Source organism: Bombina bombina, chromosome 2 (assembly GCF_027579735.1).
Source record: "Bombina bombina isolate aBomBom1 chromosome 2, aBomBom1.pri, whole genome shotgun sequence".
Taxonomy (NCBI): Eukaryota; Metazoa; Chordata; class Amphibia; order Anura; family Bombinatoridae; genus Bombina; species Bombina bombina.
In genome coordinates, this window is record NC_069500.1 from 679,969,328 (window position 1) to 680,041,416 (window position 72,089).

The 72,089-nt window shown below is 38.4% G+C and overlaps 1 protein-coding gene across 1 annotated transcript; it reads left to right on the forward strand.

Moving 5' to 3' along the window:
• Window positions 1–12,731: 12,731 nt before the first annotated feature.
• ACER2 (alkaline ceramidase 2) lies at window positions 12,732–55,475 on the forward strand. The gene is made up of 6 exons (XM_053702653.1): window positions 12,732–13,499; window positions 29,598–29,712; window positions 38,041–38,182; window positions 39,439–39,576; window positions 50,535–50,672; window positions 52,729–55,475. The coding sequence occupies exons 1-6, from the start codon at window positions 13,392–13,394 to the stop codon at window positions 52,913–52,915; spliced, it is 828 nt and encodes a 275-aa protein (XP_053558628.1). The 5' UTR covers window positions 12,732–13,391; the 3' UTR covers window positions 52,916–55,475.
• Window positions 55,476–72,089: the final 16,614 nt, after the last annotated feature.

Below are 72,089 nucleotides of genomic sequence, written 5' to 3' on the forward strand. Positions count from 1 at the left end.
TTGAGACTGAGCATTTTAAGGAAGAGCGGCCCACTCCCCCGCCCTACTTTTGTTATTTCACCTTCCCCCAAAACTGACAAATGTAAGATACTATCGGCTAGATTACGAGTTGTGCGTTTGGGATTAAAAAGCAGCGTTAACAAGTCCTAACGCTGCTTTTTCACTACCGCTGCTATTACGAGTCTTACAGGTCTAGGGGCACTGCACACTTTTTTGGCCTTACCACAAAACGGCTTACGTAAACTTCGTAAACCCTTATATCTATGGGACCTCCATAGTGCCAGTATTACGAGTCTGTCCTGGGAGGCCAAAAAGTGAGCAGTACACCCTCTACCTCCAAGATCCCTAACGCATTCTAAAGTCAGTAGTTATGAGTTTTATGGTACAACGCTGTAGCATAAAACTCATAACTAAAGTGCTAAAAAGTACACTAACACCCATAAACTACCTATTAACCCCTAAACCGAGGCCCTCCTGCATTGCAAATACTAAAATAAGAATTTTAACCCCTAATCTGCCGCTCTGGACATCGCCGCCACTAAAATAAACATATTAAACCCTAAACCGCCGCACTCCTGCCTCGCAAACACTAGTTAAATAATATTAACCCCTAATCTTCCATCCCTAACATCGCCGCAACCTACATTATATTTATTAACCCCTAATCTGCCGCCCCCAACATCGCCGACACCTACCTACTTTATTAAGCCCTAATTTGCTGTCCCCAACGTCGCCGCCACTATATTAATTGTATTAACCCCTAAATTTAAGTCTAACCCTAACCCTAACACCCCCTAACTTAAATATAACTTAAATAAATCTAAATAAAATTACTATAATTAACTAAATTATTCCTATTTATAACTAAATACTTACCTATAAAATAAACCCTAAGCTAGCTACAATATAACTAGTAGTTACATTGTAGCTATCTTAGGGTTTATTTTAATTTTACAGGCAAGTTTATATTTATTTTAACTAGGTAGAATAGTTATTAAATAGTTATTAACTATTTAATAACTACCTAGCTAAAATAAAGACAAATTTACCTGTAAAATAAAACCTAACCTAAGTTACACTAACACCTAACTCTACACTACAATTAAATAAATTAACTAAATTAAATACAATTAAATAAATTAAATTAGCTAAATCACAACCCCCCCCCCACTAAATTACAGAAAATAAAAAACAAATGAGAGATCTTTAAACTAATTACACCTAATAGCCCTATCAAAATAAAAAAAGCCACCCCAAAATAAAAAACCCTAGCCTAAACTAAACTATCAATAGCCCTTAAAAGGGACTTGCGGGGCATTACCCCAAATAAATCAGCTCTTTTACCTGTAAAAAAAAAATACAAACAACCCCCCAACAGTAAAACCCACCACCCACACAAACAACCCCCCAAATAAAAAGCTAACTAAAAAAACTTAAGCTCCCCATTGCCCTGAAAAGGGCATTTGGATGGGCATTGCCCTTAAAAGGGCATTTAGCTCTTTTGCAGGCCCAAAGTCCCTAACATAAAAATAAACCCACCCAATACACCCTTAAAAAAATCCTAGCACTAACCCCTGAAGATTCACTTGCCGGGAGAAGTCTTCATCCAAGCGGCAAGATGTCCTCAACGAAGCCGACACAGAGAGGCTCCATCTTCAAGACATCCGGCGCAGAGCATCCTCTTCAAACGACGTCTTCTTCCAAATGAATATCACTTTAAGTGACGTCATCCAAGATGGCGTCCCTTAAATTCCGATTGGCTGATAGGACCACTTCTGCCGGCTTCGTTGAGGACATCTTGCCGCTTGGATGAAGACTTCTCCCGGTAAGTGAATCTTCGGGGGTTAGTGTTAGGATTTTTTAAGGGTGTATTGGGTGGGTTTATTTTTTAGGTTAGGGACTTTGGGCCTGCAAAAGAGCTAAATGCTCTTTTAAGGGCAATACCCATCCAAATGCCCTTTTCAGGGCAATGGTGAGCTTAGGTTTTTTTAGTTAGCTTTTTATTTGGGGGGTTGTTTGTGTGGGTGGTGGGGTTTACTGTTGGGGGGGTTGTTTGTATGTATTTTTTTCTACAGGTAAAAGAGCTGATTTCTTTGGGACAATGCCCCGCAAAAGGCCCTTTTAAGGGCTATTGATAGTTTAGTTTAGGCTAGGGTTTTGTTTTATTTTGGAGGAGCTTTTTTATTTTGATAGGGCTATTAGATTAGGTGTAATTAGTTTAAAGATCTGTAATTTTTTTTTATTTTCTGTAATATAGTTTTTTGTGATTTAGCTAATTTAATTTATTTAATTGTATTTAATTTAGTTAATTTATTTAATTGTAGTGCAGTGTTAGGTGTTAGTGTAACTTAGGTTAGGTTTTATTTTACAGGTAAATTTGTCTTTATTTTAGCTAGGTAGTTATTAAATAGTTAATAACTATTTAATAACTATTCTACCTAGTTAAAATAAATATAAACTTGCCTGTAAAATAAAAATAAACCCTAAGATAGCTACAATGTAACTATTAGTTATATTGTAGCTAGCTTAGGGTTTATTTTATAGGTAAGTATTTAGTTTTAAATAGGAATAATTTAGTTAATTATAGTAATTTTATTTAGATTTATTTTAATTATATTTAAGTTAGGGGGTGTTAGGGTTAGGGTTAGACTTAGGTTTAGGGGTTGATAAATTTAGAATAGTGACAGTGACGTTGGGGACGGCAGATTAGGGGTTAATAAATATAATGTAGGTGGCGGCGATGTTAGGGGCGGCAGATTAGGGGTTAATAAATATAATGTAGGTGTCGGCGATGTCGGGGGCAGCAGATTAGGGGTTAATAAGTGTAAGATTAGGGGTGTTTAGACTCTGGGTTCATGTTAGGGTGCTAGGTGTAAACATAAAATGTGTTTCCCCATAGAAATCAATGGGGCTGCGTTACTGAGTTTTACGCTGCTTTTTTGCTGGTGTTAGACTTTTTCTCAGCTGGCTCTCCCCATTGATGTCTATAGGGAAATCATGCACGAGCACGTACGACCAGCTCACGGCTGACTTATGCAGTGCTGGTATTGGAGTACGGTAAGGAGCACAATTCAACGCTCACTTCTTACCTTTTAATGCTGGGTTTGTAAAAACCCGTAATACCAGCGCTGCAGGTGAGCAGTGAGAAAAAAACTGCTTGCACCGCACAGCTTCTAACGCAAAACTTGTAATCTGGCCATAGTTTCTTATGTCACTGTATTTTGTAAATCAATTGATAAATTAGTAAACTAGTGAAATATGATAATAATAAATAATAATTAAAAAAACTAAAGCTATTGAAGTTCAGATTTAAAGGGATACTGAACCAAATTTTTTTCTTTCATGATTCAGATAGAGCATGCAATTTTAAGCAACTTTCTAATTTACTTCTATTATCAATTTTTCTTCGTTCTCTTGCTATCTTTATTTGAAAAAGAAGGCATCTAAGCTAAGGAGCCAGCAAATGTTTGTTTCAGGACAATGGACAGCACTTGTTTATTGGTGCTGTCTAATCAGCAAGGACAACCCAGTTTGTTCACCAAAAATGGGCCGGCATCTAGACTAACATTCTTGCTTTTCAAATAAACATACCAAGAGAATGAAGAAAATTGGATAATAGGAGTAAATTAGAAAGTTGTTTAAAATTGCATGCTCTATCTGAATCACGAAAGACAAATTTTGGGTTCAGTGTCCCTTTAAATAAAAAATAAAAAAGTTATTACATATCAGCATTAAAAATAACAGGCATTTGAGAATTTAACATCACACATAAACTACCCTTTTGGAGATAAACAACACCCACAAACATCCACAGGCTTATGCAAATGCACCCCAGACATTCACAGGCATCAACAGGCAACATCAAGAGGAGCTTCTTCTCTGTGACTGTCATCCCTTTGGTTATTACATGACAGAGAATATGCACTCATGCAGCCTTACTGTACATAGAGGGTGGCAGGTATTGTGAACCATAAAGGCAAATTCATTTACTTTTTGCTGATAATCTATTCTAAAAGGGAAATAGCAATAATAAAATGCTGAGCATACTGCCAAACTTGAGCTGAATATTGGCAGCTATGCGCATACTCAACCCCTAATTGGCTATACAGTTGAGTTAATTTCAGGACCCTTTAAGCAAATACGGCTAGATTACGAGTTTTGCGTTATGAGTGAAAAAGCCTGATAACACTGTTTTTTCACTACTGCTGCTATTACGAGTCTTGCAGGTATATCTGTACCGCACACTTTTTGGCCATAATGCAACGTAACTACCGCAGCTTTCAAAAAGTCCTTTTTTCAATGAGACTTCCATAGCACCGGTACTACGAGTTTGCCTGTCCGGCCAAAAAGTGAGCGGTACAGCCTATACCGTCAAGATCCGTTCCATAAACTGAAAGTCAGTAGTTATGGCTTTTATGTTACAAAGCCGTAACATAAAACACATAACTAAAGTGCTAAAAAGTACACTAACACCCATAAACTACCTATTCCCCCTAAACCGAGGCCCTCCCGCATCGCAAACACTAAAATAAAATAATTAACCCCTAATCTGCCGCTCCCGACATCGCCGTCACTATAATAAACATATTAACCCCTAAACCGCCGCACTCCCGCATCGCAAACACTAGTTAAATATTATTAACCCCTAATCTGCTGTTCCTAACATCACTGCAACCTACATTACTGTTATTAACCCCTAATCCGCTGCCCCCAAAATTGCTGCCACTATACTAAAGCTATTAACCCTTAAACCTAACCCTAAGTCTAACCCTAACCCTAAAACCCACTAACTTTAACATAATTAAAATAGACCTAAATTAAACTTACAATTATTGACTTAATAATTCCTATTTAAAACTAAATACTTATCTGTGAAATAAAACCTAAGCTAGCTACAATATAACTAATAGTTATATTGTAGCTATCTTAGGTTTTAATTTTTTTTCACAGCTAAGTTTGTATTTATTTTAACTAGGTAGTCTAGTTAGTAAATAGTTATTAACTATTTACTAACTACCTAGTTAAATAAATACAAACTTACCTGTAAAATAAAAACCTGTCTTACACTAAATACCTAACATTACACTACAATTAAATCAATTGTAATTTAATACAATTAACTAAATTACAAATACAAACAAACACTAAATTACACAAAATAAAAAAGAAATGATCAAATATTTAAACTAATTACACCTAATCTAATAGCCCTATCAAAATAAAAAAAAAACTAACCTAAACTAAAATGCCAATAGCCCTTAAAAGGGACTTTTGCGGGGCATTGCCCCAAAGAAATCAGCTCTTTTACCTGTAAAAAAAATACAAACAACCCACCAACAGTAAAACCCACCACCCACACAACCAAACCCCCCAAATAAAATCCTATGTAACAAAACCTAAGCTCCCCATTGCCCTGAAAATGGCATTTGGATGGGCATTGCCCTTAAAAGGGCATTTAGCTCTTTTTCAGCCCAAACCATAAGCTAAAAATAAAACCCACCCAATAAACCCTTAAAAAACCTAACACTAACCCCCGAAGATCCACTTACAGTTTTTGAAAACCGGACATCCATCCTCAATGAAACCGGGAGAAGTCTTCATCCAAGCGGCAAGAATTGGTCCTCCAGGTGGGCAAAAGTCTTCATCCAGATGGCATCTTCTATCTTCATCTTTCCAACGCGGAACGGCTACTGAAGAATGAAGGTTCCTTTAAGGGACGTCATCCAAGATGGCGTCCCTTGAATTCCGATTGGCCAATCAGCCAATCGGAATTAAAGTTGAAAAAATCCTATTGGCTGATGCAATTAGCCAATAGGATTGAGCTTGCATTCTATTGGCTGATTGGAATTATATAACATTAGCTTACCGCCACATTTATACTTTTAATTATTTCAGAGAAATTGTATGTAAAAACCTAATTTTACCAGAACGCTGCTCCTTGCTCTATTAAGCAGGTCTGGTTTTTACACAGCGCATCGCTGCAACACTGTCTAGTCACAGTTTGACTGGTCGCACCATTAAAATGAATGTAGCTCGCTCCCGCTACTAGACCAGATACAAGGTGAATCAGATTACATGTCTACAAAAGGAGGTACCCTTTGCCCACAGTCTGTGAGATGGTCTGACCCCATATTACTGTATATAGTGACACTGTTTAACCCACTAGTACTGTATATAGTGAGTTAGTGACACAGTCTGTAATCTGACGGTGAGATGGCTGGCCTGACCCTACCCGCCCCAGTACTTTATAAAGTGACCACAGTAGTCTGTGACATGGTCCAGCCCCCTCGTACTGTATATAGGGGTACTGTATAGTGACACTGTTAACCCTCTGCCCCCCCCCCCCCACATGCTGTAGTAACAAGGTCTGTAATTTGCTGGTTCCACAAACACACACACACACACATAAATACACACACAGTCACATACACACACACATACACACATACATGCATAAATACACACACAGTCACATACATACACACATACACACACACACACACACATAAATACACACACAGTCACATACATACATACATACACACATAAATACACACACAGTCACATACATACACACATATACACACACACATAAATACACACACAGTCACATACATACATACACACATACACACATAAATACACACACAGTCACATACATACACACATACACACATAAATACACACACAGTCACATACACACACACATACACACATACATGCATAAATACACACACAAATACACACACAGTCACATACATACACACATAAATACACACACAGTCACATACACACACACATACACACATACATGCATAAATACACACACAGTCACATACATACACACATACACACACACATAAATACACACACAGTCACATACATACATACACACATACACACATACACACACAGTCACATACACACACATATAAATACACACACAGTCACATACATACATACACACACACACACACACACACATAAATACACACACAGTCACATACACACACACATACACACATACATGCATAAATACACACACAGTCACATACATACACACATACACACACACACACACATAAATACACACACAGTCACATACACACACACACACACACACATAAATACACACACAGTCACATGCATACATACACACATAAATACACACACAGTCACATACATACACACACACACACACACACATAAATACACACACAGTCACATACATACACACATACACACATAAATACACACACAGTCACATACATACATACACACATACACACATAAATACACACACAGTCACATACATACACACACACACACACACATAAATACACACACAGTCACATACATACATACACACATACACACATAAATACACACACAGTCACATACATACACACACACACACACACACATAAATACACACACAGTCACATACATACATACACACATACACACATACACACACAGTCACATACACACACATATAAATACACACACAGTCACATACATACATACACACACACACACACACATAAATACACACACAGTCACATACACACACACATACACACATACATGCATAAATACACACACAGTCACATACATACACACATACACACACACACACATAAATACACACACAGTCACATACACACACACACACACATAAATACACACACAGTCACATGCATACATACACACATAAATACACACACAGTCACATACATACACACACACACACATAAATACACACACAGTCACATACATACACACATACACACATAAATACACACACAGTCACATACATACATACACACATACACACATAAATACACACACAGTCACATACATACACACACACACACACACATAAATACACACACAGTCACATACATACATACACACATACACACATAAATACACACACAGTCACATACATACACACACACACACACACATAAATACACACACAGTCACATACATACACACACACACATACACACATAAATACAAACACAGTCACATACATACACACATAAACACCAATGGGTAAAACAGAAACACTAACCCCTGTAGTCAGAGACACTAGTAAAGCATCATGTCACACTTACATGATATCAGTGCAGGCAGTGGCAGGTCAATTGTTTTTATTGAAGAAAAAAAGAAAAACATTTTTTTTTATTTATTTTATTTTAAGCTGGGCCCCCACCCTGCACCCCCTGTAGTTTCACCCCTGAGTTCATCATTGACATGTACACATAACTATTGTAGAAAACACATCCCTGAATTCTGATCATATTCAAATCATAAACCGACTCACAATGTGCACATGCATGTAATACAGGTTGACATGTGAATCAGTATAAGCCCTACCATGTGAATAGGATACCCACATGTTCACATATATCTGCAGCTTTAAGACAAGCTCCAGCATCTGCAGCTTCAGAAATTCAACATACAGCATCAGCAGCTTCTGCAGAAGCACCAACATCAGCTTCAGCAGCAGCTTCAGAAGAAGCACCAACATCAGCTTCAGCAGCAGCTTCAGAAGAAGCACCAGCATCAGCTTCAGCAGCAGCTTCAGAAGAAGCACCAGCATCAGCTTCAGCAGAAGCACCAACATCAGCTTCAGCAGCAGCTTCATCAATTCCATCCCAAGAAGCTGCAGCTTCAGCAATTGCACATCTAGCAGCAGCAGCACGTTCACCAGCATCACCTGTTTTCCGGACTCCTGGCACTCAAACAACTGCCAGCCATGTTGCTCAACAGTCTGAGTATACATTGGAGACTCCCCTGGATACTGAATACATTAGGATCCAGAGGAAGCTCCTCAGAAGCACAGAGAGGTTCCACAGACAGAGCCTAGCACTGCAGAGAGACATGGCAACATTGTTCAAGGTAACTGTGGCCAATCAGTCACATATGATGAGATGGCTGGTTGATATGCAGCTGCAGGCGGACAATAGATCCAGAGAACATAATCAGCTGTTGGGTGTGTTGTGGAACACTTTACACACCAGCAAGACACAGCCTATCACAGCGTATCATCGGCCAACAGCACACCAGCAAAAACACCCACATCTGCAGGAACAAGGAGGACAAGGCTATCCACCACAGGCAGCTCAGCAACCTAATCCAAAAAGTCACGTAAAAATTAAAAATATTTCTATTTCACCATAACCATTCTCCTTTGTTATTTACTATGTAAATGTCATCCACATCAATGTGATGGGTGTTAGAGTACACTAATATTGAAAAAACATGATGACATGACCTGTGTTGAAGTGGCATTACGTGTGGCGCCAGATTTCCTGCATGGCTATTTTCTAAGAGGCGGAAACTTCACCTCTTAGCAAAACAGCGTTCTGCAGTGTGCTGCCTGAGCAGCTCAGTGCGGCGAACGCTTGAAACAAATAAAGGAGCTTTAAGCATGAAGTATTTTATATTTCATGAATGAAAGTCCCCTTTATTTGTTCCAATGGTCAATCCTAGCATTTCATAAACGCTAGGATTGATAATCACTTTAAATTACATTTGTTGTCTACCCATGAACACCTGTTATACACCTAGCATTCTCCATCGGTATCTTCTCCCGAAGAGACTGACCACTCCTCTAATCTTTCCAGAAGGATACATGCTTCTACATTTCCCTCATACTTTAACAGCATCAACTGTTGGACTGGAACTGTCTTCTCAGATAGCACTATATAGAATGTTGTACCTATTATTGACATACCATGTAACTTATCTTGCACTGTTTTTGAACATCAGTGTTTATATGCGTGGAAAAATGTTGAAAAATGTGTACATATATTTATATATAAGTGTTTACATGTGTATTTATGTATCTGTATGTGTATATATGTTTACACATACCTAGTTACACATTTAAACACATATACACATGTATACTCACTTATACACATCGAGTCTATAGACATGTATACATACACACATACACATATTTAGACAAATATACACACACACACATATATATATATATACACATATAAATATATACTTGTGTGTGTGAGTGTATATATAGTATGGGTAAAGTCAGATATCCAGGTAATCGTATCATTACACGGGTAAAACTGACATTACCCCAGCGGCTGTGGGTAAAGCACGATGTAAGATCATACATCGGGCTTTACCAGGGTAATCCTAGGATTACCCAAACGCTTCTGGATAATGCTACCTGCTTAAACGCTTCTGGATAAAGCTACCTGCTTAAAGTTAATCACAGCGCTCAGCTGATCACAGCGCTCATAACAGCTACAGAACCTAATCTCTAAACACACATATATACAGTGCACTGTAATTTCCCCATCTTCACTATTTTTTTTGCCTCTGCCTGGGGGGTTTAAACCCCTTAAACCCCCCAGGTGGAGGCAAAAAAGATAGTGAAGATGGGGGAATTACAGTGTACGCATTAGCTTTATCCAGAAGCGTTTGGGTAATCCTAGGATTACTCGGGTAAATATGAGAGTATATTGTTGATCTGAATAAGGGAGGTAGGAGATGAATCTCTACGACCGATAACAGAGAACCTATGAAATAGATCTCCCGTGAGGAAAACCATTGCATTCAATAGGTGATACTCCCTTCACATCCCTCTGACATTCACTGCACTCTGAGAGGAACCGGGCTTCAAAATGCTGAGAAGCGCATATCAACGTAGAAATCTTAGCACAAACTTACTTCACCACATCCATAGGAGGCAAAGTTTGTAAAACTGAATTGTGGGTGTGGTGAGGGGTGTATTTATAGGCATTTTGAGGTTTGGGAAACTTTGTCCCTCCTGGTAGGATTGTATATCCCATACATCACTAGCTCATGGACTCTTGCCAATTACATGAAAGAAAGAGAAGATTTTACAAAATCTTGAACTAAACTCAACATATTTTAAGCGGTATTTTGCGTTGCCGTAGAGCTTGTGGATAGTTTACTTTAACTTTAAACAACATATTTTTTTTTAATTGACTGTCCCTTTAACCCTATGTACTATGCATGTGAAAAAAAGAACACCCTGATTTTTAGCATTTGGAGCATGCTGCATGCAATATGTGCAGTTTTCTTAAATTTGGCATAAGTAGATCTCAGTGACAAATTTTACAAATAAGTAGATCACAACTCACTAGTCTGAGCACTCCTATTCTAAAGTTTTTCACCAGTTAAAGGGACATATGAAGATATATATTATCTTTTAGCTGAAAAGCTTATTATTGAATTTATCTATTAAATATTCCCACGCTCACTGGAATTTTGTAGACAAAAAAATGCTAACATGGTTTAATATGGAATAAAATCATACACACACACATTTTATATATTAATTAAATAAAAGAGCAGATAATAGGAATGTATTTTTGTACAGATACTGGCCGACACAAGTTCATAGCTTTATAGAAAGATTTCTAAAAGCTGTATCAGGGGGGGAAACAAGAACTAGGCAATTTCAAAATATTTGTCATACAAATTGATGAACCCTTTTTACACAAAACAATAGCTTTCAGTATCAATTTTCAGCCAGAGCTTATTCTGTAGTACAGGTGGCCCTCGTTTTACAACGGTTCAATTTACACCGTTTCAGAATAACAACCTTTTTTTCCAGTCATGTGACTACTATTGAAAAGCATTGAGAAGCAGTGCATTTATTAAAATAGCCAGTAGGTGGAGCTGTCCGCTTGTGTTGCAGCAAAGCCAAGCAACCTGAAATTAATCGGTTTAACCAGACCTGAGCTATTGAGCAGATTTCAAAGGAACAAGATCTTCCTGTCTATAAATCAGTCCAGGTTGGAATGCATAGAAAGAACTGTTTGCAGAAAAATGCAAGTGAAGTCTGTGTTGTGTGATTATTTTATTAGGTTTATAATGCTGTTTAGCAAATGTTTTTTGTTAATTTAACTTAGTTTAATTATATATTCTGTGTTGTTTGATTATTTTATTAGGTTTATAACGCTGTTTAGCATTTAAAGTCTTCATTTCAAAGCTTTAAAAATAATGTATTAGGTGTTACTTATGACAATTTTGAGACAGGCCTGGAACCTAACTCCCTCACTTCCCATTGACTTACATTATAAACTGGGTTTCAATTTACAAAGGTTTCGATTTACAACCATTCCTTCTGGAACCTAACCTCGGCGTAAACTGAGGGCTACCTGTATAACTAAATTATTCCTGGCTTACTAGATATATTGCCTAATATACTCTCAATCTTGCTTACTAAATCAGTTTTGTTTTTCAGATTTGTTGAGAAATCTTAACATCAAAACAACATATTTGTCAAATGATAAAGCAGTCACATGCCGCATACTTTTATGAGAACATGGCTGTAACGTCTCACAAAAAGCACAAACCTTACACAACTGAACTTTTATTTTATTGGAAACAATATTTTCAGTGAGATGCTGGGTAGCAAAAAGCAGAAAATAGAATAGCTACTAGTAACGAAAAATGAAGATACAATAGCAAATCAGTAAAAGAAAAATCTGCAAACTGCAGGATATCCAGGGGAGAGATGAGTGGAAAGGGGCACTGCACTAATTTTTTTTAAAGAAGATCCAGACTGAGGCCCTGCTGACTGCTGAGGAACAACAGATAGGAGGAGTCTGTAGTGTGTGCACATTAGAGGCGTGATGGTTTTATGTGGTGCCTATAATCGCTGTTCAGCCATCCCAGAGGGAGGGCTCACACTGTGCAGACTAAGACTATTAATACTTGTCAGCATCAGGCAGATGGCACAGAGCAGCCAAGCACATTGGAGCAAAGCTAGAGTTTATATGACCTCACGGTACCTCTGTGAAGACTCCTCTGCAGACCCCCATCGCACAGCAGGGGCCATTGCTGCCCTGATTGAAGTTTACATAGATTCAGAATTCATAGTGAGCAGCTATTGTATCTGATGCGCAGTGTATTTTGAGCCCATACAGGACCTTGAATACAGCATTATATAACATGTGGAAAGCTGACACACAATATTACTTGAACCTAAGATTTACAGCATTTAAATCTACTCACAAACAATAGACTGGTTCTACAAGGCAGTCACTGGAATCAGCCACTACTGTATTATTCTGAACCTGTATTGCTCACACATTAATTACTGGAGTTTGCTAATTAGCTGGTCTCATCAACAAAGCAACTCAGATCATATAATATTGTAGCTGTCTTTGTGTTCGCTACACCTGGCTCCATATATTAAGACATCACAGGAGAAGCTTCATCTCAGCTAGATCGTAACTGTCCGCAGTCACTCAACTTGTTCTGAGCCACTACAGGTGGTCCCTAAGCAGGTGCAAGGATCTCTGCATTGTGCCAATATCTGCACCAACTTATCAACAACAAAAAAAGCTCCCATAAAAAGTCTTTATCTACCCATGGAGTCACTGAAGATTTGGGATCAACTTCAAGCTGGCAGCTCAGAAGTGGACTGGTGTGAGGACAACTACAAGATTGTGCCCACCATCGCTGAGTTTTACAACACGGTGTGTATTATTTCTAGCTTGATGTTTGCCTCTTAAATTGAATATAAAACAAATCTTGTCTCAATGGTATTCTCTCAAATGGCTCCTAATAAGTCTAATTATGAACAGAAAAGTCCCATTCTAGATAAACTTCTAGTTCATCTAAATCTGTTATTTCTTTATTAATATTGGCTCATCATAAATAAATAATTATGTTCAATCCCCTATCTATCAAATAAATATAAACAGATGGGTTTAATATCTTTATATATTTATACAGCACCAGTATATTCTGCTGTGACTCCTATACAGTTATGCAGTTATTGTATCATGAACAGTAAATAAAAGTTAACATACAGATGGCAAATGAGACCATTTGGCCCTCTAGTGGGAGCTTATAATTTAGGTTTCTTAAAACCAATAACACATATAGGGACTCTGCAAGATGACAGCCTATGGCATCGACTAATATTTCATTTTTTCAATTTTTAATGTTTTCTGTATGTCAAGTAGCCATTTGCACGTATGATGGAAGGCCTATGGCTACTACAAACAGTCATTAACATTCTGGTCACAATTTAAATGCACATAAATGAATTAGATCATTGATAAGAAACATATTTACAATATGAATGTATTGGCAAAAATGCTTCTAGTAAAAGTTATCACTGTTTTAGTGTTAATATTTTTCCATGCACGTGCCACATGCATGTGAAGCTAGATATTCTCAGTGTGCCAGTATTTTAAATACTTCAGCTGCTCAGAGTGCCAGTAGGACTTTTATCATGTCAGCAATTAAAGGGACACTGAACCCAAATTTATTTATTTCGTGATTCAGATAGAGCATGCAATTTTAAGTAACTTTCTAATTTACTCCTATTATCACATTTTTTCATTCTCTTGGTATCTTTATTTGAAATGCAAGAACGTAAGTTTAGATGCCAGCCCATTTTTGGTGAACAACCTGGGTTGTTCTTGCTGATTGGTGGATAAATTCATCCACCAATAAAAAAGTGCTGTCCAGAGGACTGAACCAAAAATAGCTTAGATGCCTTTTTCCCCCCAAATAAAGATAGCAAGAGAACGAAGAAAAAATGGTAATAGGAGTAAATTAGAAAGTTGCTTAAAATTGCATGCTCTATCTGAATCACAAAAATAAACATTTGGGTTCAGTGCCCCTTTAACAAATTGAGTAATTACCAGATGGTACAAGTACCTTCGGTTCTCTGAGCAACTGCTGTGTTTAAAGTGCTGGTGCACGGTGCATAGCTTTTATTATAAGCATTTTTGCTAATACAAGTACAGTATATAACAAGATTCTTATATTCAAAACTAAAATGCATCCATGTGGATTCCAATTTTGTCTGGAATATCCCTTTTTAAGACTAGTGGTACAAAGAATTTGCTAGTATCACAAAGTTCTGGCTATCTGTTCATGTTCAACAGTTTTGCTAACAATAGAAATATGTGAGCATACAAGTTGATAACCACAGTCTATCCCATGGGAAAGGCTCACCCCTTGCTGGTATACTGGAGGAAAGGTCCTTCAAAACATTATTTCTTTTCAGAAACATGTAGGAGTATTTCAATTTAGTTTGACAGAATGTTAATAAGGAGATAGACAGCAGAAATAGACATAGAATTCAGTTCAGGATTTGTAGTATGAGGAGGAATACTTATTATTACTATCCTTTTTTTTCCTGTTTCTACTCAAAATCCAGTGCTGTATTTTGGCCACTTAAAGGGGTAGTCAATTCAAAATTAAACAAATGGATTGGATAAAGCATGAACACTTTAATAAACATTTTCCAATTTACTTCTATTAATCTAAGTAGGCTGATAGAAGCTTATTAGTGTACACACAGGCATGTGTACACTACTAAGCATACTTAGCTTCACACTTCAGCAAAGCTTAGCAGGCCCATTTATCAAAGGGCTTGCGGACCTGATCCGACACTGCGGATCAGGTCCGCAAGACCTCGCTAAATGCGGAGAGCAATACGCTCTCCGCATTTAACATTGCACCAGCAGCTCACAAGAGCTGCTGGTGCAACGCCGCCCCCTGCTGACTCGCGGCCAATCGGCCGCCAGCAGGGAGCTGTCAATCAACCCGATCGTATTCGATCGGGTTGATGTCCGGCGATTCCTGTCCGCCTGTTCAGAGCAGGCGGACAGGGTTATGGAGCAGCGGTCTTTAGACCGCTGCTTCATAAGTTGTGTTTCTGGCGAGTCTGAAGACTCGCCAGAAACACGGCCCTTCAAGCTCCGTACGGAGCTTGATAAATGGGCCTGTAGGAGTGTACAAACAGGCATATGCACACTCCTAAGCTACTATCCGCCTACTTAGCTTTACATTTCAACAAAGGATACAGAGACCAAAGCAAATTTGATAATTTAAGTAAATTGGAAAGTTGTTTAAGATTGCATGTTTTGTCTAAATAAAAAATGTTTAATTTAAAAAGTAAAATAGGCTGACATCTTAAAGGGACAGTCAAGTCAAAAATAAACTTTCATGATTCAGATAGGGCATGTAATTTTAAACAACTTTTCAATTTTTTTTTAATTGGGCTTTGTTATCTTTGTATTCTTAGTTGAAGGCTAAACCTAGGTAGGCTCATATGCTATTTTTTTGCCCTTAAAGGCCGCCTCTTATCTGAAAGCATTTGACAGTTTTTCACAAATAGAAGGCGTTAGTGATTGTGGGCCATATAGATAAGATTCTGCTCACGCATGTGGAGTTACCTAGGAGTCGGCTCTGATTGGCTAAAATGCAAGTCTGTCAAAAGAACTGAAATAAGGGGGCAGTCTGCAGAGACTTAGATACAAGGTAATCACAGAGGTAAAAAGTGTATTATTATAACTGTTGGTTATGCAAAACTGGGAAATGGGTAATTAAGGGATTATCTGTCTTTTTAAACAATAACAATTCTGATGTAGACTGTCCCTTTAAGTACATTTGACTTAATTTTGATAAAAATGAAAGAAAGAAGAACATGTACTCACTTTATTTATATACGGTAAGGAAAGAAGAACATGTACTCACTTTATTTATATACGGTAAGGAAAGAAGAATATGTACTCACTTTATTTATATACGGTAAGGGAAGAAGAACATGTACTCACTTTATTTATATACGGTAAGGGAAGAAGAACATGTGCTCACTTTATTTATATACGGTAAGGGAAGAAGAACATGTACTCACTTTATTTATATACGGTAAGGGAAGAAGAACATGTACTCACTTTATTTATATACGGTAAGGGAAGAAGAACATGTACTCATTTTATTTATATACGGTAAGGGAAGAAGAACATGTACTCACTTTATTTATATACGGTAAGGGAAGAAGAACATGTACTCACTTTATTTATATACGGTAAGGGAAGAAGAACATGTACTCACTTTATTTATATACGGTAAGGGACGAAGAACATGTACTCACTTTATTTATATACGGTAAGGGAAGAAGAACATGTACTCACTTTATTTATATACGGTAAGGGAAGAAGAACATGTACTCACTTTATTTATATACGGTAAGGGAAGAAGAACATGTACTCACTTTTTATTTATATACGGTAAGGGAAGAAGAACATGTACTCACTTTATTTATATACGGTCAGGGAAGAATAACATGTACTCACTTTTTATTTATATACGGTAAGGGAAGAAGAACATGTACTCACTTTTTATTTATATACGGTAAGGGAAGAAGAACATGTTCTCACTTTATTTATATACGGTAAGGGAAGAAGAACATGTACTCACTTTATTTATATACGGTAAGGGAAGAAGAAGAACATAATAATATAATAATAATAATTTGCGATATATATAGCACTTTTCTCCCTGTGAGACTCAAAGCACTTAACAAATATACTGTACCAACATAAGACATAAAAGTTAGGAGTTTCTGAAGGTTAGATAAGCGGACTGAATGCCTGATGGAAGAGGTGGGTCTTTAGCTTTTTTTTTTAAAGTCTGTAAGGACGGTGCCTCTGATTGCGCACGGTAAAGAGTTCCAGAAAGTAGGGGCAGCGTGGCAGAATGCGCTGGAGCCTGAGTTTGTACTTATTCTTGGCACTGAGAGGAGGGATGTGTTGGCTGACCTAAGTGAACGGGATGGGATGTAGGGTGTCAGGAGCTCTTTTAGGTACTGTGGGCCTTGGTTGTTTAAGGCTTTGAAGGTCAGCAGGCCAATTTTAAAATATGTTATCACTTTTATGTACACAGACTTGCTTCCTTATCTTATATTTGTCTGGAACACCAACGCTCAATACATAAAGAGAACAATGGAAAATTATCATTTTATTACTTAACTACCATGCCCCCCACTGAGGGTGTAATCTATTCTGCTGGCTGTGTTTACTTAGGCTATTCAATAGCGTATACGCCAGTATCAAAACTTTCAGTATAGGTTGGGAAACCACAAGCTAAATCAGCTATTTCAAATGCTGAAATATGAGTAAAGGAGCTACTTGCAATCAATTTAATACACTCTAGCAGGTAAAAAGGATCATTGGGAATAATTTAAAGGGGAGAAAGTTTTTGGGTGAACTGTCCCTTTAAGTGTTGTATCCTGGCTATGTTTTTCAGATGAAAGTAGGCAGATTTTATTGCGGAGGAAATCTGCTGTTTAAAAGATCCAGCGTCAATCAGCACTCAGAGGTTTCGTAACTTTGCTGAACTAACGAGTTCAAAGCCTCCAAGCTCTAGGCCAGTTGGGTGATCGTGGGATATTTTTGATGCCCGGGGTCCCCTCACCAAGAGTAACTCTGTTTTGTCCGGGTTCACTTTGAGACAGCTAGCATTCATCCATTCTATGAGGTCTGTTAAGCAACTGTTTATGCGGCATGTTGGGTCTGTAGTATCTGGAGCAAAGGAGAAGTAGAGTTGTGTGTCATCAGCGTAACAATGATACCTTAGGCCATGTCGGTTAATGATGTCCCTCAGTGGTAGTAAGTAAATTGCGAATAGCATGGGAGACAGGATAGATCCTTGTGGAACTCCGCAGGCCAGTTCTGTTGGTGCTGATGAGCTTGATCAGCGAGGAAGGATTTAAACCAGTTAAGGATTGTGCCTCCTAGACCACAGATGTACTGCAAGCGCTCTATTAGAATCCTATGGTCAATGGTGTGAAATGCAGCTGAGAGATCCAGGAGGGTTAGAATGGAGTAATCACCTTTGTCTCTTGCCATGAGGAGATCATTTAGCACTCAGACTAGTGCTGTTTCAGTGCTGTGGCGGCATCTGAAGCCTGACTGGAAAGGATCGAATATGTTTAGGCGTGATAGATGGGCTTCCAGTTGAGTTGCCACTACTTTTTCAATTATTTTCCCCAGAAATGGGAGGTTGGATACTGGTCTGTAATTAGTCATGCAGTCTGGGTCTAATAAAGGTTTCTTTAGGAGTGGTTTTACCACAGCTTCTTTTAGAGGATCTGGAAAGTCTCCTGTTTTTAGTGAACACTGCAGTATTTTTGTGAGGACTGGGGCGAGTGTTTCAATGCATCCAGATATGAGCTGAGTTGGAGCAGGGTCTAAGTCACACGTAGTAGGGTGCAACTTTGTATGGTGTTTTTAACTTCTTTTATATCCACATTTGTAAAAGTGGACCATAAACTGGGGCAGTCTGGCATTCCATTGTAGTGGTTCTGGTGTGTAACTGTTTGGCCTGCTGTGATAGCGGTTCAGATTGAGGAAATCTTGTCTCTGAAGAAGTTTGCAAATGCTTCATATTTATCCTGAGAAAAGTTGGTGGGGCTAAGCATGCATGCTGGTTTGCAGAGCCTTTCTACTGTGCGAAACAGTTGCCTGGGTCTATTGTGGGAGAGTGCAATTTCGCGTGATAAAAATGAAGATTTTTTCTGAGTTATCTTGGATTGATATTTATTTAGATGTTTGGTAAGAGCGGCTTTATCCTCTGGATCATGTGTTCTGCGCCACTTTCTCTGAAGCTTACGTCCTGTTCTTTTCATTTCTCTGATGGAGCTATCAAACCACGGTGCATTGTTGTGGATTTGGACAGTGCGTATGCAAGATGGTGCAATGCTTTCTAGGGTGTCTCTCATGGTGTTGTTGTAGAGTCGGACTAAGGAGCTGGGGTCTTCGCAGGTGCCCATTAGTTCACTTAGATCCATATGTGATGCTACATCCAGTGGTGTCACCCCTTTTAATGAGCGGTGTTTGACCAAGTTCTGAGGCTGGTGTCTGGTTGATTGTGATACAATGGAGAAGTGAATGGAGTTTTGGTCTGACCAGGTAACTGGGTTTACAGTTACTGGTGACACTTTTAGTCCAGACTGAAACACTAGATCAAGTGTATGACCTTTTCTGTGGGTGGGAGTGGTGACGATTTGTGTAAAACCGAGTGTACTCATCAAGCTGAGGAGATCCTGCCCAAGCAGGGATAGGGTGTTGTCAATCCAAGTGTTGAAGTCTCCTAATATAAGCCATTTGGGGTGTTCAAGGATTAAGCCAGCCAAAAGGTCTGGGAGTTCCTGAAGAAATCTCTTCTCATCTCCTGGGGGTCTGTATATTAGCAGTATTCGGAATCCTCTCTCTATTGAGGCTGGCAGCTACACATTCAAAAGATTGGGTTTTGTGGACTGATATTGGTCTGGGATTTAAGGATGATTTTGCACAGATCATAACTCTGCCTCCCTTGCGATCTTGTCTCGGGTGGTAGAACACTGTGTAATTGTCTGGAATAGCTGCCTCTAGAATAGGCCCTGCATTTTCATCTAACCATGATTTTGTGATGCATGCTAATTCGCATGTTTCAATAAGGTCGGAAATGATAGCTGTTTTGTTCTTTATTGATCTGGCATTGCATAGGATTGCTCTGATAGGACAGTCTTGGGATTCTGAGTTTTTGCGCTGTACTTTAGAGACAACGTGTCTTCTAATAGGGATCACAGAACGAGATTTTCTTGATTTGATAGTGTGGTTTTTGTGGCTTTTAGGTTGGATCACTTCAATTGGGCTTGTGGGGGGACAGGGTGGTGGGGCAGCTGTGATAGTGTCAGGATATAGAACTTTAAATTTTGATTTTCCTCCACGACAGCCCCTGTCGGTCCCTTTAAAAATGCTGAGTGATTTTAGGGTAGCCACTAGTGAGGGACTGAGTGCTGCGACCGCTTTTTGGGGTCTTAAGGAGTGCAGAAGTGAGGGCTTATAGGTGGTCATTCCCTCTGCAGTGAAGGTGTTAAAATAGCTTCTAGTATTTGTAGGATTGTTAGCAGTGGGGGCTGGTTACATTGCCATGCTCTATAGGATTCAGGCCAGAGTGAGGTGTGAGATTTTGCACTTCAGGCTGCATTGTAGATAACAGATAAGAAAGCATGCAGGGGTTTTAAAACCAATGTATTTTAGTAAAATAGATTTAATCAATTAGTTTTTCTTGTGTTTAGAAATGAAATCTGAGCATTGCTAAATGGATGATGAAATCCAAAACCCAATTTGTGCATGGGTTGAGTCTTTTTTTTTTTTTTTTTTTTTTAGTTTAAGTGTACCTTGTTTGTGGTGTTCAGCTGAAGGTATCTCTTTCTGGTAGTAAGATGGTCCGGTGGGAGTATATTTCCATCCGTTGAGTATCTCACTTTAGTAATCTCATCCGTTCAATTTTTATGAGTCAAGTTGTGCGTTATGTGGAGTCGGTATTGGTCCTTGAAATAATTATGATGAATTTTGAATGTAAGAAGGTTAAAATTAAGACAAATCCAGAAGAGGTCAGGAGCCTGAGGAAAGTGTGGCAGCCAGCAGCGGCGCCTCCCCATGTACTCACTTTATTTATATACGGTAAGGGAAGAAGAACATGTACTCACTTTATTTATATACGGTAAGGGAAGAAGAAGAACATGTACTCACTTTATTTATATACGGTAAGGGAAGAAGAACATGTACTCACTTTATTTAGATACGGTAAGGGAAGAAGAAGAACATGTACTCACTTTATATATGGTAAGGAAAGAAGAACATGTACTCACTTTATTTATATACGGTAAGGAAAGAAGAACATGTACTCACTTTATTTATATACGGTAAGGGACGAAGAACATGTACTCACTTTATTTATATACGGTAAGGGAAGAAGAACATGTGCTCACTTTATTTATATACGGTAAGGGAAGAAGAACATGTACTCACTTTATTTATATACGGTAAGGGAAGAAGAACATGTACTCACTTTATTTATATACGGTAAGGGAAGAAGAACATGTACTCACTTTATTTATATACGGTAAGGGAAGAAGAACGTGTACTCACTTTATTTATATACAGTAAGGGAAGAAGAACATGTACTCACTTTATTTATATACGGTAAGGGAAGAAGAACATGTACTCACTTTATTTATATACAGTAAGGGAAGAAGAACATGTACTCACTTTATTTATATACGGTAAGGGAAGAAGAACATGTACTCACTTTATTTATATACGGTAAGGGAAGAAGAACATGTACTCACTTTATTTATATACGGTAAGGGAAGAAGAACATGTACTCACTTTATTTATATACGGTAAGGGAAGAAGAACATGTACTCACTTTATTTATATACGGTAAGGGAAGAAGAACATGTACTCACTTTATTTATATACGGTAAGGGAAGAAGAACATGTACTCACTTTATTTATATACGGTAAGGGAAGAAGAACATGTACTCACTTTATTTATATACGGTAAGGGAAGAAGAACATGTACTCACTTTATATACGGTAAGGGAAGAAGAACATGTACTCACTTTATATACGGTAAGGGTAGAAGAACATGTACTCACTTTATTTATATACGGTAAGGGAAGAAGAACATGTACTCACTTTATTTATATACGGTAAGGGAAGAAGAACATGTACTCACTTTATTTATATACGGTAAGGAAAGAAGAACATGTACTCACTTTATATACGGTAAGGGTAGAAGAACATGTACTCACTTTATTTATATACGGTAAGGAAAGAAGAACATGTACTCACTTTATATACGGTAAGGGTAGAAGAACATGTACTCACTTTATTTATATACGGTAAGGGAAGAAGAACATGTACTCACTTTATTTATATACGGTAAGGGAAGAAGAACATGTACTCACTTTATTTATATACGGCAAGGGAAGAAGAACATGTACTCACTTTATTTATATACGGTAAGGGAAGAGCCTTGAACTCTTAACAAACTACAGATAAAGTTTTCAGACACGTTTTGTAGACTGTTTTCAAAGCTAGCGCATCTTACTTAAAAATATAAAAAACATTTGGTTAGGTTTTAGTCTAATGAAGTTAATGAAAGTCCAAATTAAACTTTCATGGTTTAGAGCATGCGATTTTTTCCTTTACTTCTATTATCAAATTTACTTAATTATCTTAAATCCTTTTTTAAAATCATACCTAGGTAGGTTCAAGAGCAGCAATGCACTATTGGGAGCTAGCTGGTGATTTGTGGCTACACACATATGCCTCTTGCCATTGGCTCACCAAATGTGTTTAGAGAGGTCCTAGTAGTACATTGCTGCTCTGGAGATGACTTTAACTATGTATTTAACCCCATGGCAAGGGTTAAATACATAGTTATCTGTAAGCAATAGTAAAATAATAAAACATCTATAAATCATCAACGCTTCTTCTTTTTGCACTTTTATGTCCCTTTTAAATGGACATGAAACCCAACATTTTTCTTTCATGTTTTAGAATACAATTTTACAAAAGCTTCCAATATACTTCTGTTATCAAATTTGCTTTATTCTCATGTTAGTATTTGTTGAAGAGATATCTAGATCGGTAACGTGCAAATGTCTGGAGCACTACATGACAGGAAATAGTGCTCTTGCTAATGTATAACATTGTTGCAAAACTGCTGCCTTACAGTGCTGCAGACACGTGCACACTCCTGAACTTACCTTTCTGCTTTTCAACAAAGGATATCAAGAAAACAAAGAAAATTTGCTTAATAACGTACATTGGAAAGTTGTTTAAAATTGTATGTTCTATCTGAATCGCTAAAGAAAAATTGTAGGTTTTATGTCCCTTTAAGAAAGTAGAACATGCATTCTGTTCTTTTGAGAGACACGTAAGGTTGTATTGAATTAATTGTTATAATCTTGAATCTCTGTGAGGTATATTCCAAAGAATAGGCAGAACTTTGTATTTCCTATTTTCCCCTATGATTTTGTGTAGTCTATTCACTGAAATGTAATTAAGCATTATTTTCTCTCTCTCTTTCTTTTTCTTTCTTTCTTTCTTTCTTTCTTTCTTTCTTTCTTTCTTTCTTTCTTTCTTTCTTTCTTTCTTTCTTTCTTTCTTTCTTTCTTTCTTTCTTTCTTTCTTTCTTTCTTTCTTTCTTTCTTTCTTTCTTTCTTTCTTTCTTTCTTTCTTTCTTTCTTTCTTTCTTTCTTTCTTTCTCTCTTTCTTTCTCTCTTTCTTTCTCTCTTTCTTTCTCTCTTTCTTTCTTTCTTTCTCTCTCTCTCTACGTCTATTTGGGTGAAGGGGTTAAAGACAAAAATAATTACTGTAATTTTTTTTATTTATGGCTGAAGTGATTAGTCAAAAATCTGCTCTATTTTTAAAGCAACAAAGGCACTAATAACTCCAGTGCCTTTCAATGTGAGCTGTGTGAATGGCCCTTCTTTAAGAGACTGTAGGCCCAATGCTTCAGACTTCATATCAAAAGCATGTTCCTTACTACCTTTGGTGCAGCAGGTGCAATTGTACCAGGGCTCAAGTGCTAGGGACCCATAGCAGCCAATCTATACATAGCTATGTGTGCAGAATGTGTACAATCCTAACGTAAAGGAGCCTTTTATTAGTGCAGAATGCAGAACTGTCTGTTTATCCCCAAAATCATTATACAGAGCAGCATGCACATTATTACTATTGATAAATACCGAGTTACTTTTGGGAGCCCTAAAAACAATTTGCCCCCGGTGTCCTCTGTAGAGTAGGTCCGCTATAGCTTGCTAACCTTAGACCTGCTGCTTTTCCTGATATTCCTGCCTGATCACTGGGTACCTTACATGTCATGGAACTGTGTTTATGGAATCAAAGTGAATAGTAGCCCTAAAGCTTCCTAGACCAACCTTGTTCATAGATGCCAACTGTCATTCCAGGAGAGTTGTTTCATCTCTTTTAATACGAACAGTGTATTTATGACAGGGGATATATTTAGTCACTAAGCCTTCTGTGATTCATCATGAGTCCTGCAATTAAAAAACTAATTTTATTAAGTAGGTGTGCCGTGATGACAAATCACCTAAAGAACACATAAGAATGTTTAATTGATAGTGTTGCTTGTTAGATTCACCATAGGTCACAAACTGATAGTTTGATATTATAATTACAGGTCCTATTTAATGGGCACATCACCCAGCTGATTTTAGTGACCAGTTGGATAAAATTAAAGGGAAATAAAAGAATATACACATATCCTACACTAGTGGGAAATAGCTGTTGATTGATGCCTGCACACATTTGTCTCTTGTGATTGGCTAATTAGATGTGTTCAGCTGTCAATGCTGGTCCTTCAGCAAAGGATATAAAGAAAGTGAATCAAATTTGATAATAGATGTAAATTAGAAAGTTGATTGCAATTGTATGTTCTATCTAAATCATGAAAGATAATTTTGAGGTTTTCCTGTCCCTTTAAAGCCAACATTAAGCTAAGATTTAGCTAATATTACATTTTTGGATAGATTAAGTAACATTTATAAATAACAATTATAATATAGCAAATTATAACAATGCTCCCACCCAGCTACTTCATAGCTTGTCAAACTTTTCTGTGGAGAACACTGAATATGCTTTATTCTGATTTTATCAGAGCAGTTATTTAGTAACTACGGATCTAAAGAAATGGTTTACAGAGTACATAAGTCCTAAAAGGGGTGTCTAGACCCTGAATATTAGAGATGCTAACATAGGTGACCGCAAGCTCCCTATCAAGGGCTCAGGGTGGTACTGATTAATTTGCTTTTCTTTTAACAATCCCCTGTGACCCTCTTCTACGTAAAATAGTAACTACATTTTAAAATAATTTAGTGAAAGCAAAGGTTAATATGAGCAGTTTTCTTTAATTATGTTACCTGATTAAATATTTAAAATAAAAACTGTGTAAACTATTTTTCTTACTTGCCTCCTCCATTAAGCAATGGGCAACACAATAGGAAACCTAGCATATTTTATGGGTGTCCAATGGACTTGATGCTCATAAAGAAGACACTTCACACACATGCATTCAGATAAGAAGCGCCTTTCAAGGGCTTCGAAATTAGCATATGAGCCTACCTAGGCTTAGCTTTCAACTAAAAATACCAAGAGGACAAAGCATGTCCTATCTGAATCATGAACCTTTAATTTTGACTAGACTGTCCCTTTAATTCTCTTTGTACCCATTGTTGAAGGAGAAGCAGTGCATTACTGGGTGCTAGCTGAAAGCCAATGACAAAAATCATATATTTGCAGCCACCAATCAGCAGATTCTGAGCCTCCCTAGGTATATATAATAAGTATCCCACTTTATAGAGCGCAAACATTATGCCCAGTGCGCCCAGTACAGTATTCTCATTTTTTCCCTCTATTACAAATCACAAAGTAAATCTGAGGACATCTACACTTCTCCCAGAAATATGCAGCCATGTGCATTAACCTCCCCACTAACCTGTGCTGCCTAGCTGTGCTCCTGGAACGACGTGGCTCTATGGTAGGACCCCTAACAGGTATGCATAAAAAGAAACACGCTCAACTGAGGAGCAAATAACTTGTTTAGTGGCTTCTCACTACCTTAGTTGCTGCCTTTTCCCCCCTTAAAGGGACACTAAACCCAAATATTTTCTTTCATGATTCAAGTAGAGAATACAATTTTAAACAACATTCCAATTTACTTCTATTATCTAATTTGATTAATTCTTTAGATATCCTTTATTGAAGAAATAGCAATGCACATGGGGGAGCCAATCACACAAGGCATCTATGTGCAGCATCTATGTGCAGCCTATCTAGATATGCTTTTCAGCAAAGTATGTCAAGAGAATTAAGCAAATGAGATAATAGAAGTAAATTAGAAAGTTGTTTAAAATGGCATACTCTTTTTAAATCACAAAAGAAAAAAATTGGGTTTCATGTCCCTTTACATTATGGCCTGTTTGTGGTTGCAGATCTAAAATGGTTTATTATTAAATTTACTTCATTCTCTTGCTATATTTTGTAGAAAATTGTACATAGGTAAGCTCAGGAGTGGCAATTCACTGCTGGGCGCTAGCTGGTGATTGGTGGTTATGCACCGATGCCTCTTGTAATTTGCTCATCATATGTTTTAAAGGGACATAATACTCATATGCTAAATCACTTGAAACTGATGCAGTATAACTGTAAAAAGCTGACAGGAAAATATCACCTGAGCATCTCTATGTAAAAAAGGAAGATATTTTACCTCACAATCTCCTCAGCTCAGCAGAGTAAGTTATTTGTAAAAAGTTATACTCCGCTGCTCCCAGCTGCAGGTAAAAAAAAATGAAGAAATTAACTGCAGTCAATCAGCATCAGCAGTGCTGAGGTCATGAACTCTTACTGTGATCTCATGAGATTTGACTTAACTCTCATGAGATTTCATAGTAAGCTTCCTTTACCTGATTGGTGAAATATTATGAGAGTTCACAAGGCTCATCCCCTAAGCTGTCCCAGGACAGACACACTAATATGCTGCTTAGAAATCCTTTACAATGGGATGTGGCTACTGAGGAACTTTTGAGGTAAAATATCTTTCTTTTTTACATAGAGATGTTCAGGTGATATTTTCTAGTCAGCTTTTTACAGCTATACTGCATCACTTTCAAGTGTTTAAACATTTGGGTATTATGGCCCTTTAAGCTTGCTCTTAGTAGTACATTGCTCTGGAGCTGCCTTTAACTATGCGTTTAACCCATCTGCACCTATGTAAGTAATGATGCAATAATAACATGCCCTAAGCATTTTGTGCACATTTTTGTCCCTTTAACTACCTCAGCATTTTGTAGTCACCTGCCACTGGAACTACCTTCTGTTGTGCAATTAGCTAGTAGGTCATGTGATCAGATGATTCTGTTTTTAAGACAAAGCAAGCACACTGGCACAGAATGGTCTGTACAGGTTACACTGCTCTGCTAGGAAATTTCTAACCTAACACGTGGCGTGTGATCACAATAAACTATAAAAGACCCTTTTTTGTATGGCAGTAAAAAAAGGCTAACTGATATTAACCCAATTATGTAAGTTAGGTTTAAAAAAAAATGCTGCAAATTGCTTTAAACTATTACTTGCTTTATGGCACTTTGAAACCTAGGTTACTGATTTTGTTGTTTGAGCTCTCTAAGGAGCAGATTTTTGCACATAATATCTCTTTGTTAAGCAAATCTGCAACCCATGAAGCATGTGTACACTAGAAATTGTTATGTGGTTGTGTTCATCTGACTCACTAATAAAGCTGTAATGGGAAGAATCTGAATGTTAATTGTCACTCCTTGATAATTAGGTTGTAAGCGATGACTAAGAACCTCTTGTATCTAAATTGGGATACTTCAGGCTTGACGCTGAGAAAAGTCAAGAGCTAGGTAGAAAATTAGTCAAGATGTTGAAATCTTAAATAGACTTTAATTATAAAAAAGTATTTTCTAGTTGATTTTTCAAGCACATACTATATTTCAAATTGTTTGCAATATCCAACATTAAAGGGACAGTAAAGTCAAAATAAAACCTTTATGATTTAGATAGAGCATGCATTTATAACACCTTAACGTGTACGTTGCTGGTCGTTAAGGGTTTTTCTGCCAATAACAGTGCAAGTCTCCCCGCCAACAGCAAGACTGCACTATTATGACCTCCCTCCCTCCTGCTTGCCTCCTTTAAATAGCGCAGTCTTTCTGCTGGTGGCGAGACAGAGCTATCAAAAAACAAGCCCTATTGAAAGACCAGCAATGTACAAGGTACATCGCTGGTCGTTAAGGGGGTTAAATACCTTTACAATTTACTTCTATTATCAAATTTGCTTTGTTCTTTTGGTATTCTTTGTTAAAGACTAAACCTAGGTAGGTTGCACTTCTCTATAGCAGTGTTTGTAACTATGTATCACTTTGCTATAAACACTGTGTAAACACTGCTGCCAGATGTCAGAGGAGACATGTGCACGCTCCTGAGCTCACCTAGGATTACTCTTTAACAATGGATACCAAGATAACTAAGGAAAATTGATAACCAAAGTAAAGTTAAAAGTTGTTTAAAATGCAAATGCTCTATCCTATCAATTTAAATTTAGTTTTGACTTTACTGTCCCTTTTAATAGACCTTATAATTTTAATATATTATTATTATTATGCATTGATTGTAGGGACATCTGCTGGATACTGAGTGCATTGCTATTTCTAGATTTTACAGCTAATAGTAGTAGTAGTAATAATAATAATAATAATAATAATAATACAGAGAAAAAAAGCCTGTCACATAATTAATAACAAGTACTAGAATGGGTAAACCAAGAATATTTAAAGGGCCATTATAGTCTAAAAATAACATGCTCTTATTCATTAGAGCATGCAATTTTAAGACTGGTGACCCTCCACCTCTATGTGTTTTACACCCGCAATGCACTGCCGGTCCCAAGCGGAAACTGCTGCTGATTCAATCAGCAGTGCTAGCCATACATCTGAGTTGTATAAAGTGGTATTTCTACTATGTGTTTAATCAATTTGCAGGGGTTAAACACATAGAGGTGCAGGGTCACTAGTCTTAAAATAACATGCTCTAAAAAATTAGAGTATGTAATTATTTAACAACAATGAACCATTTAACAAAAAAAATTCTAAGACATATTTGCAGATCTGAAGATCTTTGCAAATTAAAATTGAGATGCGTCTTTATTAAAAAAATATTTGCTAATCTTTCTGGAATTAAATATATACTATAATTTAAAAACAAAATTCAGATATAGCGATTACTATTTAAATATAAAATAAAATATTTTACAAGTACATATGCACAATGAGGTTTTTTTTTAATAATAATATTTTCCAGCATATATTTTTCTTTTTAGTTTTATTTCTTATGGCTTTGCTGATTTACTTATTTAATTTTTTGTTCTTCATTTATCTCTTCTTATAGATCAGCAACATCTTGTTTTTTGTGTTACCACCCATATGCATGTGCCTGTTCCGTCAGTACGCAACCTGCTTCAACAGTGGGATATATTTAATATGGACGCTGCTTGTTGTTGTCGGTAAGTGTAAGAATTGGTCTTCTTGATTCATGTTCTCTGAGAAAATAAGTGCGTTCCTTTGTGTTTCCTGTACAGCACGTTCCTAAACAGCACCCTGTCTGTGACGTTTAGAGCTGAGCTTCATTACTGAAAGTGCTGTGCTGCTTACAATGACATCAGCTGACACAGTCCCTTATTTATGTCCTCCACTTCCATATCCAGCATTCATGCTAAACAATTGTTTTCATTTAGTCTGACATGTGGTTCCTGGTATTGTTGCCTAATGCATAAATCTCTCAAAGAAACGAACAAACAAAATGTTCACATATTTGCTTTCCAAAAAAGTGTTATCTCTAGTTTGGCATTTCGTTTTTGCATTCCACAAACAGACTGCACTTTTCTTACAGGGGAAATGCGTTCACATTGTCTTACGTGACCAATAATAGTGTGAGCGATGATTGTTTTTTTTGTATTGCTTCAGTTAAGCATGTACGTGAGAAGCTTGTTTGCTATCTTAGAACCTATAATTAATATACACAATAATAATACTTCTGTTTTCTGGACATGTAAATAGATTAATATGATTGTTTGTTTTTTTTGCATTTATTTACCATATATATATACAAAAGACTACACTTATTTATATGCTGATTCTGGTATATAAATGTCTGGGAAAATGTCACTATAGTTTACCATTAAAGAAAAAAGGTTACTAGTCAGTAGAAAAAGAGTTACTACTCTGCGCAGAGTTAATTAAAAATAATAATGATATCAATTGCAATACTATAATTAATATAGTGGTTTGTAAGGGGTAATTGTCAATTAAGGCCCCACAAATGATTTATCCCATAAAGAGGTCTAGAAATTCTAGAAGAATTATATTGATCGTTTTTATCTATTAAGTAACGTGGGGGGTGCTCACTGTCCGTTGTTCAAAATGTATAATGAGAGTAGAGAAAGATGTAAGCATGCCCATGCATGCAGGGACAAAGGAGACCCAGCAGGGATATAAAATATAAGTTTTATTAGAAATTACGATTAAAAATTATATAGGTAAAAAACGCGTTTCCCTGAGCTGGCAGCCACCATATAGTTTATATTTAAATTTGGAGTTACTTAACTGATTTTAGCTTCCTCGCTACCTCTTTACCTTCACCTTTATTAGCGATAATTTGTTGTGAGATTCGGTCTTGCTTTTTAGTTAATTGGTTACTGTGCTTCTCCCTGGTAGTGTGGTATTTTGGCTACTTTACTGGTTTGGCAGCAATTTGTCATACTAACTTTAGTCTACTATAATACCTATCCTGGGGCCTGTACGTTTATTAGCTTTAATTTTTGCTGGAATTAGCCTTGCTTTTTAGTTAATTTGTTATGGTACCTTCCCATGATAATATGTTAATTTGTTAAACCTACTCGAGCACGTTATTATTTCTCCAACATAGGTGTGTCCGGTCCACGGCGTCATCCTTACTTGTGGGATATTCTCTTCCCCAACAGGAAATGGCAAAGAGCCCAGCAAAGCTGGTCACATGATCCCTCCTAGGCTCCGCCTACCCCAGTCATTCTCTTTGCCGTTGTACAGGCAACATCTCCACGGAGATGGCTTAGAGTTTTTTAGTGTTTAACTGTAGTTTTTATTATTCAATCAAGAGTTTGTTATTTTGAAATAGTGCTGGTATGTACTATTTACTCAGAAACAGAAAAGAGATGAAGATTTCTGTTTGTATGAGGAAAATGATTTTAGCAACCGTCACTAAAATCCATGGCTGTTCCACACAGGACTGTTGAGAGCAATTAACTTCAGTTGGGGGAACAGTGAGCAGTCTCTTGCTGCTTGAGGTATGACACATTCTAACAAGACGATGTAATGCTGGAAGCTGTCATTTTCCCTATGGGATCCGGTAAGCCATGTTTATTACGATCGTAAATAAGGGCTTCAAAAAGGGCTTATTAAGACTGTAGACTTTTTCTGGGCTAAATCGATTGATTATTAACACATATTTAGCCTTGAGGAATCATTTTATCTGGGTATTTTGATATAATAATATCGGCAGGCACTGTTTTAGACACCTTATTCTTTAGGGGCTTTCCCAAAGCATAGGCAGAGCCTCATTTTCGCGCCGGTGTTGCGCACTTGTTTTTGAGAGGCATGACATGCAGTCGCATGTGTGAGGAGCTCTGATACATAGAAAAGACTTTCTGAAGGCGTCATTTGGTATCGTATTCCCCTTGGGGCTTGGTTGGGTCTCAGCAAAGCAGATACCAGGGACTGTAAAGGGGTTAAAGTTCAAAACGGCTCCGGTTCCGTTATTTTAAGGGTTAAAGCTTCCAAATTTGGTGTGCAATACTTTTAAGGCTTTAAGACAATGTGGTGAAAATTTGGTGAATTTTGAACAATTCCTTCATGTTTTTTCGCAATTGCAGTAATAAAGTGTGTTCAGTTTAAAATTTAAAGTGACAGTAACGGTTTTATTTTAAAACGTTTTTTGTACTTTGTTATCAAGTTTATGCCTGTTTAACATGTCTGAACTACCAGATAGACTGTGTTCTGAATGTGGGGAAGCCAGATTTCCTATTCATTTAAATAAATGTGATTTATGTGACAATGACAATGATGCCCAAGATGATTCCTCAAGTGAGGGGAGTAAGCATGGTACTGCATCATTCCCTCCTTCGTCTACACGAGTCTTGCCCACTCAGGAGGCCCCTAGTACATCTAGCGCGCCAATACTCCTTACTATGCAACAATTAACGGCTGTAATGGATAATTCTGTCAAAAACATTTTAGCCAAAATGAACACTTATCAGCGTAAGCGCGACTGCTCTGTTTTAGATACTGAAGAGCATGACGACGCTGATAATAATATTTCTGAAGGGCCCCTAACCCAGTCTGATGGGGCCAGGGAGGTTTTGTCTGAGGGAGAAATTACTGATTCAGGGAACATTTCTCAACAAGCTGAACCTGATGTGATTGCATTTAAATTTAAGTTGGAACATCTCCGCATTCTGCTTAAGGAGGTATTATCCACTCTGGATGATTGTGACAAGTTGGTCATCCCAGAGAAACTATGTAAAATGGACAAGTTCCTAGAGGTGCCGGGGCTCCCAGAAGCTTTTCCTATACCCAAGCGGGTGGCGGACATTGTTAATAAAGAATGGGAAAGGCCCGGTATTCCTTTCGTCCCTCCCCCCATATTTAAAAAATTGTTTCCTATGGTCGACCCCAGAAAGGACTTATGGCAGACAGTCCCCAAGGTCGAGGGAGCGGTTTCCACTTTAAACAAACGCACCACTATACCCATAGAGGATAGTTGTGCTTTCAAAGATCCTATGGATAAAAAATTAGAAGGTTTGCTTAAAAAGATGTTTGTTCAGCAAGGTTACCTTCTACAACCTATTTCATGCATTGTCCCTGTCGCTACAGCCGCATGTTTCTGGTTTGATGATCTGATAAAGGCGGTCGATAGTGATTCTCCTCCTTTGGAGGAGATTATGGACAGAATCAATGCTCTCAAATTGGCTAATTCTTTCACCCTAGACGCCACTTTGCAATTGGCTAGGTTAGCGGCTAAGAATTCTGGGTTTGCTATTGTGGCGCGCAGAGCACTTTGGTTGAAATCTTGGTCGGCTGATGCGTCTTCCAAGAACAAGCTACTTAACATCCCTTTCAAGGGGAAAACGCTGTTTGGCCCTGACTTGAAAGAGATTATCTCTGATATCACTGGGGGTAAGGGCCACGCCCTTCCTCAGGATCGGCCTTTCAAGGCCAAAAATAAACCTAATTTTCGTCCCTTTCGTAGAAACGGACCAGCCCAAGGTGCTACGTCCTCTAAGCAAGAGGGTAATACTTCTCAAGCCAAGCCAGCTTGGAGACCAATGCAAGGCTGGAACAAGGGAAAGCAGGCCAAGAAACCTGCCACTGCTACCAAGACAGCATGAAATGTTGGCCCCCGATCCGGGACCGGATCTGGTGGGGGGCAGACTCTCTCTCTTCGCTCAGGCTTGGGCAAGAGATGTTCTGGATCCTTGGGCGCTAGAAATAGTCTCCCAAGGTTATCTTCTGGAATTCAAGGGACTTCCCCCAAGGGGGAGGTTCCACAGGTCTCAGTTGTCTTCAGACCACATAAAAAGACAGGCATTCTTACATTGGGTAGAAGACCTGTTAAAAATGGGAGTGATTCATCCTGTTCCATTAAGAGAACAAGGGATGGGGTTCTACTCCAATCTGTTCATAGTTCCCAAAAAAGAGGGAACGTTCAGACCAATCTTAGATCTCAAGATCTTAAACAAGTTTCTCAAGGTTCCATCGTTCAAGATGGAAACCATTCGAACTATTCTTCCTTCAATCCAGGAAGGTCAATTCATGACCACGGTGGATTTAAAGGATGCGTATCTACATATTCCTATCCACAAGGAACATCATCGGTTCCTAAGGTTCGCATTCCTGGACAAACATTACCAGTTCGTGGCGCTTCCTTTCGGATTAGCCACTGCTCCAAGGATTTTCACAAAGGTACTAGGGTCCCTTCTAGCTGTGCTAAGACCAAGGGGCATTGCTGTAGTACCTTACTTGGACGACATTCTGATTCAAGCGTCGTCCCTTCCTCAAGCAAAGGCTCACACGGACATTGTCCTGGCCTTTCTCAGATCTCACGGATGGAAAGTGAACGTGGAAAAGAGTTCTCTATCCCCGTCAACAAGGGTTCCCTTCTTGGGAACAATAATAGACTCCTTAGAAATGAGGATTTTTCGGACAGAGGCCAGAAAAACAAAACTTCTAGACTCTTGTCGGATACTTCATTCCGTTCCTCTTCCTTCCATAGCTCAGTGCATGGAAGTGATCGGGTTGATGGTAGCGGCAATGGACATAGTTCCTTTTGCGCGCATTCATCTAAGACCATTACAACTGTGCATGCTCAGTCAGTGGAATGGGGACTATACAGACTTGTCTCCGAAGATACAAGTAAATCAGAGGACCAGAGACTCACTCCGTTGGTGGCTGTCCCTGGACAACCTGTCACAAGGGATGACATTCCGCAGACCAGAGTGGGTCATTGTCACGACCGACGCCAGTCTGATGGGCTGGGGCGCGGTCTGGGGATCCCTGAAAGCTCAGGGTCTTTGGTCTCGGGAAGAATCTCTTCTACCGATAAATATTCTGGAACTGAGAGCGATATTCAACGCTCTCAAGGCTTGGCCTCAGCTAGCGAGGGCCAAGTTCATACGGTTTCAATCAGACAACATGACAACTGTTGCGTACATCAACCATCAGGGGGGAACAAGGAGTTCCCTAGCGATGGAAGAAGTGACCAAAATCATTCTATGGGCGGAGTCTCACTCCTGCCACCTGTCTGCTATCCACATCCCAGGAGTGGAAAATTGGGAAGCGGATTTTCTGAGTCGTCAGACATTGCATCCGGGGGAGTGGGAACTCCATCCGGAAATCTTTGCCCAAGTCACTCAGCTGTGGGGCATTCCAGACATGGATCTGATGGCCTCTCGTCAGAACTTCAAGGTTCCTTGCTACGGGTCCAGATCCAGGGATCCCAAGGCGGCTCTAGTGGATGCACTAGTAGCACCTTGGACCTTCAAACTAGCTTATGTGTTCCCGCCGTTTCCTCTCATCCCCAGGCTGGTAGCCAGGATCAATCAGGAGAGGGCGTCGGTGATCTTGATAGCTCCTGCGTGGCCACGCAGGACTTGGTATGCAGATCTGGTGAATATGTCATCGGCTCCACCTTGGAAGCTACCTTTGAGACGAGACCTTCTTGTTCAGGGTCCGTTCGAACATCCGAATCTGGTTTCACTCCAGCTGACTGCTTGGAGATTGAACGCTTGATTTTATCGAAGCGAGGGTTCTCAGATTCTGTTATCGATACTCTTGTTCAGGCCAGAAAGCCTGTAACTAGAAAGATTTACCACAAAATTTGGAAAAAATATATCTGTTGGTGTGAATCTAAAGGATTCCCTTGGGACAAGGTTAAGATTCCTAGGATCCTATCCTTCCTTCAAGAAGGATTGGAAAAAGGTTTATCTGCAAGTTCCCTGAAGGGACAGATTTCTGCCTTGTCGGTGTTACTTCACAAAAAACTGGCTGCTGTGCCAGATGTTCAAGCTTTTGTTCAGGCTCTGGTTAGAATTAAGCCTGTTTACAAACCTTTGACTCCTCCTTGGAGTCTCAATTTAGTTCTTTCAGTTCTTCAGGGGGTTCCGTTTGAACCCTTGCATTCCGTTGATATTAAGTTATTATCTTGGAAAGTTTTGTTTTTAGTTGCAATTTCTTCTGCCAGAAGAGTTTCAGAATTATCTGCTCTGCAGTGTTCTCCTCCTTATCTGGTGTTCCATGCAGATAAGGTGGTTTTACGTACTAAACCTGGTTTTCTTCCAAAAGTTGTTTCTAACAAAAACATTAACCAGGAGATTATCGTACCTTCTCTGTGTCCGAAACCAGTTTCAAAGAAGGAACGTTTGTTGCACAATTTGGATGTTGTTCGCGCTCTAAAATTCTATTTAGATGCTACAAAGGATTTTAGACAAACATCTTCCTTGTTTGTTGTTTATTCCGGTAAAAGGAGAGGTCAAAAAGCAACTTCTACCTCTCTCTCTTTTTGGATTAAAAGCATCATCAGATTGGCTTACGAGACTGCCGGACGGCAGCCTCCCGAAAGAATCACAGCTCATTCCACTAGGGCTGTGGCTTCCACATGGGCCTTCAAGAACGAGGCTTCTGTTGATCAGATATGTAGGGCAGCGACTTGGTCTTCACTGCACACTTTTACCAAATTTTACAAGTTTGATACTTTTGCTTCTTCTGAGGCTATTTTTGGGAGAAAGGTTTTGCAAGCCGTGGTGCCTTCCATTTAGGTGACCTGATTTGCTCCCTCCCTTCATCCGTGTCCTAAAGCTTTGGTATTGGTTCCCACAAGTAAGGATGACGCCGTGGACCGGACACACCTATGTTGGAGAAAACAGAATTTATGTTTACCTGATAAATTACTTTCTCCAACGGTGTGTCCGGTCCACGGCCCGCCCTGGTTTTTTTAATCAGGTCTGATAATTTATTTTCTTTAACTACAGTCACCACGGTACCATATGGTTTCTCCTATGCAAATATTCCTCCTTAACGTCGGTCGAATGACTGGGGTAGGCGGAGCCTAGGAGGGATCATGTGACCAGCTTTGCTGGGCTCTTTGCCATTTCCTGTTGGGGAAGAGAATATCCCACAAGTAAGGATGACGCCGTGGACCGGACACACCGTTGGAGAAAGTAATTTATCAGGTAAACATAAATTCTGTTTTTTCTGTCTACCTTGAACCGTTATTGATACTGCGGGGTTTGCCTCGCTCTTTAGTTAATTATACACGGTGCTTCTCCTTGGTAGTTCATTTCATTATAGCTCCTCAGTTTTGAAGCAATTACTAGCTCTTTATTAGATGCTGAGACGTATAAATGTTAGATTCTTCTATATAATGTGGGGGCATATACTGTCATGTGGTGTCTGTTATGAACATATATGTTTTTTGGTTGGTCCTAGTCTCCAGGAACTGTATTTATGCCTTCACCTGTTCCCAATTCCCTCGGGTATAAAAAATAAGGCTGCACACCTATGGACCTTTTTTGATATCCTTCACCAAAGACCTTTCAACTGAAGAGACATGTTAAAAAAAAAATGCAAGTCTCTGTCTACTCAATCCTAGTAGGTTGAATGGCACAAAACCTATAGATAAATTAAGGCCTCATTGGGGAGCATAGAACATAGATAATACATCATCTACTGTATGTGGCTAGAGCAGACTGTTTTCTGTGTATCACAAGCAGAACCAATGCAAATAATTTTGTCTACCCAAGGCAATGATATATTTAGCTAAACTCTCAACATATTACATAACTTACCCTTATTGCTTCTTGATATGTTATGTTAGAGATGTGATTAAACATGCTGTAACTAGCTATTTAATGTTTATTTAACTGTAGATAATATAGATTGCCATGAAAAACATGGCCATTCATCTTTGTTGTTACTCTAAACACTAAATGTGATATATAAATTTATATATATATGTGGGTGCTATTTGACTGAAGCTATCATAGGCAGTTACTTAAATTGCCTAATCATAAATACATTTTTTTTAATAATTTTGTATGAATATCATTGGCCATCTTAGTAGACTCAGGGGCCTTTAGATGACCGATATGGTCCGCCTTATGAAAATACCAGCCCTGATTACAAGTAGAAACCAGATTGGGCCTCACACCTGCTCATCTGTGTGTAACTTCTTGACTTTATGAATTTCTGTGGAATCTATATAGTCCTAATGACATGATTTTTTATTTTTTTTATCTTTAAAGGAATTGGCTCAGTTTACTTCCATGCAACGCTCAGTTTTCTTGGGCAGATGTTGGATGAGTTGGCTATTTTGTGGGTGTTGATGTCTGCATTAGCCATGTGGTTTCCCAAAAGACATTTGCCTAGGGTCTTCCGGAATGATAGGTAAGTTTATCAGCTTTGTAGTTTTATATGGAAATGCAACCATCTTTTTTTTTTATTATATATATTAAGAGGCTTTAATACAAGGGATGAAAGCATAATTCTGTCACTATATAAATCCCTGGTAAGACCTCACCTTGAGTATAAAGTGCATTTCTGGGGACCAATCTCTAAAAAAGACATTGCAGACTTAGGAGAAGTTCAGAGAAGGGCCACAAAACTAATAAGGGGAATGGAGAATTTAAGGTAGGAGGAGAGGTTAGCCAACTGGGTATGTTTTCTCTAGAATAAAGGAGCTTTAGAGGTGACATGATTACTTTTTATAAATATATTCAAGGCCCATATACAGAGATGGTGAAAGCTCTGTTTATTCCAACAAAATAGAGGTAACCATTTAAGGCTGGAAATAAAGCAATCAAATTGTTGAACTCATTATCTACGTAGGTAGTAAATGCCAATACCTTACATACATTTAACAAATGTTTAAATACATTTCTGGCTAGAAACAGAATTCAGGAATATGATTACTGGTGTTAAATGGGTCATATTTTGAATGGGAATAATTTAAGATCAACTGGAGCTTTTATTGTAGATAAATTAAGATTTGTAGAGGTTGAACTCAATGGACTTTTTTCAATGTCATCTACGTTACTATTTATGACTTCTGCATTTACTAACAATTTGATAATTTAATAAAGAACATTTAATAAACACCTTGTAATTACAAGACATAAATAACATCCGAATTTAGGCTAACATTTGTATAGCAAATTAACACCATGTTTGGAGGTGCCAAGCCAGGCTTGAGTCTGCAGACAACAAGGCTAGCCACAATCTTTTTGCACTGCCATATTGCATTGTTTTGCAGATGTTATCTGTCAAAGCCAATTAGTGAAACATATGTAGCATGGTTAGCCTTGAGGGTGCTGTTCCAGATCTGAGGAAAAAAAGATCCACATATTTTAGTGTTAAATTACATGACAGGGGTGGGGGGATATATGAAAAGTGCAAGGTGTTTACTGTCCCTTTAGGAAAATATCTGTTTAACTGCCGTCAGTTAGTATTTCCGGGGAAAACTGTTGCATGGTTCTTAAGGCTTTTCTCTAGTATGTTAGCTAGGGTCAGTAATGCAATGGCGCAATAATATATTAAATGGACTTCTTAAATAAATGCTAACATGTAAACCTGTGGGCAAAAGTTGCAAATGTCTGCATTTTTTTTGGACAACATTTCCATAATAATCTGTATTCCACCTTTAGATGGAGATTTAAAGCAGTTGTTGCAGTGCTCTCTGGAATTACCACAATTATGGCCTTCATCAAACCTGCAATCAACAATATCTCATTAATGACACTGGGGATACCATGCACATTATTACTCATTATTGAGCTGAAAAGGTGAGTACTGATGTGTTGGCACAATTGTCTGCAGTAAATCCAACCAAACACGTTTGAGGACTTTACACAAAAAAAAAACCCAATAAAACATCCATATTAATACACAGAGGAAAATATATTTATACTATTGTGGCTTTGCGATGCAGGTCGACACATGAGTGAACCTGCTACCACAAATATAAGAAGCAGAAACTGCTTCTTTAGCTTCTATGTCACCTAAGAGCTGGTGAAATAAATCTCATCTTGACACTCGCTTGTTTGGGTTGATTGACATGCCCTGCTCTTTTGTAATTGTTTGTTCAACAGCATGGGGCGACATTGCACAAGTGAGCTGACAGGATCTTTAACTGAGAATGAGTGTACCTGCAATCTTTTACTGAAATGCACACTCAAATGATTGCTGTGCCTCCTTATTTTTTATTATTTGTTAGTTCATTTAGGATTGGTTTAGTTATTCACATACTCACCATTTATTCATACTAGTTTATTAAATCATTTTGCAAACAGGCACAACACATACATGCTAAGTTAAAATTACTTGAACTCCTTAGTATTTGTGATTCTAGCAATACTGCCTTGAAGAGATTAAAGGGGTATGCTCTGCAATATTTATTAAAGCTCCCACTATTGGGAGTTACATTCAACATATAAATTACACCACTTTGTTTTTAACTATCTGAAACTAAGCTCCTTCTATAGCGGGAACTAAAATTATCTTTATACTGACTATTGATTTCAAGGCAGACTTATAGTACCATGGAGTAAGCCACAAAATTAAAATCACATTACGCTTCTTTAGAGGAGTCTGCGGGTATACATCTGACACTATGGGGCTTGGTTAGGAGTCTGGAAATCAGCACAATGTTATAAAAAAAAAATAAGCAAAACTATACATTGTTACAAAAACACTCCCAGATGGGCTATATAAATGGATCATCTACAAAACATTTATGCAAAGAAAAATCTAGTGTACGATGTCCCTTTAATCTAAGGAGGCATCACGAGTAAAACTGTATTCCTGTATGTGGCAGCTTATGGGACCCAGAATACAGCAGAAAGAAGAACCCTCAGGCTTGCCAAAATTATGCGTAGTTACTTCACTATATCGAAAGTTCATTTATGCAGCAGGTACACTGTCAGAAAAAAGGGTACGGTTGGGGTCTGTTTAAATACTTAGGGTACAACTGTTGTGGTTGTACCAGTTGTACCCTCAATGGATCATAATTACACCTTAAAGGTACATGAAACCCAAAATATTTCTTTCATGATTCAGATAGAGAATACAATTGTGAACAACTTTCCAATTTACTTCTATTTTTTATTTTGCTTCCATCTCTTGTTATCGTTTGCTGAATGGTTTATCTAGGAAAGCTCAGGAACAGCAAATAACCTAGGTTCTAGCTGCTGATTGGTCGCTGCATATATATACCGATTGTCATTGGCTCGCCCATGTGTTCAGTTAGCAACCAGTAGTGCATTGCTGCTCATTCAACAAAGCATACCAAGAGAACAAATAAAAATTGATAAAAGGAGTACAATAGAAAGTTGCTTAAAATTACATGATCTATCTGAATCATGAAAGAAAAAAATGTGAGTTTCATATCCCTTTAAGGAACTAATATGTACCATTTAGGGGTAAATAAGGTACAAATATGTTTCCAGCTGTCAAATGGTCCATGTCTGTACCATTTAATCAACAACAAAAAGTATAATCACTTGTGTGACTAAAAGGTTGAGGGGGGAAGGGTGGTTCAAGGCTGCCAAACCCTGCAAGTCCATATAATTTATGCACCACAATTTTTCAATGAACGCATAACTGGCAGTCACCAAAAATGAATTCAACATATATGTTGTACTGCAAAATAATTCATGTTCAATGGTCGTTGGTAATATGCAAAAGGTGGACAAGGCAACAAAAAATACTTAACAACCCATATCTCCAATAACACTGTGTTGCTTGTTCTAAATAGCACACAAGCACTTAACATTTTAATGTTTATATTTAGAGCATCAAGATGATAACTCTTAAAGATAAAGCAAATGTATTAACTTAAATTACAAAGAAAAAAAAATAATTTTAAATTCTGTAAAATAAACAAGAGCTGTTTAAGAACCTGTTTAAAAAAATTGTAAATGTTCCCCAGTCACATACATGGACATTGTGTAACACGCCATAGTGCCATCTATTGGTAGAAGGTTCAGCACCAAAATGTGTAAGGGGGAAATAGACTAATTTGCATATATTTTGCATAGAGTGACAATTCAATGTATGGTTTTAAATTTTATCGTTTATCCCTCCCTTGAATCCCCCTTACTTTCGTGAGAGTTATATTTTATTATTATGTTGTTTTCTTTATATTTATGTTTTATGTGCTGTGTCACCCTAAGTTAAATAGGGTGTTGTTAGAGTCTAGTACAGAGTGAAATACTGCAGTGAATAGCTATTTTTGGAACTATTTCCTTCCTTCCATACAATCTGCAAGGGTACCAATATGTTCCCATACTAAAGGGTACAGTGGGTGTACCTTTGAGGGGTACTGCCCCAGTGACAAGCTGTTGTACCCCTAAAGATACAATTTTTGTACTTTTTTTTTAAATTTACCCTGGACAATTTTGAGACCTTCTTCCTTTCAAACCAAATTTTCTATTGCACTCCCAGCTGTGATTGAGAAGTATACGTCTATTATGCAATAAGAATATTTGGTTTAGACGACTTCCGGTGGGAGGCTTAGCAAGATGGTCGCAAGTAGGAACTGCTCTGCTTGAGACCAAGTTATTTTCTCCTATTCTAGGATTAAATCTCCGCCATCCTGCTGGCCCTTAACAGATTCAGCTGTTCGGGCATCTCTAAGGATCAAGCTTTACAACTCTTGGCCCCCGGAACGACGGAAAGTTGGAGAGGAAGAGAGAGCTGTGGTACGTACTGTTCACAACATAGCTGAGGAAAAAGAAACAAGCATGGAAACTTCCCAGCTCGCAATAGACTCTATAGACTCTCAAAGCAAGGGCATTCTAATTGCCATACAGGGCTTGTTTCTGCCAGCGCTAAACAAGCTGGAATCTACCCTGCAAACTCTACTTGCCAAAACTCAGGCCGTGGATCTTTCGCATGTAAGCCCAAAATGGCGCCGCTTCCCAGCGGAGCCCATTTGCATTCATGCCTGCATGACCCCTGAGGCACATCAGGGACCACACAAAGAGGAATCGAAGAGACAGCCATTGATGTCAGTGGGTTCTGATCCCACTCGCAGAAATAGCAAGGAAGCAGGACCCCCGGCAGCTGTGAAGGAGGGGGTGGAAAAAACCGCAAGATCTGACTCCGAGCTGCAGCGCGACCCTAACAATCACTCTTCTCCCTACCAGCCATTTAAGGCTGTAATTTACCGGGATGTAAGCCGGTCACAAGACAAGGTGTCAGTCGTGGACTCGCTGCTAGCAATGACCCAGCTACAGTGTGCTATCGAGATAAAGCCGGTTGCAGACCCATCAGCTCAGCACCCATTAACCACCTGGATCTCTTGGATTAATACCCTAGATTGTCCTTGCACCTGCCTGTACCGACGGATGCTACAAGGGAGCCTGCAAAGACCTCTCATATGCTGCCCAGTCTACCGTGCTGACCTGCTGCCTGACTGCTGCGCCTTGGGAATGTTCGGACTCACTCGAGACGCAAGAGGCATAGGTTAATGTCGCTTTCTTGGACAGTCTCATGTATCAGCATGCCCGGCCCCCACTTAATACAGATCCACTGCAGTGGAAAATATGGGTCTGGAACAATTTACGATCAGTGTTGTGTGTCGGTCTGGTCGGCAGGTTGTCTCACCTTATTCCGCCACACTATTTGAACTTGTCTAATCCGGTACCTGTTTAAATGTCCTTGTTATTGTTTGTAATATCCAGGGAGTGTAATGTTTGCTCAAACTGGGGCATAAAAATCTGACAACTGTGATTTTGTGATACTCTGTTAGCCCCGACAGCACCTTGCTGTTGAGCTTGCAGTGTAACTTCCAAACTGTCCGTCATTACTGCTTTTAGTCTTTCAGGGTACCTTACACAGACGGTAGTTAGACATAACATGCCTGGAACCATTTTATGTGTCACAGGGTTCGAATGAGAATTGTGCATTGCAATAACCTTGTCAATGGGTTGATTTATAATGGAGACGGTTCACCGTTAGTTTTTTTCTTTTTTTTCTTTAAAGCCGGTTAGATTTTATTCACTGTCTGTTTACTGCATTTGTTCACTACATCTGATTATTTGCAACAGCATGGGTTGAGACTGAAACTAGGGATAATCTGTTATTTTATCTTCCAGGTATAACTTTCTTGGATGGGGTAATAGTATTGTTCACAGTTGGGCAGGGAGCCCATCCCCCATCCCACGCCCCTCACCCCTCACCCTCTAGCTTCAATGGCAGTGAAACACTAATCATTAGACTGCTGCATTTGTAGGCCCAACCCCTCTGTGGTACCCATTCATACCGCAGATAATACAAACTACAAGCCAAGTTGTTAAAATCCCACTTTGAGCATATCTATATATTTAAAGCTGCAAAACGTTCCTATTACCTATACATTCTTAGAAGTATTGTCCCTCTGGATGTCTCCCACTACATAACTACAGAGGTAAAACTTCCAGCTATATTATTCCTACAGTCCCCAGCACATTATCCTTTATCTCTTTATTTTTCTAGCCCCCCAAAAATAAAAATAAAATTCCCTTTGATCCACCACAAGGTTTCTGGTTAAGGAATGGTCCTTACTTCCTCACTATTTAAACCCCCCCCTCCTGGCCCGCGAGGCACGGGCTGGGATGTACCTCAAATTGTCCAAAACTCGCACAATACCAGTAATCACTATGACACTAAACCTTTACTTGTGAGACCACACTATCAATTTGCTCTACAGGGTGCAATATATACATATTCATGTTCTTGGGGGGTGATGGGATTGGTTTTGTTTTGTTTTAGTCGGTGTTTAGTTTAGTTTTGTTGATATTATAAAATTTAGGGGCATGGGTACAACATAAGAAGATGCCAAAACAAGTTTCATGTACCTTCAAGTGCATAAGTGTCTTTCTCAAACTATGCGAATATTGTATATCGATGCTTATAATGTAGCCTTTAATCTAGAACTCTGATTGTAACTTATTCTCTGTAATCTTACTTTGAATGCAAATGTATATGTTGTCTTACTCCTATGTCTCATAGCTTTGTTTGATAGGGTAACAACATTGTTAGCAGTTGTCCCCCCCCCACTTTTCTAGCTTCTATGGCAGTAAAACACTAATCACTTGACGGCTGCATTTGTAGGCCCAACCCATCTGTAATACCCATTTATCCTGCTGACAGTACAAAATACAGGCCAAACAGTCAACATCCCACTTTGGGCATATCTATATATTTAAAGCTGCAAAAAGTTTCCTTTTCCTATACATTCTTAGAAGTATTGTCCCCCTGGATGTCTCCCATTGCATAATTACAGAGGTAAAACTTCCAGCTTCCAACTGTATTATTCCTCTAAGTCCTCAGCATTTTATCTTTTTATCTCTTATTTATCTAACCCCCAAAAATTCCCTTTGATCTAACACAAAGCTTCTGGTTAAAGAGGGGTTTCCCTCCCCCTGGTCCACTAGGCACGGGCTGTGGTGTATCTCGAGTTGCCCAAAACTCGCGCAACACTATTATTCATTATTGCACTGAACCTTTACTTATGAGACCACACTACCAATCTGCTCTACAGGGTGCAAAATATACATATCCATGTTCTTGGGGGGAGATGGGATTGGTTTTGTTTTGTTTTATTTTAGTCAGTGTTTAGTTTGGGTTTTATTTAGTTTAGCTTAGTTTTGTTTATATTATAAAATTTAGGGACATGGGTGCAACATAAGAAGATGTCTGAACAAGCTTTATGTACCTCTAATTGCATAAGTATCCCCATCTTTCTCAAAAATATGCGAATACTGTATATTGATGCATATAATGCTAGAAATCTGATTGTAACTTATTCTCTGTAATCCTAATCTGAATGAATATGAATATGTTGTCTTGTTCCCATGTCTCTTCAATAAAAAGAATTTAAAAAAAAAAAAAAGAATATTTGGTTTAAAAGGGAAAAGGTCTCAAATTGTATGGTCACCAAGGGGATTGACGGATGGGGCGATGTGTAGTGCTAAAGCTTGTTGCTAAGATCTTAGCTGCCAGTCCCACCCCTTCTTCTCTACCTGACCCGGTACAAATGATTAAAAAAAAATGCTTTTGGGATCGTTGCTACTACTCAGAAACAGGTGTTAGGATATTTCATTTGCGGATGCAGGTGTCTCCATTGCTCTGTTTCACTTGGTTGCTGTTTTTTTGTTTTATTGGATACCATGGATGCTGCTGTTCTGTATCAAGCTAGGTAGCCTGAAAGCACATCTCGCTGTCCTGATTGGCTGACTAATTAAGACTGTTGCCCAATCTAAACATTGTGCTAACGCCCATGGTTTGTGGCAGACACTGCACTAATTGGATACATTGCAAGTCAATAGATAAATAAAAAGTCATGTGATCAGGGGGCTGTCAGAAAAGGCTTAGATAAAAGGTAATCACAGAGGTAAAAAGTGTATTAATATAACCATGTTTTCTGTGCAAAACTAGGGAATGGGTAATAAAGGCATTATCTATCTGTTTAAACAATAACATTTTTGGAGTAGACTGTCCCTTTTTAAAGAAGCTTCTCCTATCCTGACTGGTTGAACACCTTTAAGCTACTGCCCAATAACTGTCTCTCTCTGTGTTTCATACGTGGAGGAGCCAGAGAGTAAGCAAATTGGTGCCGACACAGCAGGGGTGTGATGGGCCACACACAGCCCAAGACATTTCCCAGGACAATAAAGTACCAGGACAAGCTAAAAAATCCCGGGATTGTCCTGGAAGATTCGGGACTGTTGGCAACTATGGGCATATATTTGCAGCCACCAATCTGTTCAGCTAGCTCCCAGTAGTGAACTGTTGCTCTTTCAACAAAGGATAGCAAACAAATTAAGCAAATTTGATAATACATGTAAATATTAAAGTTGTTTAAAATGTTATTCCTTGAACCACAAAAGAAAAATTTGGAGTTATGTCTCTTTAAGCACTTTAAATCATCTTGATTATATGCTTTCTTAAAGGGACACAAAACACTGAATTAATATAATTATGTAATCAAATCAGTTTTTTTTATTATATTAGTTGATTAAATACTGAAGAAATAAGTGTAAAGTTTTAGTTGACCACTATGTAACCTAGGTATCTCTTATCTTAAAGGGACATAATACTCATATGCTAAATCACTTGAAACTGATGCAGTATAACTGTAAAAAGCTGATAGGAAAATATCACCTGAGCATAGGGTTGCCACCTTTCCCGGTCTGGGATTGTATGTCCCGTGTCCCGGAACTATCCTCCAATGTCCCGGCCTGCCCAGCTACCTGTCACTCACGCTGTCACACACAACAATTTCTTTTATTTTTTTAAAAACTTAGGTGGCCTTGTGAGTCTGACATGTGTGAGTGAGTGAACTGGGCGCCTCCCCCCCCATACTGTGAGTACAGGAACTGACGAATGGCTCGGTACTGGCCTGGTGGGTCACTGACATGGCGTCTGATTCAAGCCTGCTGCCTAGTACCGAGCTGTTGTCCGTGCGAGCCTGGCAGGAGAGCCCGGGCTGGGAGGAGCTGATGCTTCAGCTGAGACTTGCTGAAAATGTGAGAGACTTTAGGCTGTCGGTGCAGACAGAGGTTAGAGATGCGGCGCGGCCCGCGGAGTACGGTGAGCTGGGGGCGTCCTGTGTGTAACTGTAAATAGTTACTATATACACAGTGATATATCGCCCACATGCACTCATTTGTGCCGACTTTATCACTCACTGTCACTGCCAGGGAAAGCTGGTGCCCGCAATGCGCTGTAGCACTTCTGCCAAGAACAGCGCGTATCTTACTTTTTTTATGTCACACCCTGTCAGGGACACAAGGAACTAGTACCCTACTACCCTACTTGTACCTCACAATATGACCCTCTGTCATAGGAAGGGACTTGTATACTCCACTATATCACTCTCTTTCATAGGAAGGGATTAGTACCCCACTATATCACCCTCTGTCACTGACAGCAACAGACTTGTACCCCACTATATATATATATATATATATATATATAATATAAAATAAATATATATATATATATATATTTATTTTATATTATATATATATATATATAAAATATATATATATTATTCTATATTATTATTATTATTAATATATATATTTATATATAAATACAAATTTTGACTTCATAATGAATTTGAGTCCGTGAGAAGCCACGCCCCAAGCCATGCCCTGAGACACACCCTCTCCACGCCCACTTAAAAAGTGTCCAGGAATTTTCTTGGCAAAAGGTGGCAACCCTACCTGAGCATCTCTATGTAAAAAAGGAAGATATTTTGCCTCACAATCTCCTCAGCTCAGCAGAGTAAGTTCTGCGTAAAAAGTTATACTCAGCTGCTGCCCAGCTGCAGGTAAAAAAAAATAAAAAATGAAGAAATGAACAGCAGCCAATCAGCATCAACAGTGCTGAGGTCATGAACTCTTTTACTGGGATCCCATGAGATTTCATAGTAAACTTCCTTAAACTGAATAGGGAAATAACATGAGAGTGCACGAGGATCAATCCCTTAGCTGTCCCGGGACGGACATACTGATTTGCTGCTTATAAGTCCTTTACAATGGGATGTGGCTACTGAGAAACTTTTGAGGTAAAATATCTTTCATATAGAGATGTTCAGGTGATATTTTCTAGTCAGCTTTTACAGCTATGCTGCATCACTTTCAATTGTTTCAACATTTGGGTATCATGGCCCTTTAACTTCCATGCTTAGGCCAATTAATGACAAGTATAAAAAATGTAAATGCGTGACTAGAATGAGCAAACTTTGGCTATTGGAAATATGGCAGTATACTATTAGACATGTGAAGTCTGGAGTCTTTCTTTTTAATTTATATTCATTTGGGTTATGGTGGAGATAAAAACGTGAGATTAAAATCCTCCCTCATATAAAAGTAAGAGACATAGAATTATTGTATAGAAAATAAGCAAATTTAGGCAAGTATCCCTGCTTGCTTTTCCCCAGAAGTATTCTGTATACATTAGCAATGCACCAGTACAATTATAAAATGCAGACTGTATGTAACCGTTTGAGCAGCATTTGTTTTTGTTGTTGTTTAAAACAGGTTTATAACAATGTATGAATCCAGTAAACGCCTACTAATTTTGAATGTAAAGTAGTGCTTAAAAATACAGAGTTATTTTTAAAATGTATTTTATTAAAAATGCAAACCCTGAAAACATAAACATGCTATAAAATATTACAGGATAATGTGCGACTGACGCACAGAACAAATAGTGATTACAGATGACAGATCTCAAAAAAAAGATATAGGTTTTTGTGAACACTGTACAAAGCCCAGGCTTTAGTTCCTAATCATGTTTCTATCAGTTTCCTTTCATGCTTTAGTGCAATGTGGATACTGATATATATACTGTGCTTTCAGCAGGGTCATTCTCTGTATCCTTGTCAGTTCATAGTAGTGCTGAGACATTTCTTGGAAAGTATTATGTGGCTAAATCCTATCTGAGCCTTCAGTCTGTCCATCTTACGTAAAACCCAGGGATTAGGGCTTTGCATGATATACAGTCATTTGTCAAAACTGCTAGCATAGAGAAGAGCGTAAGTCAAAAATGCAAATATGCCTTTTTTGTTTGAAGCATCAGTGTCTGTATCATTGATTATGCATAACCACTATTCTGGCATATTGATAACATTCATTTAAATGGACATTAAAATTATGACATATATCAGCAATTCAAGGTTTTCTTTGGTGTAGCAAATAAAGGAGAGATGTAATTGAATATTTTGCTCTGAGATAACCAATCACTGTATTTAATAGGATAGGAAAGTCAAAATTAAACTTGCATGATTCACATAGAGCATGTCGTTTTAAGACACTTTTATATTCATTTCAATTTTCAAATGTGCTTTGTTCTCTTGGTATCCCTTGTTAAAAAATGAATATGCACATATCATACACTAGTGGGAGCTGCTGCTAATTGGTGCCTGCACACATTTGTCTCTTGTGATTGGCTAAATAGATATTTTCAGCTTCCTGCCAGTAGTGCAATGCTGTCCCTTCAACAATGGATAACAAGAGAATGAAGCAAATTTGATAATAGAAGTAAATTGCAAATGTGTTTAAAATTGTATGTTCTATCTGAATCCTAAAAGAAAATGTTATAGTTTACTATCCCTTTAATGTTGCACATTTAATGAAAACAGTGGTGCAATTATTAAATATTCTTTTATGCTTCCATGCCCCTTTAATGCTGGTGAAAAAGTATTTTCTTATTTAGAATTATATTGACATGTTTTAACAGTGCTCTTTCATATACATTTTTTTTTTAGTTGAAGTAAATACAGAAAGCACCATTAATGTCTATGGGGCCAATTTTATCAATGTCTGGTGGATCATGTCTGCCAGACATCGCTGAATGCCGACAGCATACTCTGTCAGCATTTAACATTGCACAAGCAGTTCTGGTGAACTGCTTGTGCAATGCCGCCCCTGCAGATTTGCAGCCAATTGGCTGCTAGCAGGGGGTGTCAATCAACCCGATGGTATGCGATCGGGCTGATTGATGTCCGCAGCCTCAGAGGCAGCGGATGAGGTAAGGAGCAGCGGTCTGTTTCTGGCGAGCCTGAAGGTTTGCACGGAAACAGGTGTATTCAGGGCCATTCGTCCCTTGATAATTCGTCCCCTATGAATCTGTTTCTTATTGCTAACATTTTTTATATTTATAAATGATTGTGATCTAGCCTTCTGTTAATTGTCTAAAAAATTAAATACATTAAAAAATATAATGTTATGTGCTGCCTCTGTTTCAGGTGTGACAACATGCGAGTTTACAAACTTGGATTGCTTTCTGGATTTTGGTGGACATTAGCATTAGTGTGTTGGATCAGTGACAAAGCCTTTTGTGAGATATGGTCATATTTCAACTTCCCTTACCTCCACTGTGTCTGGTAAGTTTTAATGAAATGAACCACAAAGATATATATATATATATATATATATATATATATATATATATATATAATGTCATATCTTGGTGATTAAATACTGTATTGTTAAAAAATCAGCTCAATAGCAGTTCAGGGATAAACCCCTTTAGAAAATCCTGGTGGAATTCGTGTTCCTGGTCTCTGTTTTTAACCCCTTAAGCCTATTGGCCGTATGTACTATGCCACAGAGTACTTTGCCTAGAGTACCCTTTTGATGTAGTACCTACGCCCAACCTTCTGAGTCCTGCTGTGGTCCTTGCTGTCAGCTTTGACAGCTGAGACTGCAGCTAGAGGCAGAAGGCATCTGGCTTTATATGGTAAGAAAGAACTGATCATTCTTTCTTTACCATATGAAGGTTGTTTGCCGATAGACAGTGACATACATTCTGTGTCACCATCTGTATTGGCTTGCAGTGATACTGTGGGTGATGTAGGAGGGATGCAGGGGGTGCATCGCAGGAGTGGGGAGGGAGAGGAGAGGGTTTGGTGGGTTCCCTAGTCAGGGGTTTTGACAGGGAGGAGGGGGGTCCCAAATGATAGCTTGGAGGTGGATCACTACACTACAGAAAAATAAAATGTAATACATTTATTCAATTTCTATAAACTAGCTACTGACAGACCTTTAGAGGACAGCTTTAAGTGAGAGAGGAAGGGGTTAGAGATCTGTGTGGGTGGATAAGGGAGAAGGGAAGATTGAGGAGGGATCCTTACAACAATAATAAAATACAAAAAATGAACAATAAAAAAAAAGCCTTAAAACTGATGTGGGGGTGGTGGGGGGCAATAGAGCTGTTTGGGAGGAATTAGGTAGGGATCAGAGGATGGGAGGTGCCAAGTGGGTGAGTAATCATTACACTAAAGCTAAAATTAACTTTACAAGCTACCTAATTAACCCCTTCACTGGTGGGAATATTAGAAGTGTGGTTCACAGCTGCAATTAGCAGCCTTCAAATTACCAAAAAGCAATGGCAAAGCCATGTATGTCTGTTATTTCTGAACAAAGGGGATCCCAGAGAAGCTTTTACAACCATTTTTGTTAGGACTGCACAAGCTGTGCGTAAATAATTTAATTGAGAATCCCAAATTTGTGAAAAAGTTAACATTTTTTTAATGTGAACGCATTTGGCGGCGCGCTCTAGCCCATAATCAGGTAAATTTCCTCAGTCCCTGTTCTTATATTTTGTAGTTACATACTTTTAAGGCTCCGCCTACCTATTATGCTGTGCACGCTGACATACCAACTTTTTAGAATGGTGTATACAGGTACAAATTGCCAAATCCAGAATTCCAAAATCTAGAATTGTTCGACTTTTTCTGTAAAAAATGTATTAAGACTACCATTTTCCCGCCAGTCTTAAAGTTTCTACCTGCTTCTTTGGTCTGTTTTTTGTGTTCTGAAATGCAGATGAGAGTCTATTTATTTAAAACAATAACTATTACCTTTCTGATTACAGTACTGTACTATCTTTCAGATGGTGCTATGTATAGGAACGTATTAAAATGATATAAAACTACCTTTAGGTCACATGTATAAGTTGTATTATGACATGTACATATTGCCTAAAAGACATTAGATATTGTTGTTTACACTTTCTCATCCCCTCTCCAAGCTGTCATATTTTACAATATGCAAATAATCCGAAATCCGAAATCTTTTCCAGTCCCAAGCAGTTTGCATAAAGGGTCTTGTACCTTTAATAACCTTATGATAGAGTCTGATGACAGCACTCCAGCAATCCTGGCAAGGAGATTAAAGCAGAAATAATTTTAGGGATATTTTACAGAAAATTTAGACAACATAAATAACAGGCGTATATTTATTTTTCTTGATTAAACATTTCTGGGTGATTGTTTTTAATGTGCCTTTAAGACACAATTAAATGTCAGATAAGTATTAATTGCCAGGTTTATTCATTTGGAATTAAGGTTTTAAGAAAACTAAATGAATCCCACACACTAAACATTTTAGAGGCCTCATAGAGGATAAGTAATTGATCACTTATCTTTTCCCTTGCAGGCATATTCTCATCTGTCTTGCAGCTTATCTCGGCTGTGTCTGCTTCGCTTACTTTGATGCTGCATCTGAAATCCCTGAACAGGGCCCCGTCATTAAGTTCTGGCCTAGTGAGAAATGGGCATTTATTGGAGTTCCGTATGTTACCCTGCTCTGTGCACACAAAAAATCGCCCATCAAAATCACATGAATCTATAGAGCTTAAAAACCAATCGTATTTATTTATGGATGCACATGATTTTTGGCTTGCTGTTATCTTAGAAACTTCTGGAATGTGCAGAAATAGGACTGAGGTATTGATTTCCTATATCTTTAAATCTCACTACCTGGAATTAGTTGTATTATTGCACACAAACAAAACCTATGTGGCTTTTTTTACTTACTGCCAAACTAATTTATTCAGGGGAAATAATGAAATCTCACTAAGTTCCTGTACTTATAACTAAACAATTCTTCTAATGAGACATAATTATACAGCCTCTATTTATTGAAGATGTTTTTATATCCATTTGTATATTTTGTACGACTGAAGAGTGTTCTTCGAGTAACTTATTCTAGTATTTACACAGATCTATATAGTGTGATTTTATCTTTATATAGGGTTTGCGTGGTGTGTGGACAATTTTATGACACGGTCAAGTCTTTGCATCTAAAATACTCAGATATGTATTTTTGAATGGATGCCTCTTCTGGACTTTTTTTTTAAATAAGGCACTGTATGAATTTGACCCATACGCTTATTTTAATGAGAACATGCAGAAAGACTTAAGTTTGGAAGTAAAATCAAGCTTTTTCCATGCTACATTTGTGAAACAAATTTGTGATGCAACCACAGAACTGATATTGTAATGGCAATGCAATTGTATTGCGCTTCAGTGTTGCAGAATTGAGACTGAACAGAATCGGGGCAATGTGTGAAGCGGATTTGTACAATAAAGACAAGGCATGATGAGTCTAACACAAAATGGCATTTCAGAAATAAAGGTGAACTTACTTTCTATGAGGTCACATGCTCGACTCTAAGAACTATTTAGTGAGCTAATTTTGCACATGGTCTATAATGTACACTCAGGGGTTTACATATTGTTTGGAACACAACTTGCAAAATACTATATGCTTTGATATCTGCTAAGTGTTTATGAATATAAATTGTGCAGGCTTTCTTTACCATTGTTACCAGTGGTCTAAAGAGAAATTATAGATGTCATGCAATAGCCAGTGTTATCTTTAAAGGAGATTAATGAGCTAAATGACTATTACGCAGAGCACCCCCCCCCCTCACACACACACACACAAAGCCTGACCACCTACTGCAGAGTTAGGACTTATTGACTAGAACTGCATGACAAATTAAAGCCTATGCCAGCCAAATATAAATTGCATGTTTTTTATAATAATTATTATTAACGAAAATTCTTAGTTACCTTAAGTGTTACACAGATTGTTCCAAAATGGTTCTGGCATGGAGCACTTGAACAATTATAGGGGTAAAATTAGTGCCAGAATGTACCGAAACAGTTAACAGAAAACTTTTTCTGAGGACTCTTAAATGTAGATCAGAATCAGAAACAAATTCATGACTTCTCTGCATAGCTTAACATCTTCCCAAAATACCTAATCATGCAAAATGGAAACCAGTGTTTCATAGGATAACATTTTGAGCAGGGGCGTATTATGGCCTAGGCCAACAAGGCTGGTGCCTAGGGCAGCAGATTTGGGATGGACAGCACGTGCCCTATCCTCTCTCTAAAAGCCAGCACACAGTGCAGTGAGCGATAAAGTGCAGGTTTTACAGAGAAGACAAGGCACGTGCGCTGATTACGGTCACTCTTCACAGGCAGTGCTCCTTTAAACCGTTGCTTTATTTAGAGCCGCAAGCATTTTTGCAGTGGAAGCGTTCTTGGTAAGAAACTTGACCGGGGATATGCTTACAAGGTGAGGCTGGAGGAAAAGACCTTGTGCTGATATGCTACCTCCCTTTATCAGCTGGGGTGGGTCTGCGAGCGCAGTGCTTATTGCAGGTCTTAGTAACTAACAGACTAGATGCAGCTGTGCACTGCTTAGATCAGCTTGTGATGTCTAATCATAAACTCTCAGCACTAGTGTAAAGTGTATTTCTCTCTCTCTCTCTCTCTGTGTCTCTCTCTCTCTCTCTCTCTCTCTCTCTCTCTCTGTGTGTGTCTCTCTCTGTCTCTGTCTCTCTCCTTTCCTTTTTGCCCTCTGCTTCTTTTCTTTCCCTTCTCTCAAGGAGAAAATGGTATGAGATGCATGTCGTTTAACCCACCTGTATGCAAGTGTTTTGCTAGTCCATTTTCTTTTGAATTGATATGAAGTAACAAACAAAACAAAAACATTTTACACACGGACCCCAAAAAAATATTTAGTGGAGAAAAGGCCTAAATCCTTTAAGGAAGGGGGGGGGGGAGCAGGATTTTGAGTGCCTCGGGCAGCACAAAACATAAATACGCCACTGGTTTTGGGAGTATAGTGATATCTCAAAGTGTCAAATTTATTAATGGTATAAAATATTACATTGGTTCATGAAAAGAAAACTCAGTGTTTGTTACTTTTTTAGATTTATATGAAATATCATGAAAAAAGTGTTTTAAATTAAACTTGTATTTTTCCTGCTGGTGGAATGTTTTTAATTCATGCTGTGTGTATGCTATTTTATATTTATGTGTTTGTAAAGTTTTGACATACTGTATGTAAAACAAATCTTGGAATTAAAATTTGTTAAAAAAATGTGATCTCATTTTTATTAAGTCCTTCTAGTATTTAACAAGTTATTTCCTCTTGCAGAGCAATAACAATGAAATTGTGAAGCAATATGAATGGTCAAACCAAGGCTCAAGAAATAAACGGCTAGATTACATTGCAATTAGAAAATCACTATAGGGCCCCTAAGAGTTAAAATATCCATTGCAAATTAAGCACCTGCAAATGTATAAGAAAAAGAGAATGATCTTTATATTTAATGTTATCTGAACTAAGAATAATGAGATATGAAACAAATGCTGAAATAGAACTGTGTTGATCCCTAGGCTCACTAGTTGGATTACAAATAGACTTCTGATGCTGATTATATTATATTTTATCATGAAAAAAACAAAAACATTAAAGTCTGCTGCTTCTGTTTCCCCTGGGACCAGTGCACTGTTTCACTATGCACTACACAGTCTTTGTATACAGAGTTAGAGGAGGACACTCTTTCAACCAGCATCAGGAGTCTTGCTAATGCAAACCAGGAAAAGGAGCAGCAAAGTTACCCCCTTGTAGTTCCCCATTATTGCAGGCATCTTACTCAACAACTGTGGAAATACCAGACTAGGGATATGTGACCTCTGGGTAAGCTCCTTAGATGTTGCATCCAAATTGTTTTAGGTCAAGTCAATAACAGCACACAGAGAGCCATAGGGGAACAACTTAAAAAAACAAGATCACAGAGAATAAACTCTTGGGACCAGTGAAATCAAGGTTTGTGGCTATATTGACCTCTTTGACACATAGAGATTCCAAAAGTTTGCTGGAGCAACCAAGCTGATCAAGGAATTAGTAGATAGCACAGAGCGGGCGAGAAAAGTAATCTGGTGGGAAAGAACATTTAAATGCCTGAAAAATAGCATTATGATTAGTAGGTCAAGATGGGAGCCAATATATCAGTATGTGTACACTATTATACAGATGATAGATTGAGATGTTAGGTGTTGATTGTCATTTAGCGATCCATCATCTCTAAAGCTTTTAGTACAGTACCACCATTCAGCTATATTATGCTGACCCCAGAAGCAGTATAAACCATGTTGTATCAAACCTGTGATAGAATTCAGGGTAAGCCAAGCAGGGTAAGGCTCCAACTGGTTATCATACAGATCTCGGCTTCAGGGGACAACAAGGTAACTGGAGCACAGGGTAAGCGTGGTGAACTTCAAGCATATGATATTAGGACAGGCAGGCTACTGATGTTTTATATATAAGACACAAAGACAATAAATGTATCCTTTACATATGTCACAAACCTACAAAAACAGAAGATATCATCCTCTGTTTTACTCCCCTAGACAGAGGATAACACCATGTTGTCCTCTAGCACAGCAGCACTTTCCTCTCTGTATAGTGGAGGACCCTCCTCTTTCCTTGTCTGTATCTGTCACAGCTTTGTGCGTGAAGAGACACTTTTTTAATGCTTCTTGTGTGTAGTTCTCATTTAGCCCTATCAGGCCAGAATTATATTGTTTCGTTGACTGAGTGCAGTTGAGACTGTAACAACAACTGAGCTACTAAATAGCCCAAAATAGAACCTTTGAAATCCGGTTTATTACATTTTCTTGAGAAACACAGGTCTAGACTTTAGATCTCACAAAGAAAGCACCAGTAGGGGCTTTGTGATTGCTTTACATATTAAATCTGTGTTTGAAAGTCATTTTCAAATATACACATCATATCAGGTTCTTCTTTTTTAGATGAGATGATCCTCAAAAAATGCTTATTCTGAGTGTCATGTGTCAGGGACGCCTCACCACCTCTTGCATCAGACTTGTCTGGGGTCTACAATGTGTACCCCTCAATTAACCCACATTTTATACTAACACTACACATATATCCCAGTTCTTATCTTGCTAACATTTGGGGCCAGATTGTAACTTGAGCGATATAGCTTGAGACTACAACTTGAGCATGTGACATGTTGCTTTGAACTCAGAATCTCACAATCAGTATCGTTCTATTTGATATTTCAAGTCACAGGTTAAAATATTTAATTAAACCTTGTTGTATGCATGCAAATTAGCACACCCCATACTTTCTATAAATTGGGAAACTCTAATTAACAGGTTGGCCAAATTAACTTTGATTTTACAAGTTGACTGTTGCGTGCCCCAGCACATGGTAATAAGCTTTCAATATAATGGGGCATATGCAGGCTCGCCAGAAATAGCAGTTAGGAAGCAGCGATCACAAAGACCGCTGCTCCATAACCTGTCCGCCTGCTCAGAGCAGGTGGACAGACATCACCGGAAATCAACTCGATCGGGTTGATTGACACCCCCCTGCTGGCGGCCTATTGGACGCGAGTCTGCAGGGGGGGCGTTGCACCAGCAGCTCTTGTGAGCTACTGGTACAATGCTGAATATGACGAGTCTGTTAGGACGATGCCTCTCTGATTGCGCACGGTAAAGAGTTCCAGAAAATAGGGGCAGCATGGCCGAATGCTCTGGAGCTTGAGTTTGTCCTTTATTCTTGGCACTGAGAGGAGAAATGTGTTGGCTGACCTAAGTGAGCGGGATGGGATGTAGGGTGTCAGGAGCTCTTTCAGGTACTGTGCACCTTGGTTGTTTAAGGCTTTGAAGGTCAGCAGGCCAATTTTAAAATATGTTTGCATTTAATTGGAAGCCAATGCAGGGAGTGGAGAAAAGGTGTTATGTGGCAGGAGCGAGTTTGATTGGTCAGTAGTCTGGCTGCTGCGTTTTGTACCATCTGAAGGCGATGGAGTTCTTTTTTTTGGAGGCTCAAGTAAAGTGCATTGCAGTAATCTAGCCTAGAGGATACAAATGCATGGATTAATGTTAGCAGATTTTATTACGGAGGAAATCTGCTGTTTAAAAGATAGTCCAGCGTCATCAGCACTTCGAGGTTTCGTACCTTTGCTGAACTAATGAGTTCAGAGCCTCCAAGCTCCAGGCCAGTTGGGTGATCGTGGGATATTTTTGATGCCCGGGGTCCCCTCACCAAGAGTAACTCTGTTTTGTCCGGGTTCACTTTGAGACAGCTAGCATTCAGCCATTCTATGAGGTCTGTTAAGCAACTGTTTATGCAGCATGCTGGGTCTGTAGTATCTGGAGCAAAAGAGAAGTAGAGTTGTGTGATATCAGCGTAACAATGATACCTTAGGCCATGTTGGTTAATGATGTCCCTCTGTGGTAGTAAGTAAATCCTGAATAGCATGGGAGACTGGATCCTTGTGGAACTCCGCAGGCCAGTTCTGTTGGTGCTGTAGTAGATGAGGTTACAAAAAGACAGAAGTCCATCGAGTTCAACCTATATAAATTTAATATACTTACAAAAAAACTCTAGTTGAGCTTAATTTAATCCCATTAAAAAAATAAAATCATATCCCTGCCACTTTAAATATTGTGCTCTTTAATGTTTTTTTATATTCAGAACACTTTTTTATTATTTTATTATTGGTGACCAAAATGTTTATAAGGTGCAAAATAATTACAAAATAAAGTGTTCTGAATAGAAAAAAACATTAAAGAGCAGAATATTTAAAGTGGCAGGAATATGATTTGTTGTGTTAAAAGAGATGAATGACATTGTAGTATGTCTTTATTACTTTAAGCCTAGGGATTAGGATAACAGGTTTTCTGCCGCAGGATAAAGTGAATGACTAAACTATATTAGTAGGCACTTGAGTGTTATCATTATTATTAATACTACTAATAATAATAATACTAATAATAATAACACTCTATAAATAATAAAAATCACATCACAAGTTCACTGTAAAATTCTCCAGGAAAAAAACCAATTATAAATAATATCTAATCAAAATGTCAACTACAGACAAATCAAAAAGACACAAATATATACACATGAAGAATACAGATTACATGCAGGGGCAGAAATTGAAAGGTGACAGTGTACTCAGGCAAGCAGCAAATAAGGAGTTAATTATATTTAAAGCTGGTGCAGGAATACCCTTTAAAATGGATTGGCACTCTCTCTCACCCTCACTGAGAGGCAGATTTTTCCTTATGTTCCTTGTTTACATAATTTTTTGCAGCCATTAATTAGATTTTTTAGTAAAGATGGAGGTTTCTAAAGGCACTTTTTGTTTCAATACGATCATAAACATGGGTTTTCACGTTTCTCTGAGATGAGAATTAATTTTTTCTTTAACATAGAGAGAACATGTCCTGTGAGATTCAGAGGCGTACCTAGAAACCACAGGGCCCAGGTGCAAGAATCTAAGAAGGGCCCCCCCCCAAAAAAAGTGAATTTGATACATTTTTTTTTACATTTAACAGAGAAAAAAAAATGTGAATCAGATTACGTCTGCAAAAGGAGGTACCCTGTGCCCACAGTCTGTAAGATGGTCTGACCCCCTATTACTGTATATAGTGACACTGTTTAACCCACCCGTACTGTATATAGTGAGTCAGCGACATCGTCTGTAATCTGCCGGTGAGATGGTTGGCCTGACCCTATCCGCCCCCGTACTTTATAAAGTGACCACAGTAGTCTGTGACATAGTCCAGCCCCCCTGTACTGTATATAGTGGTACTGTTTACCCCCTCCCCCATGCTGTAGTAACAAGGTCTGTAATTTTCTGGTTCCACAAACATACACACACACACACACACATACATGCATAAATACACACAGTTACATACATACATACATACACACATACATGCATAAATACACACAGTCACATACATACACATACACACATAAACATCAATGGGTAAAACATAAAGACTAATCCCTGTAGTCAGAGACACTAGTGAAGCATCATGTCATACTCACATGATATAAGTGCAGGCAGTAGCAGGTCAATGTTTTTTATTAAAATATATATATATTTTTAAGCTGGGCCCCCACCCTTGGGGGCTCAGTCGCAATTGCGACCTCTGCACCCCCTGTAGTTTCTCCCCTGGTGAGATTACAATACACTTTCTCAATACTATTCAACAGTTTTTTCAAACCATTTTACACTTATTAAATTCAACACCTAAATGCACTTGGTATAGTCCCGAACTGGCCTTTTTGAGATATTTGCAAGTATTCCAAGAAATTTTAGAATAATGCTATTATATTACACATATGCATGACATTTTCGAGGTGTTCCAATAAAGAAGAGAGTACCCGGGGAGCTCTGTTTAAAATCCAAAGTGCTTTATTTATACAAATTCATTAAAACTTTTTTCCTTGCAGCAGCAAAGTAAACAAACAAACGATCCGTGTGCTTATAATCAAACACACATTGTGTTTCCACTGAGGTAGCGTCAGAGGGTCAGCTGACGCGTTTCGGCCAATAGCCTTTTTGAGATATTTGCAAGTATTCCAAGAAATTTTAGAATAATGCTATTATATTACACATATGCATGACATTTTAGAGGTGTAGTTGCATACATGGTTTAGAGTAATTAAAGCTCTATTCTTTACTATCCTATATTCTGTCTGCAGTGGGCAGGACACCTATTTACATATGTATACGTATTAAATACGTGGTATCTTGTACAGCTAATGGGTCTTGCAGAAAAAGCTAGAAAAAGAATATCATGACACACAACAAATGGCACAAAACAATTACGTTATGTAAATGTTTGTTTCTAATTCACACTCCCATTGTCGTGATTGCCAGTTTTAGTAAATCATCTTCATAAATGAAATTTGAAACAGGATTGCGTCTTTGTGGCCGGCATTTCACTATTTGCCCTTCTGTCTTGTTTGTTGGTGACCAAGATTTCTTTAATTCTTTTTCAAATTAGAAGGCTGAACAATTGAGTTGTTAAAAAATTGGTATAGCAGTTTACTTACGGTAACAGAAATTGGTGAAAAGACAAAACATGTTTACCATGGTGCATCTTTCCAGCTTTAGTGACATTTTTGCGGCTACATTATTGCAATGGCGGAAACATTGTCACTTTGCGATTTCATGATTTACTTTGTGAGAACTGTTAGAATCCAGTTTTAGAAGATGAGATAAACTGTGGCCACTTCTTTCTAATAAATAGCTATAGTCTTCTTCTTGATTTCTGATGTAATTCTCACTATACCAGAAAATGTTGCTATCTCAATCAATAATTTGAAATAATGAAGAAAAAAAACTTTTAAAAACAAGTGTCAATATAACAATTGAGCAAACATGCACATGCTACACATCATAATTATATACAAATAGCATTCATATTGTTTACCAGTGATCAGGATGGATTTGGATTACAAAAGGTTAATCTCACTTATGTAAATGATGACTTCCTTTAAAAACAGTACAAAGGGGTTAATTCTAAGCAACTCTAATGTAACCTTAAGAAGTATATATGTCAGTTTTAGTTGGATTTCCAATGTCATTCCTGATAACAAGTACTTTAACAACCAAAATGTTTTCAGGAACTTTTCTAGTGGAAAACTGTTTACGCTGTGCACATTTCCGATTGTGTTCAGCGAAAAAACACTCTTCCCGTATTGGCTGAAACCGAGTTATATGGAGACGATATCAGAAAGGCTGGAATCAACCCCATGTTTTTTTGTTTTCTGATTTGTGTTTTCAAGCATTGATTTTTGCACTATTACATTTTATTGTAGGAATGTTTTATTGCCACTAGATGGAGACAGACTGTAAATAATATGCCACTGAATAGTAAATCACCTTTTTAAACCATTTAAAGCTATAAAGAGATAAAGTTATAGTTAATAACTATATTATGACACTTATTTTAGATTTTATTTAAAAATAAATAAATAATGGAAGCACCAAAAAAGAAAATATTAGCTTATTAGCTTAGAGTTGAAGAAGAAATCAACAGTCAACCAAAGGAACAGGTTACTAAGCAACATAAAGAATATATACACAGATCTAGCCCATAGTATGATCAAAACCAGAATGCAAATATATTAAAATAGTAAATACGAGTAACAAAAGAATGTGCCACCAATGTATCAAACCAAATAAGGTAAGGATGACACCAGTACGTAAGATTTAACCTAAAGATACAATCTCTCTCAAACAATATAAAACAACTAGAAAACAGCAGAAATAGATAGATAACAGATACGCTACAGATGTTTGAAATACAAATATGGAAAAAGTACAATAAATTATATACATTCAAACATAATATAACATAACAATATATAGTAATAAAATGTGTGCAATTAATAATTTCATATGATTTGAATGAATTTTATAATTAACATTTGTAATTCCCCAAACACTTTGTTGTAATCATAAAAGAACAGATGGTACACTGAAGTCAAATAAGTAAAAAAATATTAAAATTGAATAAATATTAATTTTCATGTTTCAAGGTATTTGTCTTGGAAGGGCTCCAGAATGTGTATGTATGTATGTATGTATGTATGTATGTATGTATGTATATATATATATATATATATATATATATATATATAGAAGTATAAGCATAAAGACAGGACCTGGTGATGATCCCTGTAGTCCCACGCCAAAAAAGCCAGCACACGAGATTTAAGCAACACACCTTCCTTTAATATCAACAAAGCAAGTGCCGAGTCTTTGAAGTCTTATCATTTCTAAACATTAAGTGCCTCGTCCTATTAGCTACTGTCCTTCTTACAAAACCTACAGTCGGTGTGTAGCAGGATATAAAAGTCCAAGTGTACGGGGGCATAAAAGAGAGAACAAAAAAGAAAGGCATAACATAGCAGCAAAACAACATTTACAAGTACATTGGTGCTCAACCTGTGATACAGTATTCAAATGTTGCCTCTCACCACTAGCTTTCCTCAGTCAGAAGCTTTATAAAATTGTGCATTTCCTCCCATACTCCCCCCTGTGTTTTAAGTGCCAGTGGTCCCCTACTGTGACTCAATGGGAGTGTTTCCCCACACTCCCTCTCTGTCTATTAGGTGCATTCTTTCCATTTCATCAGCATATGCTCATGTGTTTCAAGAGTGTCATTCTGCATGTGGTGGAATCTTTCAAAGTGGATTAAAGTATCCACCTGCCTTCTCCATTCCTCTATTGTCGGGATTGTCTTGTATTTCCAGTATTTTGGAATGAGCATTTTTGCTCCATTTAACATTACCAATCTCAAAGCTTCACTCGCCTTGTTCTCAAGTTTAGGGAGCTGGAGGCTTCCCCGTGGCGAGTCTGATGTAGTTCATGATTTCTGTCCAGTACCTGTCAAGTCCAGGGCATTCCCACCATATGTGTATAAGCATATCCTCCCCTCCACATTCTCTCCAACACTTCCCTGATGTTGTTTTATAGATGTGTTTTAGTCTGGTGTGTCAGGTACCATCTGGATAGGTATCTGTAACTAGACTCCTGCACCCTGGTGGATACAGAAGCTTGTTTTGTGGTCAAGAAAGCCGTCAACCAGTCCTGAGTCTCAATGTCAGCGTGTAGTTCTCTCTTCCATGCCTTAGTATAGGAAGGTAGTGTTTGAGAGTTTTATAACAGGAGAAGACGATATAGGAGGGAGATCTCGTGAGTCACTGGTGCCTCTAGTATGCATAAAGGTTCAAATGGGGTCAACTGTCGAGTAAGATTATGGTTATGTTTGTGGGTCTTTATGAAATGGCTCATCTGAGTGTGAGCCAGCTAGTTCATGTTGGTGTGAGTGGTCTGTTCTGTAAGTGTCTCAAGGGTTTTCAGTTTGTTCCCTTCTGTTATGCTTGAGAATGTTCTCTCCTTGAAGGGCATGTTATGATTAGGGTGTGTCTCTTTGTAATTCCATGGGAGTGCTGGGTTCTGATACAGAGGTGTCAAGGGGGATGGCTGTGATGATATGTTGGTTGAGGTATTGATATGTCTGTCCCATTGTTCATAGAGATCTCGTATTAGCGGGTAGTTGGAGGTTTCTGGGGATCTGTCTGTCTTTGGCAACCAAACAGTGCCTCCTACGTTCCCTGTATTCAGAATAGATCTATCCAATTGTACCCATAATTTATTTTGGTCATTGTGACTCCAGTCTAATAGCCTGTGCAGTGTAACAGCTTGCTTATATATTAGGAGGTTTGGTATACCGAGGCCTCCTCTGTCTCTGGGAAGGTACAGATTTTTTTTTGTTAAATCCCCCCCATATGTACTGTTTATGGTGTCTTGTAATTTGTTCAGGAACTTCGTAGACGTGGGGATAGGAGTGGTCTGTAATAGGTAGAGTAGTCTGGGTAGTATATTCATCTTGATTACATTAACCCTACCTAGCCACGATATCTGTTTGCTTTTCCAGTTTGACAGGTCTGCTATTATGTCAGTCTCCAGTCTTTTATAGTTTGTCTGGAACACTTCCTGGTGGTCAGGGGGATAAGTAAATACCCAAATATTTCATTTTTGTTTCTTGTCTTTTAAGGGGTAGTCTTGAAGTATATGGTCCAGTTGTGTATCGTCATATGTGATGTTAATGTTAAGTATCTCCGATTTAGATAAGTTCAGTTTGAAATTCGATACTTTTCTTAAATATTCAAAAAGCTTACGGCAATGATGTGTCTACGTTCGTCAGTGTGAGCAGAATATCGTCAGCGTGAAGGGCCAGTTTGTAGTTTCCTGTCGTGGTGGTGATACGTGTTGTTTGGGTGTCATTCCTTATTTTTTATGCAAGGGCCTCTATAACTAGTGCAAATAGGATACGGGAGAGTGGGCAGCCCTGTCTTGTGCCATTTCTTATGTCGAAACTGTCTGCTAAGAGTCCATTCACTTTAACCTTTGCGGTGGGTTTCTGATAGAGGGTGAAGATTAAGTTTATGAAAGTGTCACTTTCAGATTAGCTAATACTGATCTGAGAAAACTCCAGTGTACTCTATCAAACACCTTCTTGGCGTCTGTGGAGACGAGTATCATTGGTATCTTACGCGTTTGGGCGTAGGAGATCACTTGGAATGACCATAGGGTGTTGTCCTGGGCCTCTCGACCCGGCACAAACCCCACTTGATCTGGGTGTATCAGCATGGGTAGAATCCTGTTTACCCTTGTGGCTAGGATTTTTGCAAATATCTTAATATCTAGGTTTAGTAGGGATATAGGTCTATAATTTCCAGGTTGCTCTGGGTCCTTCCCTTGTTTAGGTATCACTGATATATATGTGCCTCCAGCATCCAGTCTGAGAAACCCTTTTCTTTTAATAGGGACTTGTATAGGGCAGTCAAGAGGGCTAACATATGATGTAGGTAGGTTTTGTAGTACTTGGCGGTCAGGCCTTCAGGGCCTGGGCTCTTTCCATTAGGTATTTGTTTTATGGCCAGCTTGACCTCCTCTGTTGTTATTTGCGCGTCTAACTGTTTCAAGTCTTCTTGTGTTAGGGAGCTCAGCTGCACTTCATCTAGGAAGCTGTCAGTATTTACCTGTGTATGGTCACTCTGTATGTTGTATAACTTCTCATAGTATCGTCTGAGTGTTTCGGCTATGTGAGTACTGTCTCTGTGTTTCAGAAAAATGTATAACAGGAGCACCAGGTATAAGGATAAAACATTAAACTTTATTGAATACAAAGGTTATCATAAACCCTGGGTAAGAACATACAAATATATGATAGTCAAACAGATGAAAAAAGGCTGACCGGTTTCGGCTGTTGCCTTACTCCTAGACTGTCTCTGTGTGTCTGTCCCTCCTCGTCTGTCAACGAATGTATGTGGGTGTCTAACTGCTTTCTTTAAGGGTCCTAGCCAGGGAGGTTCCAATTTTGTCGTTTGTGTCAAAGTACCTCTGTTTTAGAATTACCACTTCTCTCAGATATTCCTTAATTAGGTGGTTGTGAAGTTCCCTCCTTGCATGAGTTAGTTTTCCTATAATATCCGTAGAGGTAGGTTTTTTTTCTAGTTCTGATTCCCAATACCTGATCTGAGAGGTGGTCGAATTGATGAATTGTCTATTATTCTTAGCTTCTTTGGCTTTTTGCCTGATGAATTCCCCCCTTAGTACACATTTATACGCTTCCCATATTATGTGTGCCGGTGTTGTTCCTACTGTATTTTCCTGGAAGTAGAGGCCTAGTGTGGCGTCAATCTCTAATTTGGTCAGTGGGTTGTCTATCATGTGCTCGTCCAGTCTCCAAATGAATGGTTTAACGGGAGTACTTGGCCAATTGATTTTACATGCAACAGGTGCGTGGTTTGACCAGGTAGTCGGCAGTATGTTGTATCAATGCAAGCCCTATCTGATCTGTTATCAAGTAGTCTATCCTAGTATACACTTGATGGGGGTGAGAATAAAATGTATAGTCTCTCAAGTGTGGGTGTTTTGTCCTCCATATGTCGTGGAGCTTAAGTTGGTGCATCTGGGAATTAACTTCCCTAATGACTTTCTGTGGGGTACATGTTCTACCCAGAGACGTGTCTTGGGATGGGTCCAAAGGCAAGTTCAAATCTCCCCCTAGCAGTATTATGATTTGGAGTGTTAACACATGTTGGGCCACCTGTCTAAACACCACCTGCTGACCCTGGTTTGGGACGTTTACCAGTGTAATTTAAGAGTTGTATAGTAAACCAGTGACCACTAGGTAAGAGCCATTTGGGTCTTTGATGACGTTCGTGGGGACAAATATACCCACTCCTCTTTTTTTCATGGTTCCTGAGGCCAGGAACATATTCCCATATTTGTTACTCCTATATTTAGGTTCCCTGCCTTTTTTGAAGTGGATTTCCTGTATATATATTATGTCCCCTGACTCTCTGTAAAGTTGGTTAAAAGCAATTGATTGTTTTTCTGGGCTGTTTAGTCCTTTTGCGTTAATGGTTATGAACTTCAGTAGTCGTGGGGGCATGGTGTCAGGGGCTATGGTGTTAGTTCCTTATATAGGAGAATCTAATGTCTACCTAGTATTTTGTCAATAGGGTCTAGTTTTTTTGTCTCTTCCTCCTTTCTAGTCTATAATCAAAATGGGCAACTGGGTGTTGTGTGATGTGTTGCCTCACTAGTGTTCTGGGGTGTGGATACTATTGGGTGTTGGAGGCTCAATACAGTATAGAGAGTTTATGCTGTTATTAGTTGACTACAGTTGTTCTGGGTGCCCCCTGAGGGTAAGAGCTTTTTACACAATTTGTAATGTGGTGCTATGATCGCTAAAGGCAATCTGTGTGTTTAAATGAACAGTAAGAGCAAAAGCAATACACAACAATGAAGGTTTTACAAAACTAAAGATTGCAATACAATACAATGGAGGCAGTATCCCTGTCGCCAAACCTAACCTGTAAAGAAAAAATTCAACATTATAAACATACGGCCTGTAATCGACATTGTGCATCCAGAGTCCCTTAGTGTTCAAACAATGTATTAGCAATCCTTTCTATGCTCAAGATCTTCATTATTTTGCACAGTGTCATCTCTTAGCGATGGACTATCTGTCACCGCCTTTGCCATGTCCCTCGGGTGAGTGCGGTCCCTAGGTTGGGTACCCTTCTCCCTTCCATTGGAGGATTTGGGGGCTGGAATGTTAAGTTGAAGTGCTTCACAGAATTGTGGTAGATCTTCACATTTAAAAACGTCCCTTTGTAGCAATGATGCTGACAGGCAGTGGCGGCTGGTGAATTTTTAGGATGGTGGTGCACAAGACCCACCCCTATGAGAAAGCCACGCCCTTTGAAAAACACGCCCCTTTTAAAAGCCACACCCCTTTTTAAAGGCCACACCCCTTTGAGAAGGCCACACCCCTCAAATGGTCCCCCCCATTTGAACCAGCAGTGTTTTTGGACATCGTCTTGTTGAAATATCCAGCCCCTGGGGTAACTTCAACTAAAGTTTGTGACTGATTCCTCAACATTATTCTCAAGTATCTGCTGATATTGAGTGGAATCCATGAGACCCTCAACAAGATTCCCAGTACCGGCACTGGCCACACAGCCCCACACTGCATGATGGAACATCCACCAAATTTTACTATGTGGGTAGCAAGTGTTTGTCTTTGAATGCTGTGTTCTTTTGCCACCATGCATAACACCCCTTGCTATGACCAAATAACTCAATCTTTGTTTCATGAGTCCACAGCACCTTCTTCAAAAAGGAAGCTGGCTTGTCCAAATGTGCGTTTGCATACCTCAAGCAACTCTGTTTGTGATATGTGTGCATAAAAGGCTTGTTCCACATCATTCTCCCATACAGCTTCTCCTTGTGCAAAGTGCGCTGAATTGTTTAACGCTGCATAGTGATACCATCTGCAGCAAGATGAGGTTGTAGGTCTTTGGAGGTGGTCTGTAGGCTGTTTTTGACCGTTCTCACCATCCTTTGCCTCTCCAATATTTTACTTGGCCTGCCACTTCTGGCCTTAACAAGAACTGTGCTTGTGGTCTTCCATATCCTCACCATGCTCACTATGTTCCTCACAGTGGACACTGACATCTTAAATATATGCAATAGCTTTTTGTAGCCTTCCTCTAAACCATGATGTTGCACAATCTTTGTTTTCAGGTCATTTGAGAGTTGTTTTGAGGCCCCCATGTTGCCACTCTTCGGAGGAGAGTCATAGAGAAAAACTTGCAATTGGCCAACTTAAAACCTTTTCTCACGATTAGATACACCTGTCTATGAAGTTTAAGGCTTAATGGGCTCACCTAACCAATTTTGTCTTCCAATTAATCAGTGCTAGGTAGTTACAATTATTCAAATCAACAAAATAACAATTGTGCCCAAATGTATGCACCTGTCTAATTTTGTTTTGATGCATATTGCACATTTTCTGTTAATCCAATAAACCTCAATTCACTACTGAATTGTTACTGTGTCCTTCATTTATTTGATAGATCAAAATGAAATTACTGATCCAAACAGCCAATTATTTATAACTGAAAATCATGGAAATTGTCAACGGTGCCTAAACCTTTGCATACAACTCTATATGATTTCATGCACTCAAACTGTAATAAAGTAATGTACTCAGATATGAAATATATTTTTATGAAATGTAACATCAATTATATATACATACTATGCTCCAATACAGCTCACAGGCACGATATCTAAAAAATATACAAAGGGAACATTTGTTAAAGTTTAAGCTTCAAAAGATTCTTTACTTCATCGCTTAATGAGATTAGATCTCTACAAACAAGATAACCATGTTACCTCTCTGGGGTGACAGAGAAACAATTCTGTACTTTAGTTCAGATATGCTCAGAATCTTCAGGAAAGTAAGTAATTATCCCTTGTATGATATACAAATGATGGGACTAACAATACTTTTGAAGGTCTGAATCCACATATACGTCTGGAAAGGTTTTCTAGCTCAGATGCAAGCATATAGAAGACAAAATTTCATATGAAATGACTTGTACCTAATTTTCATATAGTTTTATATACTCCTATACTTTATTAAGGAATGACTTCAAATATGGAATATATTTACATTAAAGTGGGATAATAAGGAAATATAAATATTGTTACAATAAATTAATCACTACAGAATTCTAATTAAATGCAATGTAATATCAGAATATGAAATGATTAATCAATTGAATTCAAATAGTTAATAGTATAGCTGATTATTAGTATCATACTAAGTATTAAATTACAATCCTTTTAAGTCTCCCAATATTTAATGAATCATCGCGTTCATCATGTCCTCGAAGTGAAAGCTCAAATGTGCCGGAAAATAGAATACAATTCATAATTTTGGAAAGAACATAACGATTTGTGGTTACATGATCATTGTGTTTTTTAACATTCAAACAATATGCACTGACAAGTTGTTGGCGAATATCAATCCTTCATAGCAAATTAAACTCTAATGGGGAGTATAAATGTGATAAATCGGCGACACCATAACTCACCCAACTTGAATCACCACTTTGTTTTTCAAACAGGAGACAATAAAAACAAGATCCTGTTTGCAAAATGACTATTAAGTTCATCTCTTAAGATATTATCAGTAGGAAGTATATATATATATATATATATATATATACAAAACATGGGTGGGGTCAGCACTCTCAGGCTGGACCGGGTACACATCCTATGACCCTGCAACATGCACAGCCCTGGGTGCAAACCAGCACTCTCAGGAAGCTGCACTGTTACCAGAGTCACAGGCAGTTAACTCCAGTCAGGCCTGGGTGCAAGGCCCAAACAAGGAAAATTACAAAAAATAATATTTTTTAATATAAACACACAGAAAAAGTCCAGCACTCACTCACAAGCTCTCAACTAAGATAAAAAGCAGCAATGGAAGAATTAGTTACCGCATCTGGCCAAATGGGAAAAGCCCAGGTACCTCGTCAAGGTTTCTTCCAAATAAACCTGGGTCCCTAAACAACCACACAATGCAGGCTCACAATCAAACAACTGTGAAAAAATGGAGGGTGCACAGGCTTATGTAATTTCCCAAACATATACAAAACATGGGTGGGGTCAGCACTCTCAGGCTGGACCGGGTACACATCCTATGACCCTGCAACATGCACAGCCCTGGGTGCAAACCAGCACTCTCAGGAAGCTGCATTGTTACCAGAGTCACAGGCAGTTAACCCCAGTCAGGCCTGGGTGCAAGGCCCAAACAAGGAAAATTACAAAAAATAATATTTTTTAATATAAACACACAGAAAAAGTCCAGCACTCACTCACAAGCTCTCAACTAAGATAAAAAGCAGCAAGGTTTCTTCCAAATAAACCTGGTGTTTTATCTTAGTTTATATAAGGAGATCAAGCACAGGTCTTCATAACTGTAAACTTTATTAAGAATGCTATACACACACACACTATGCAAGAGGCACTTCCTGACTCTACCACTGTGCACATAACAACAGGTTGATATGGTTCATACCAACTGATAATATCAATATCACACATTTCCCTTTTTCTTTTCTTTTTAAACAACATAAAACTTAAAGTACATTTTTTTTTAACTGTAGTCTATGTGAAAAAACTTCAGTCCCTTTTAACATTGTTCAATTAGACGATTAGGTTTTTTGATATATCGACCTGACCTTGTTTGCATTGCATCACTGGCAGGCAAGTCAGTCGAGCTTTGCAAAGTTTCTCTGGCATCTTCATTCTCCAACTGCAATGGAGTGTTCAATGTATCCTCACAGGTTTCCTTCACTGCCGAATTGTTGTGAACTGATGGAATAGCCATCAAATGTCTACGATTCCTACGTAAACATTGCCCATCATTGGTTTGAACTACATACGATCTTGGAGAATATTGCTGGATAACTGTCCCTTCAGTATTCCAGCTGTTTGAACCTTTTACTCGCACAGGAGTTTGTACCTGAAGATTCTCCAAAGGCTTTGCAGCTCGGTCATAGTATTCATTCCTTTTTTCTCTGAGTTTCAGTTTGGTTTCTATTACATGTTTTTGTGGGAACCTTTTCCAAGGTTTCACAACTGGTACTCGTGTGACCAGCTGTCTGCCAAACAATAATTCTGCCGGTGACTTCCCACATTTTAAAGGAGTAGCTCTATAGCTAAGAAGAGCCAGACATGGATCCTCATCTGCATCTGTTGCTTTACGAAGTATGTTTTTCACTATTTTTACTCCAGCTTCTGCTAATCCATTTGCTTGTGGATATCCCGGGCTGGATGTTCGATGTTCAAATTCATAGGTACTGGCAAAAACCCTAAACTCTCTACAATTGAATTGAGGACCATTGTCTGATATTATTACTCTTGGAATGCCATGTCTCGCCAAAATTGCTTTTACTTTTTTGATCACTGTACATGCTGACTCATCTTC

Excerpts from the sequence above, each read along its gene's own strand:
- ACER2 (XM_053702653.1), top strand. The coding sequence starts at position 13,392 with ATGGAGTCACTGAAGATTTGGGATCAACTTCAAGCTGGCAGCTCAGAA. Across the intron at positions 29,713-38,040 it reads GACGCTGCTTGTTGTTGTCG|GAATTGGCTCAGTTTACTTC; the intron begins GTAAGTGTAAGA and ends TTATCTTTAAAG. Across the intron at positions 50,673-52,728 it reads CCTTACCTCCACTGTGTCTG|GCATATTCTCATCTGTCTTG; the intron begins GTAAGTTTTAAT and ends TTTCCCTTGCAG.